Source organism: Coturnix japonica, chromosome 16 (genome assembly GCF_054131305.1).
Source record: "Coturnix japonica strain WE chromosome 16, WE-NBRP24, whole genome shotgun sequence".
In the NCBI taxonomy this organism is placed as follows: domain Eukaryota; kingdom Metazoa; phylum Chordata; class Aves; order Galliformes; family Phasianidae; genus Coturnix; species Coturnix japonica.
Window position 1 is genome coordinate 13,873,730 of NC_140678.1, and position 72,089 is coordinate 13,945,818.

Sequence of the window (72,089 nt, forward strand, 5' to 3'; positions counted from 1 at the left end):
GCAGAGATGAAATATTGTCGCCTTTAGCCAGAGATGAGATATTGTCGCCTTTAGCCAGAGATGAGACATTGTCGCCTTTATCCAGAGATGTGGTATTGTTGCCTTTAACCAGAGATGAGATATTTTCACCTTTAGCAAGCGATGAGATATTGTCGCCTTTGGCCAGATATGAGACATTGTCGCCTTTAGCCAGAGATGAGATATTTTCACCTTTAGCAAGAGATGAGATATTGTCGCCTTTGGCCAGATATGAGACATTGTCGCCTTTAGCCAGAGATGTGGTATTGTTGCCTTTAGGCAGAGATGAGATATTTTCACCTTTAGCAAGAGATGAGATATTGTCGCCTTTGGACAGATATGAGATATTGTCGCCTTTAGCCAGAGATGAGATATTGCCTCATTTCGGAAGAGATGAGATATTGTCGCCTTTAGCCAGACCTATTGTCGCCTTTAGCCAGAGATATTGTTGCCTTTAGCCAGAGATATTGTCTCCTTTAGCCGGAGATAAGATATTGTCGCCTTTAGCCAGAGATGGGATATTGCCTCATTTCGGAAGAGATGAGATATTGTTGCCTTTAGCCAGATCTATTGTCGCCTTTAGCCAGATCTATTGTCGCCTTTAGCCAGAGATATTGTTGCCTTTAGCCAAAGATATTGTCGCCTTTAGCCAGAGATATTGTCTCCTTTAGCCAGAGATGAGATATTGTCGCCTTTAACCAGAGATGAGATATTGTCGCATTTAGGCAGAGATATTGTCGCCTTTAGCCAGAGATGAGATATTGTCGCCTATAGCCAGAATGAGATATTGTCGCCTTTAGCCAGATATGAGATATTGTCGCATTTAACCTGAGATGAGATATTGTCGCCTTTAGCCAGAGATGAGGTATTGTCGCCTTTAGGCAGAGATGAGATATTGCCTCATTTCGGAAGAGATGAGATATTGTCGCCTTTAGCCAGATCTATTGTCGCCTTTAGCCAGAGATATTGTTGCCTTTAGCCAGAGATATTGTCGCCTTTAGCCAGAAATGAGATATTGTCGCCTTTAGCCAGAGATGAGATATTGCCTCATTTCGGAAGAGATGAGATATTGTTGCCTTTAGCCAGATCTATTGTCGCCTTTAGCCAGATCTATTGTCGCCTTTAGCCAGAGATATTGTTGCCTTTAGCCAGAGATATTGTCGCCTTTAGCCAGAGATATTGTCTCCTTTAGCCAGAGATGAGATATTGTCGCCTTTAACCAGAGATGAGATATTGTCGCATTTAGGCAGAGATGAGATATTGTCGCCTTTAGCCAGAGATGAGATATTGTCGCCAATAGGCAGAGATGAGATATTGTCGCCTTTAGCCAGAGATGAGATATTGTCGCATTTAACCTGAGATTAGATATTGTCGCCTTTAGCCAGAGATATTGTCGCCATTAGCCAGAGATGAGATATTGTCGCCATTAGCCAGAGATGAGATATTGTCGCCTTTAGCCAGAAATGAGATATTGTCGCCTTTAGCCAGAGATGAGATATTGTCGCCATTAGCCAGAGATGAGATATTTTCGCCTTTAGCCAGAGATATTGTCGCCTTTAGCCAGAGATTTTGCCTCATTTAGCCAGAGATGAGGTATTGTCGCCTTTAGGCAGAGATGAGGTATTGTCGCCTTTAGCCAGAGATGAGATATTGTCATCTTTAGCCAGAGATGAGACATTGTCGCCTTTAGCCAGAGATGTGGTATTGTTGCCTTTAGCCAGAGATGAGATATTTTCACCTTTGGCAAGAGATGAGATATTGTTGCCTTTGGCCAGATATGAGACATTGTCGCCTTTAGCTAGAGATGTGGTATTGTTGCCTTTAGCCAGAGATGAGATATTTTCACCTTTAGCAAGAGAAGAGATATTGTCGCCTTTGGACAGATATGAGATATTGATGCCTTTAGCCAGAGATGAGATATTGCCTCATTTCAGAAGAGATGAGATATTGTCGCATTTAGCCAGATCTATTGTCGCCTTTAGCCAGAGATATTGTTGCCTTTAGCCAGAGATATTGTTGCCTTTAGCCAGAGATATTGTCGCCTTTAGCCAGAGATGAGATATTGCCACATTTCGGAAGAGATGAGATATTATCGCCTTTAGCCAGATCTATTGTCGACTTTAGCCAGATCTATTGTCGCATTTAGCCAGAGATATTGTTGCCTTTAGCCGGAGATATTGTCGCCTTTAGCCAGAGATGAGATATTGTCGCCTTTAACCAGAGATGAGATATTGTCGCCTTTAGCCAGTATGTGGTATTGTTGCCTTTAACCAGAGATGAGATATTTTCACCTTTAGCAAGAGATGAGATATTGTCGCCTTTGGCCAGATATGAGACATTGTCGCCTTTAGCCAGAGATGAGATATTTTCACCTTTAGCAAGAGATGAGATATTGTCGCCTTTGGCCAGATATGAGACATTGTCGCCTTTAGCCAGAGATGTGGTATTGTTGCCTTTAGCCAGAGATGAGATATTTTCACCTTTAGCAAGAGATGAGATATTGTCGCCTTTGGACAGATATGAGATATTGTCGCCTTTAGCCAGAGATGAGATATTGCCTCATTTCGGAAGAGATGAGATATTGTCGCCTTTAGCCAGATCTATTGTCGCCTTTAGCCAGAGATATTGTTGCCTTTAGCCAGAGATATTGTCTCCTTTAGCCAGAGATGAGATATTGTCGCCTTTAGCAAGAGATGAGATATTGCCTCATTTCGGAAGAGATGAGATATTGTTGCCTTTAGCCAGATCTATTGTCGCCTTTAGCCAGATCTATTGTCGCCTTTAGCCAGAGATATTGTTGCCTTTAGCCAAAGATATTGTCGCCTTTAGCCAGAGATATTGTCTCCTTTAGCCAGAGATGAGATATTGTCGCCTTTAACCAGAGATGAGATATTGTCGCATTTAGGCAGAGATGAGATATTGTCGCCTTTAGCCAGAGATGAGATATTGTCGCCTATAGCCAGAGATGAGATATTGTCGCCTTTAGCCAGATATGAGATATTGTCGCATTTAACCTGAGATGAGATATTGTCGCCTTTAGCCAGAAATGAGGTATTGTCGCCTTTAGGCAGAGATGAGATATTGCCTCATTTCGGAAGAGATGAGATATTGTCGCCTTTAGCCAGATCTATTGTCGCCTTTAGCCAGAGGTATTGTTGCCTTTAGCCAGAGATATTGTCGCCTTTAGCCAGAGATATTGTCGCCTTTAGCCAGAAATGAGGTATTGTCGCCTTTAGGCAGAGATGAGATATTGCCTCATTTCGGAAGAGATGAGATATTGTCGCCTTTAGCCAGATCTATTGTCGCCTTTAGCCAGAGATATTGTTGCCTTTAGCCAGAGATATTGTCGCCTTTAGCCAGAAATGAGATATTGTCGCCTTTAGCCAGAGATGAGATATTGCCTCATTTCGGAAGAGATGAGATATTGTTGCCTTTAGCCAGATCTATTGTCGCCTTTAGCCAGATCTATTGTCGCCTTTAGCCAGAGATATTGTTGCCTTTAGCCAGAGATATTGTCGCCTTTAGCCAGAGATATTGTCTCCTTTAGCCAGAGATGAGATATTGTCGCCTTTAACCAGAGATGAGATATTGTCGCATTTAGGCAGAGATGAGATATTGTCGCCTTTAGCCAGAGATGAGATATTGTCGCCAATAGGCAGAGATGAGATATTGTCGCCTTTAGCCAGAGATGAGATATTGTCGCATTTAACCTGAGATTAGATATTGTCGCCTTTAGCCAGAGATATTGTCGCCTTTAGCCAGAGATGAGATATTGTCGCCATTAGCCAGAGATGAGATATTGTCGCCTTTAGCCAGAAATGAGATATTGTCGCCTTTAGCCAGAGATGAGATATTGTCGCCATTAGCCAGAGATGAGATATTTTCGCCTTTAGCCAGAGATATTGTCGCCTTTAGCCAGAGATTTTGCCTCATTTAGCCAGAGATGAGGTATTGTCGCCTTTAGGCAGAGATGAGGTATTGTCGCCTTTAGCCAGAGATGAGATATTGTCATCTTTAGCCAGAGATGAGACATTGTCGCCTTTAGCCAGAGATGTGGTATTGTTGCCTTTAGCCAGAGATGAGATATTTTCACCTTTGGCAAGAGATGAGATATTGTTGCCTTTGGCCAGATATGAGACATTGTCGCCTTTAGCTAGAGATGTGGTATTGTTGCCTTTAGCCAGAGATGAGATATTTTCACCTTTAGCAAGAGAAGAGATATTGTCGCCTTTGGACAGATATGAGATATTGATGCCTTTAGCCAGAGATGAGATATTGCCTCATTTCAGAAGAGATGAGATATTGTCGCATTTAGCCAGATCTATTGTCGCCTTTAGCCAGAGATATTGTTGCCTTTAGCCAGAGATATTGTTGCCTTTAGCCAGAGATATTGTCGCCTTTAGCCAGAGATGAGATATCGCCACATTTCGGAAGAGATGAGATATTGTCGCCTTTAGCCAGAGATATTGTCGCCTTTAGCCAGATCTATTGTCGCCTTTAGCCAGAGATATTGTTGCCTTTAGCCGGAGATATTGTCGCCTTTAGCCAGAGATGAGATATTGTCGCCTTTAACCAGAGATGAGATATTGTCGCCTTTAGCCAGTATGTGGTATTGTTGCCTTTAACCAGAGATGAGATATTTTCACCTTTAGCAAGAGATGAGATATTGTCGCCTTTGGCCAGATATGAGACATTGTCGCCTTTAGCCAGAGATGAGATATTTTCACCTTTAGCAAGAGATGAGATATTGTCGCCTTTGGCCAGATATGAGACATTGTCGCCTTTAGCCAGAGATGTGGTATTGTTGCCTTTAGCCAGAGATGAGATATTTTCACCTTTAGCAAGAGATGAGATATTGTCGCCTTTGGACAGATATGAGATATTGTCGCCTTTAGCCAGAGATGAGATATTGCCTCATTTCGGAAGAGATGAGATATTGTCGCCTTTAGCCAGATCTATTGTCGCCTTTAGCCAGAGATATTGTTGCCTTTAGCCAGAGATATTGTCTCCTTTAGCCAGAGATGAGATATTGTCGCCTTTAGCAAGAGATGAGATATTGCCTCATTTCGGAAGAGATGAGATATTGTTGCCTTTAGCCAGATCTATTGTCGCCTTTAGCCAGATCTATTGTCGCCTTTAGCCAGAGATATTGTTGCCTTTAGCCAAAGATATTGTCGCCTTTAGCCAGAGATATTGTCTCCTTTAGCCAGAGATGAGATATTGTCGCCTTTAACCAGAGATGAGATATTGTCGCATTTAGGCAGAGATGAGATATTGTCGCCTTTAGCCAGAGATGAGATATTGTCGCCTATAGCCAGAGATGAGATATTGTCGCCTTTAGCCAGATATGAGATATTGTCGCATTTAACCTGAGATGAGATATTGTCGCCTTTAGCCAGAAATGAGGTATTGTCGCCTTTAGGCAGAGATGAGATATTGCCTCATTTCGGAAGAGATGAGATATTGTCGCCTTTAGCCAGATCTATTGTCGCCTTTAGCCAGAGGTATTGTTGCCTTTAGCCAGAGATATTGTCGCCTTTAGCCAGAGATATTGTCGCCTTTAGCCAGAAATGAGGTATTGTCGCCTTTAGGCAGAGATGAGATATTGCCTCATTTCGGAAGAGATGAGATATTGTCGCCTTTAGCCAGATCTATTGTCGCCTTTAGCCAGAGATATTGTTGCCTTTAGCCAGAGATCTTGTCGCCTTTAGCCAGAGATATTGTCGCCTTTAGGCAGAGATGAGATATTGCCTCATTTCGGAAGAGATGAGATATTGTCGCCTTTAGCCAGATCTATTGTCGCCTTTAGCCAGATCAATTGTCGCCTTTAGCCAGAGATATTGTTGCCTTTAGCCAGAGATATTGTCGCCTTTAGCCAGAGATATTGTCGCCTTTAGCCAGAGATGAGATATTGTCGCCTTTAGCCAGAGATGAGATATTGTCGCCTTTAGCCAGAGATGAGATATTGCCTCATTTCGGAAGAGATGAGATATTGTCGCCTTTAGCCAGATCTATTGTCGCCTTTAGCCAGAGATATTGTTGCCTTTAGCCAGAGATATTGTCTCCTTTAGCCAGAGATGAGATATTGTCGCCTTTAGCCAGAGATGAGATATTGCCTCATTTCGGAAGAGATGAGATATTGTTGCCTTTAGCCAGATCTATTGTCGCCTTTAGCCAGATCTATTGTCGCCTTTAGCCAGAGATATTGTTGCCTGTAGCCAAAGATATTGTCGCCTTTAGCCAGCGATATTGTCTCCTTTAGCCAGAGATGAGATATTGTCGCCTTTAATCAGAGATGAGATATTGTCGCATTTAGGCAGAGATGAGATATTGTCGCCTTTAGCCAGAGATGAGATATTGTCACCTATAGCCAGAGATGAGATATTGTCGCTTTTAGCCTGATATGAGATATTGTCGCCTTTAACCTGAGATGAGATATTGTCGCCTTTAGCCAGAGATGAGGTTTTTTCGCCTTTAGGCAGAGATGAGATATTGCCTCATTTCGGAAGAGATGAGATATTGTCGCCTTTAGCCAGATCTATTGTCGCCTTTAGCCAGAGATATTGTTGCCTTTAGCCAGAGATATTGTCGCCTTTAGCCAGAGATATTGTCGCCTTTAGCCAGAGATGAGATATTGCCTCATTTCGGAAGAGATGAGATATTGTTGCCTTTAGCCAGATCTATTGTCGCCTTTAGCCAGATCTATTGTCGCCTTTAGCCAGAGATATTGTTGCCTTTAGCCAGAGATATTGTCGCCTTTAGCCAGAGATATTGTCTCCTTTAGCCAGAGATGAGATATTGTCTCCTTTAACCAGAGATGAGATATTGTCGCATTTAGGCAGAGATGAGATATTGTCGCCTTTAGCCAAAGATGAGATATTGTCGCCTTTAGGCAGAGATGAGATATTGTCGCCTTTAGCCAGAGATGAGATACTGTCGCATTTAACCTGAGATGAGATATTGTCGCCTTTAGCCAAAGATATTGTCGCCTTTAGCCAGAGATATTGTCGCCTTTAGCCAGAGATGAGATATTGTCGCCTTTAGCCAGAGATGAGATATTGTCGCCTTTAGCCAGAAATGAGATATTGTCGCCTTTAGCCAGAGATGAGATATTGTCGCCATTAGCCAGAGATGAGATATTTTCGCTTTTAGCCAGATATATTGTCGCATTTAGCCAGAGATTTTGCCTCATTTAGCCAGAGATGAGGTATTGTCGCCTTTAGGCAGAGATGAGATATTGTCGCCTTTAGCCAGAGATGAGATATTTTCATTTTAGCCAGAGATATTGTCGCCTTTAGCCAGAGATGAGGTATTGTCGCCTTTAGGCAGAGATGAGATATTGTCATCTTTAGCCAGAGATGAGACATTGTCGCCTTTAGCCAGAGATGTGGTATTGTTGCCTTTAGCCAGAGATGAGATATTTTCACCTTTAGCAAGAGATGAGATATTGTCGCCTTTGGACAGATATGAGATATTGTCGCCTTTAGCCAGAGATGTGGTATTGTCGCCTTTAGCCAGAGATGAGATATTGTCGCCTTTAGCCAGAGATGAGATATTGTCGCCATTAGCCAGAGATGAGATATTTTCGCCTTTAGCCAGAGATATTGTCGCCTTTAGCCAGAGATTTTGCCTCATTTAGCCAGAGATGAGGTATTGTCGCCTTTAGGCAGAGATGCGATATTGTCGCCTTTAGCCAGAAATGAGATATTGTCGCCTTTAGCCAGAGATGAGATATTGTCGCCTTTAGCCAGAGATATTGTCTCCTATAGCCAAAGATATTGTCGCCTTTAGCCAGAGATATTGTCGCCTTTAGGCAGAGATGAGATATTGTCGCCTTTAGCCAGAGATGAGATATTGTCGCCTTTAGCCAGAGATGAGACATTGTCGCCGTTAGCCAGAGATGTGGTATTGTTGCCTTTAACCAGAGATGAGATATTTTCACCTTTAGCAAGCGATGAGATATTGTCGCCTTTTGCCAGATATGAGACATTGTCGCCTTTAGCCAGAGATGAGATATTTTCACCTTTAGCAAGAGATGAGATATTGCCGCCTTTGGCCAGATATGAGACATTGTCGCCTTTAGCCAGAGATGTGGTATTGTTGCCTTTAGGCAGAGATGAGATATTGCCTCATTTCGGAAGAGATGAGATATTGTCGCCTTTAGCCAGATCTATTGTCGCCTTTAGCCAGAGATATTGTTGCCTTTAGCCAGAGATATTGTCGCCTTTAGCCTGAGATATTGTCGCCTTTAGCCAGAGATGAGATATTGCCTCATTTCGGAAGAGATGAGATATTGTTGCCTTTAGCCAGATCTATTGTCGCCTTTAGCCAGATCTATTGTCTCCTTTAGCCAGAGATATTGTTGCCTTTAGCCAGAGATATTGTCGCCTTTAGCCAGAGATATTGTCTCCTTTAGCCAGAGATGAGATATTGTCGCCTTTAGCCAGAGATTAGATACTGTCGCATTTAACCTGAGATGAGATATTGTCGCCTTTAGCCAGAGACGAGATATTGTCGCCTTTAGCCAAAGATATTGTCGCCTTTAGCCAGAGATATTGTCGCCTTTAGCCAGAGATGAGATATTGTCGCCTTTAGCCAGAGATGAGATATTGTCGCCTTTAGCCAGAGATGTGGTATTGTTGCCTTTAGGCAGAGATGAGATATTGCCTCATTTCGGAAGAGATGAGATATTGTCGCCTTTAGCCAGAGATATTGTTGCCTTTAGCCAGAGATATTGTCGCCTTTAGCCAGATCTATTGTCGCCTTTAGCCAGAGATATTGTCGCCTTTAGCCAGAGATATTGTCGCCTTTAGCCAGAGATATTGTCTCCTTTAGCCAGAGATGAGATATTGTCGCCTTTAACCAGAGATGAGATATTGTCGCATTTAGGCAGAGATGAGATATTGTCGCCTTTAGCCAGAGATGACATATTGTCGCCTTTAGGCAGAGATGAGATATTGTCGCCTTTAGCCAGAGATTAGATACTGTCGCATTTAACCTGAGATGAGATATTGTCGCCTTTAGCCAGAGACGAGATATTGTCGCCTTTAGCCAAAGATATTGTCGCCTTTAGCCAGAGATATTGTCACCTTTAGCCAGAGATGAGATATTGTCGCCTTTAGCCAGAGATGAGATATTGTCGCCTTTAGCCAGAAATGAGATATTGTCGCCTTTAGCCAGAGATGAGATATTGTCGCCATTAGCCAGAGATGAGATATTTTCGCCTTTAGCCAGATATATTGTCGCATTTAGCCAGAGATTTTGCCTCATTTAGCCAGAGATGAGGTATTGTCGACTTTAGGCAGAGATGAGATATTGTCGCCTTTAGCCAGAGATGAGATATTTTCGTTTTAGCCAGAGATATTGTCGCCTTTAGCCGGAGATGAGGTATTGTCGCCTTTAGGCAGAGATGAGATATTGTCATCTTTAGCCAGAGATGAGACATTGTCGCCTTTAGCCAGAGATGTGGTATTGTTGCCTTTAGCCAGAGATGAGATATTTTCACCTTTAGCAAGAGATGAGATATTGTCGCCTTTGGCCAGATATGAGACATTGTCGCCTTTAGCCAGAGATGTGGTATTGTCGCCTTTAGCCAGAGATGAGGTTTTTTCGCCTTTAGGCAGAGATGAGATATTGCCTCATTTCGGAAGAGATGAGATATTGTCGCCTTTAGCCAGATCTATTGTCGCCTTTAGCCAGAGATATTGTTGCCTTTAGCCAGAGATATTGTCGCCTTTAGCCAGAGATATTGTCGCCTTTAGCCAGAGATGAGATATTGCCTCATTTCGGAAGAGATGAGATATTGTTGCCTTTAGCCAGATCTATTGTCGCATTTAGCCAGATCTATTGTCGCCTTTAGCCAGAGATATTGTTGCCTTTAGCCAGAGATATTGTCGCCTTTAGCCAGAGATATTGTCTCCTTTAGCCAGAGATGAGATATTGTCGCCTTTAACCAGAGATGAGATATTGTCGCATTTAGGCAGAGATGAGATATTGTCGCCTTTAGCCAGAGATGAGATATTGTCGCCTTTAGGCAGAGATGAGATATTGTCGCCTTTAGCCAGAGATGAGATACTGTCGCATTTAACCTGAGATGAGATATTCTCGCCTTTAGCCAGAGACGAGATATTGTCGCCTTTAGCCAAAGATATTGTCGCCTTTAGCCAGAGATATTGTCGCCTTTAGCCAGAGATGAGATATTGTCGCCTTTAGCCAGAGATGAGATATTGTCGCCTTTAACCAGAGATGAGATATTGTCGCATTTAGGCAGAGATGAGATATTGTCGCCTTTAGCCAGAGATGAGATATTGTCGCCTTTAGGCAGAGATGAGATATTGTCGCCTTTAGCCAGAGATTAGATACTGTCGCATTTAACCTGAGATGAGATATTGTCGCCTTTAGCCAGAGACGAGATATTGTCGCCTTTAGCCAAAGATATTGTCGCCTTTAGCCAGAGATATTGTCGCCTTTAGCCAGAGATGAGATATTGTCGCCTTTAGCCAGAGATGAGATATTGTCGCCTTTAGCCAGAAATGAGATATTGTCGCCTTTAGCCAGAGATGAGATATTGTCGCCATTAGCCAGAGATGAGATATTTTCGCCTTTAGCCAGATATATTGTCGCATTTAGCCAGAGATTTTGCCTCATTTAGCCAGAGATGAGGTATTGTCGACTTTAGGCAGAGATGAGATATTGTCGCCTTTAGCCAGAGATGAGATATTTTCGTTTTCGCCAGAGATATTGTCGCCTTTAGCCGGAGATGAGGTATTGTCGCCTTTAGGCAGAGATGAGATATTGTCATCTTTAGCCAGAGATGAGACATTGTCGCCTTTAGCCAGAGATGTGGTATTGTTGCCTTTAGCCAGAGATGAGATATTTTCACCTTTAGCAAGAGATGAGATATTGTCGCCTTTGGCCAGATATGAGACATTGTCGCCTTTAGCCAGAGATGTGGTATTGTCGCCTTTAGCCAGAGATGAGGTTTTTTCGCCTTTAGGCAGAGATGAGATATTGCCTCATTTCGGAAGAGATGAGATATTGTCGCCTTTAGCCAGATCTATTGTCGCCTTTAGCCAGAGATATTGTTGCCTTTAGCCAGAGATATTGTCGCCTTTAGCCAGAGATATTGTCGCCTTTAGCCAGAGATGAGATATTGCCTCATTTCGGAAGAGATGAGATATTGTTGCCTTTAGCCAGATCTATTGTCGCCTTTAGCCAGATCTATTGTCGCCTTTAGCCAGAGATATTGTTGCCTTTAGCCAGAGATATTGTCGCCTTTAGCCAGAGATATTGTCTCCTTTAGCCAGAGATGAGATATTGTCGCCTTTAACCAGAGATGAGATATTGTCGCATTTAGGCAGAGATGAGATATTGTCGCCTTTAGCCAGAGATGAGATATTGTCGCCTTTAGGCAGAGATGAGATATTGTCGCCTTTAGCCAGAGATGAGATACTGTCGCATTTAACCTGAGATGAGATATTGTCGCCTTTAGCCAGAGACGAGATATTGTCGCCTTTAGCCAAAGATATTGTCGCCTTTAGCCAGAGATATTGTCGCCTTTAGCCAGAGATGAGATATTGTCGCCTTTAGCCAGAGATGAGATATTGTCGCCTTTAGCCAGAAATGAGATATTGTCGCCTTTAGCCAGAGATGAGATATTGTCGCGATTAGCCAGAGATGAGATATTTTCGCCTTTAGCCAGATATATTGTCGCATTTAGCCAGAGATTTTGCCTCATTTAGCCAGAGATGAGGTATTGTCGCCTTTAGGCAGAGATGAGATATTGTCGCCTTTAGCCAAAGATGAGATATTTTCGTTTTAGCCAGAGATATTGTCGCCTTTAGCCAGAGATGAGGTATTGTCGCCTTTAGGCAGAGATGAGATATTGTCATCTTTAGCCAGAGATGAGACATTGTCGCCTTTAGCCAGAGATGTGGTATTGTTGCCTTTAGCCAGAGATGAGATATTTTCACCTTTAGCAAGAGATGAGATATTGTCGCCTTTGGCCAGATATGAGACATTGTCGCCTTTAGCCAGAGATGTGGTATTGTTGCCTTTAGCCAGAGATGAGATATTTTCACCTTTAGCAAGAGAAGAGATATTGTCGCCTTTGGACAGATATGAGATATTGTCGCCTTTAGCCAGAGATGAGATTTTGCCTCATTTCGGAAGAGATGAGATATTGTCGCCTTTAGCCAGATCTATTGTCGCCTTTAGCCAGATCTATTGTCGCCTTTAGCCAGAGATACTGTTGCCTTTAGCCAGAGATATTGTCGCCTTTAGCCAGAGATATTGTCTCCTTTAGCCAGAGATGAGATATTGTCGCCTTTAACCAGAAATGAGATATTGTCGCATTTTGGCAGAGATGAGATATTGTCGCCTTTAGCCAGAGATGAGATATTGTCGCCTTTAGGCAGAGATGAGATATTGTCGCCTTTAGCCAGAGATGAGATATTGTCGCATTTAACCTGAGTTGAGATATTGTCGCCTTTAGCCAGAGACGAGATATTGTTGCCTTTAGCCAAAGATATTGTCGCCTTTAGCCAGAGATATTGTCGCCTTTAGCCAGAGATGAGATATTGTCGCCTTTAGCCAGAGATGAGATATTGTCGCCTTTAGCCAGAAATGAGATATTGTCGCCTTTAGCCAGAGATGAGATATTGTCGCCATTAGCCAGAGATGAGATATTTTCGCCTTTAGCCAGAGATATTGTCGCCTTTAGCCAGAGATTTTGCCTCATTGAGCCAGAGATGAGGTATTGTCGCCTTTAGGCAGAGATGAGATATTGTCGCCTTTAGCCAGAAATGAGATATTGTCGCCTTTAGCCAGAGATGAGATATTGTCGCCTTTAGCCAGAGATATTGTCTCCTATAGCCAAAGATATTGTCGCCTTTATCCAGAGATATTGTCGCCTTTAGGCAGAGATGAGATATTGTCGCCTTTAGCCAGAGATGAGATATTGTCGCCTTTAGCCAGAGATGAGACATTGTCGCCTTTAGCCAGAGATGTGGTATTGTTGCCTTTAACCAGAGATGAGATATTTTCACCTTTAGCAAGCGATGAGATATTGTCGCCTTTGGCCAGATATGAGACATTGTCGCCTTTAGCCAGAGATGAGATATTTTCACCTTTAGCAAGAGATGAGATATTGTCGCCTTTGGCCAGATATGAGACATTGTCGCCTTTAGCCAGAGATGTGGTATTGTTGCCTTTAGGCAGAGATGAGATATTTTCACCTTTAGCAAGAGATGAGATATTGTCGCCTTTGGACAGATATGAGATATTGTCGCCTTTAGCCAGAGATGAGATATTGCCTCATTTCGGAAGAGATGAGATATTGTCGCCTTTAGCCAGACCTATTGTCGCCTTTAGCCAGAGATATTGTTGCCTTTAGCCAGAGATATTGTCTCCTTTAGCCGGAGATAAGATATTGTCGCCTTTAGCCAGAGATGGGATATTGCCTCATTTCGGAAGAGATGAGATATTTTTGCCTTTAGCCAGATCTATTGTCGCCTTTAGCCAGATCTATTGTCGCCTTTAGCCAGAGATATTGTTGCCTTTAGCCAAAGATATTGTCGCCTTTAGCCAGAGATATTGTCTCCTTTAGCCAGAGATGAGATATTGTCGCCTTTAACCAGAGATGAGATATTGTCGCATTTAGGCAGAGATATTGTCGCCTTTAGCCAGAGATGAGATATTGTCGCCTATAGCCAGAATGAGATATTGTCGCCTTTAGCCAGATATGAGATATTGTCGCATTTAACCTGAGATGAGATATTGTCGCCTTTAGCCAGAGATGAGGTATTGTCGCCTTTAGGCAGAGATGAGATATTGCCTCATTTCGGAAGAGATGAGATATTGTCGCCTTTAGCCAGATCTATTGTCGCCTTTAGCCAGAGATATTGTTGCCTTTAGCCAGAGATATTGTCGCCTTTAGCCAGAAATGAGATATTGTCGCCTTTAGCCAGAGATGAGATATTGCCTCATTTCGGAAGAGATGAGATATTGTTGCCTTTAGCCAGAGATGAGATATTGTCGCCTTTAGGCAGATATATTGTCGCATTTAGCCAGAGATTTTGCCTCATTTAGCCAGAGATGAGGTATTGTCGCCTTTAGCCAGAGATGAGACATTGTCGCCTTTAGCCAGAGATGTGGTATTCTTGCCTTTAACCAGAGATGAGATATTTTCACCTTTAGCAAGCGATGAGATATTGTCGCCTTTTGCCAGATATGAGACATTGTCGCCTTTAGCCAGAGATGAGATATTTTCACCTTTAGCAAGAGATGAGATATTGCCGCCTTTGGCCATATATGAGACATTGTCGCCTTTAGCCAGAGATGTGGTATTGTTGCCTTTAGGCAGAGATGAGATATTGCCTCATTTCGGAAGAGATGAGATATTGTCGCCTTTAGCCAGATCTATTGTCGCCTTTAGCCAGAGATATTGTTGCCTTTAGCCAGAGATATTGTCGCCTTTAGCCAGAGATATTGTCGCCTTTAGCCAGAGATGAGATATTGCCTCATTTCGGAAGAGATGAGATATTGTTGCCTTTAGCCAGATCTATTGTCGCCTTTAGCCAGATCTATTGTCGCCTTTAGCCAGAGATATTGTTGCCTTTAGCCAGAGATATTGTCGCCTTTAGCCAGAGATATTGTCTCCTTTAGCCAGAGATGAGATATTGTCGCCTTTAACCAGAGATGAGATATTGTCGCATTTAGGCAGAGATGAGATATTGTCGCCTTTAGCCAGAGATGAGATATTGTCGCCTTTAGGCAGAGATGAGATATTGTCGCCTTTAGCCAGAGATGAGATACTGTCGCATTTAACCTGAGATGAGATATTGTCGCCTTTAGCCAGAGACGAGATATTGTCGCCTTTAGCCAAAGATATTGTCGCCTTTAGCCAGAGATATTGTCGCCTTTAGCCAGAGATGAGATATTGTCGCCTTTAGCCAGAGATGAGATATTGTCACCTTTAGCCAGAAATGAGATATTGTCGCCTTTAGCCAGAGATGAGATATTGTCGCCATTAGCCAGAGATGAGATATTTTCGCCTTTAGCCAGATATATTGTCGCATTTAGCCAGAGATTTTGCCTCATTTAGCCAGAGATGAGGTATTGTCGCCTTTAGGCAGAGATGAGATATTGTCGCCTTTAGCCAAAGATGAGATATTTTCGTTTTAGCCAGAGATATTGTCGCCTTTAGCCAGAGATGAGGTATTGTCGCCTTTAGGCAGAGATGAGATATTGTCATCTTTAGCCAGAGATGAGACATTGTCGCCTTTAGCCAGAGATGTGGTATTGTTGCCTTTAGCCAGAGATGAGATATTTTCACCTTTAGCAAGAGATGAGATATTGTCGCCTTTGGCCAGATATGAGACATTGTCGCCTTTAGCCAGAGATGTGGTATTGTTGCCTTTAGCCAGAGATGAGATATTTTCACCTTTAGCAAGAGAAGAGATATTGTCGCCTTTGGACAGATATGAGATATTGTCGCCTTTAGCCAGAGATGAGATTTTGCCTCATTTCGGAAGAGATGAGATATTGTCGCCTTTAGCCAGATCTATTGTCGCCTTTAGCCAGATCTATTGTCGCCTTTAGCCAGAGATACTGTTGCCTTTAGCCAGAGATATTGTCGCCTTTAGCCAGAGATATTGTCTCCTTTAGCCAGAGATGAGATATTGTCGCCTTTAACCAGAAATGAGATATTGTCGCATTTTGGCAGAGATGAGATATTGTCGCCTTTAGCCAGAGATGAGATATTGTCGCCTTTAGGCAGAGATGAGATATTGTCGCCTTTAGCCAGAGATGAGATATTGTCGCATTTAACCTGAGTTGAGATATTGTCGCCTTTAGCCAGAGACGAGATATTGTTGCCTTTAGCCAAAGATATTGTCGCCTTTAGCCAGAGATATTGTCGCCTTTAGCCAGAGATGAGATATTGTCGCCTTTAGCCAGAGATGAGATATTGTCGCCTTTAGCCAGAAATGAGATATTGTCGCCTTTAGCCAGAGATGAGATATTGTCGCCATTAGCCAGAGATGAGATATTTTCGCCTTTAGCCAGAGATATTGTCGCCTTTAGCCAGAGATTTTGCCTCATTGAGCCAGAGATGAGGTATTGTCGCCTTTAGGCAGAGATGAGATATTGTCGCCTTTAGCCAGAAATGAGATATTGTCGCCTTTAGCCAGAGATGAGATATTGTCGCCTATAGCCAGAGATATTGTCTCCTATAGCCAAAGATATTGTCGCCTTTATCCAGAGATATTGTCGCCTTTAGGCAGAGATGAGATATTGTCGCCTTTAGCCAGAGATGAGATATTGTCGCCTTTAGCCAGAGATGAGACATTGTCGCCTTTAGCCAGAGATGTGGTATTGTTGCCTTTAACCAGAGATGAGATATTTTCACCTTTAGCAAGCGATGAGATATTGTCGCCTTTGGCCAGATATGAGACATTGTCGCCTTTAGCCAGAGATGAGATATTTTCACCTTTAGCAAGAGATGAGATATTGTCGCCTTTGGCCAGATATGAGACATTGTCGCCTTTAGCCAGAGATGTGGTATTGTTGCCTTTAGGCAGAGATGAGATATTTTCACCTTTAGCAAGAGATGAGATATTGTCGCCTTTGGACAGATATGAGATATTGTCGCCTTTAGCCAGAGATGAGATATTGCCTCATTTCGGAAGAGATGAGATATTGTCGCCTTTAGCCAGACCTATTGTCGCCTTTAGCCAGAGATATTGTTGCCTTTAGCCAGAGATATTGTCTCCTTTAGCCGGAGATAAGATATTGTCGCCTTTAGCCAGAGATGGGATATTGCCTCATTTCGGAAGAGATGAGATATTGTTGCCTTTAGCCAGATCTATTGTCGCCTTTAGCCAGATCTATTGTCGCCTTTAGCCAGAGATATTGTTGCCTTTAGCCAAAGATATTGTCGCCTTTAGCCAGAGATATTGTCTCCTTTAGCCAGAGATGAGATATTGTCGCCTTTAACCAGAGATGAGATATTGTCGCATTTAGGCAGAGATATTGTCGCCTTTAGCCAGAGATGAGATATTGTCGCCTATAGCCAGAATGAGATATTGTCGCCTTTAGCCAGATATGAGATATTGTCGCATTTAACCTGAGATGAGATATTGTCGCCTTTAGCCAGAGATGAGGTATTGTCGCCTTTAGGCAGAGATGAGATATTGCCTCATTTCGGAAGAGATGAGATATTGTCGCCTTTAGCCAGATCTATTGTCGCCTTTAGCCAGAGATATTGTTGCCTTTAGCCAGAGATATTGTCGCCTTTAGCCAGAAATGAGATATTGTCGCCTTTAGCCAGAGATGAGATATTGCCTCATTTCGGAAGAGATGAGATATTGTTGCCTTTAGCCAGAGATGAGATATTGTCGCCTTTAGGCAGATATATTGTCGCATTTAGCCAGAGATTTTGCCTCATTTAGCCAGAGATGAGGTATTGTCGCCTTTAGCCAGAGATGAGACATTGTCGCCTTTAGCCAGAGATGTGGTATTCTTGCCTTTAACCAGAGATGAGATATTTTCACCTTTAGCAAGCGATGAGATATTGTCGCCTTTTGCCAGATATGAGACATTGTCGCCTTTAGCCAGAGATGAGATATTTTCACCTTTAGCAAGAGATGAGATATTGCCGCCTTTGGCCATATATGAGACATTGTCGCCTTTAGCCAGAGATGTGGTATTGTTGCCTTTAGGCAGAGATGAGATATTGCCTCATTTCGGAAGAGATGAGATATTGTCGCCTTTAGCCAGATCTATTGTCGCCTTTAGCCAGAGATATTGTTGCCTTTAGCCAGAGATATTGTCGCCTTTAGCCAGAGATATTGTCGCCTTTAGCCAGAGATGAGATATTGCCTCATTTCGGAAGAGATGAGATATTGTTGCCTTTAGCCAGATCTATTGTCGCCTTTAGCCAGATCTATTGTCGCCTTTAGCCAGAGATATTGTTGCCTTTAGCCAGAGATATTGTCGCCTTTAGCCAGAGATATTGTCTCCTTTAGCCAGAGATGAGATATTGTCGCCTTTAACCAGAGATGAGATATTGTCGCATTTAGGCAGAGATGAGATATTGTCGCCTTTAGCCAGAGATGAGATATTGTCGCCTTTAGGCAGAGATGAGATATTGTCGCCTTTAGCCAGAGATGAGATACTGTCGCATTTAACCTGAGATGAGATATTGTCGCCTTTAGCCAGAGACGAGATATTGTCGCCTTTAGCCAAAGATATTGTCGCCTTTAGCCAGAGATATTGTCGCCTTTAGCCAGAGATGAGATATTGTCGCCTTTAGCCAGAGATGAGATATTGTCACCTTTAGCCAGAAATGAGATATTGTCGCCTTTAGCCAGAGATGAGATATTGTCGCCATTAGCCAGAGATGAGATATTTTCGCCTTTAGCCAGATATATTGTCGCATTTAGCCAGAGATTTTGCCTCATTTAGCCAGAGATGAGGTATTGTCGCCTTTAGGCAGAGATGAGATATTGTCGCCTTTAGCCAAAGATGAGATATTTTCGTTTTAGCCAGAGATATTGTCGCCTTTAGCCAGAGATGAGGTATTGTCGCCTTTAGGCAGAGATGAGATATTGTCATCTTTAGCCAGAGATGAGACATTGTCGCCTTTAGCCAGAGATGTGGTATTGTTGCCTTTAGCCAGAGATGAGATATTTTCACCTTTAGCAAGAGATGAGATATTGTCGCCTTTGGCCAGATATGAGACATTGTCGCCTTTAGCCAGAGATGTGGTATTGTTGCCTTTAGCCAGAGATGAGATATTTTCACCTTTAGCAAGAGAAGAGATATTGTCGCCTTTGGACAGATATGAGATATTGTCGCCTTTAGCCAGAGATGAGATTTTGCCTCATTTCGGAAGAGATGAGATATTGTCGCCTTTAGCCAGATCTATTGTCGCCTTTAGCCAGATCTATTGTCGCCTTTAGCCAGAGATACTGTTGCCTTTAGCCAGAGATATTGTCGCCTTTAGCCAGAGATATTGTCTCCTTTAGCCAGAGATGAGATATTGTCGCCTTTAACCAGAAATGAGATATTGTCGCATTTTGGCAGAGATGAGATATTGTCGCCTTTAGCCAGAGATGAGATATTGTCGCCTTTAGGCAGAGATGAGATATTGTCGCCTTTAGCCAGAGATGAGATATTGTCGCATTTAACCTGAGTTGAGATATTGTCGCCTTTAGCCAGAGACGAGATATTGTTGCCTTTAGCCAAAGATATTGTCGCCTTTAGCCAGAGATATTGTCGCCTTTAGCCAGAGATGAGATATTGTCGCCTTTAGCCAGAGATGAGATATTGTCGCCTTTAGCCAGAAATGAGATATTGTCGCCTTTAGCCAGAGATGAGATATTGTCGCCATTAGCCAGAGATGAGATATTTTCGCCTTTAGCCAGAGATATTGTCGCCTTTAGCCAGAGATTTTGCCTCATTGAGCCAGAGATGAGGTATTGTCGCCTTTAGGCAGAGATGAGATATTGTCGCCTTTAGCCAGAAATGAGATATTGTCGCCTTTAGCCAGAGATGAGATATTGTCGCCTTTAGCCAGAGATATTGTCTCCTATAGCCAAAGATATTGTCGCCTTTATCCAGAGATATTGTCGCCTTTAGGCAGAGATGAGATATTGTCGCCTTTAGCCAGAGATGAGATATTGTCGCCTTTAGCCAGAGATGAGACATTGTCGCCTTTAGCCAGAGATGTGGTATTGTTGCCTTTAACCAGAGATGAGATATTTTCACCTTTAGCAAGCGATGAGATATTGTCGCCTTTGGCCAGATATGAGACATTGTCGCCTTCAGCCAGAGATGAGATATTTTCACCTTTAGCAAGAGATGAGATATTGTCGCCTTTGGCCAGATATGAGACATTGTCGCCTTTAGCCAGAGATGTGGTATTGTTGCCTTTAGGCAGAGATGAGATATTTTCACCTTTAGCAAGAGATGAGATATTGTCGCCTTTGGACAGATATGAGATATTGTCGCCTTTAGCCAGAGATGAGATATTGCCTCATTTCGGAAGAGATGAGATATTGTCGCCTTTAGCCAGACCTATTGTCGCCTTTAGCCAGAGATATTGTTGCCTTTAGCCAGAGATATTGTCTCCTTTAGCCGGAGATAAGATATTGTCGCCTTTAGCCAGAGATGGGATATTGCCTCATTTCGGAAGAGATGAGATATTGTTGCCTTTAGCCAGATCTATTGTCGCCTTTAGCCAGATCTATTGTCGCCTTTAGCCAGAGATATTGTTGCCTTTAGCCAAAGATATTGTCGCCTTTAGCCAGAGATATTGTCTCCTTTAGCCAGAGATGAGATATTGTCGCCTTTAACCAGAGATGAGATATTGTCGCATTTAGGCAGAGATATTGTCGCCTTTAGCCAGAGATGAGATATTGTCGCCTATAGCCAGAATGAGATATTGTCGCCTTTAGCCAGATATGAGATATTGTCGCATTTAACCTGAGATGAGATATTGTCGCCTTTAGCCAGAGATGAGGTATTGTCGCCTTTAGGCAGAGATGAGATATTGCCTCATTTCGGAAGAGATGAGATATTGTCGCCTTTAGCCAGATCTATTGTCGCCTTTAGCCAGAGATATTGTTGCCTTTAGCCAGAGATATTGTCGCCTTTAGCCAGAAATGAGATATTGTCGCCTTTAGCCAGAGATGAGATATTGCCTCATTTCGGAAGAGATGAGATATTGTTGCCTTTAGCCAGAGATGAGATATTGTCGCCTTTAGGCAGATATATTGTCGCATTTAGCCAGAGATTTTGCCTCATTTAGCCAGAGATGAGGTATTGTCGCCTTTAGCCAGAGATGAGACATTGTCGCATTTAGCCAGAGATGTGGTATTCTTGCCTTTAACCAGAGATGAGATATTTTCACCTTTAGCAAGCGATGAGATATTGTCGCCTTTTGCCAGATATGAGACATTGTCGCCTTTAGCCAGAGATGAGATATTTTCACCTTTAGCAAGAGATGAGATATTGCCGCCTTTGGCCATATATGAGACATTGTCGCCTTTAGCCAGAGATGTGGTATTGTTGCCTTTAGGCAGAGATGAGATATTGCCTCATTTCGGAAGAGATGAGATATTGTCGCCTTTAGCCAGATCTATTGTCGCCTTTAGCCAGAGATACTGTTGCCTTTAGCCAGAGATATTGTCGCCTTTAGCCAGAGATACTGTCGCCTTTAGCCAGAGATGAGATATTGCCTCATTTCGGAAGAGATGAGATATTGTTGCCTTTAGCCAGATCTATTGTCGCCTTTAGCCAGATCTATTGTCGCCTTTAGCCAGAGATATTGTTGCCTTTAGCCAGAGATATTGTCGCCTTTAGCCAGAGATATTGTCTCCTTTAGCCAGAGATGAGATATTGTCGCCTTTAACCAGAGATGAGATATTGTCGCATTTAGGCAGAGATGAGATATTGTCGCCTTTAGCCAGAGATGAGATATTGTCGCCTTTAGGCAGAGATGAGATATTGTCGCCTTTAGCCAGAGATGAGATACTGTCGCATTTAACCTGAGATGAGATATTGTCGCCTTTAGCCAGAGACGAGATATTGTCGCCTTTAGCCAAAGATATTGTCGCCTTTAGCCAGAGATATTGTCGCCTTTAGCCAGAGATGAGATATTGTCGCCTTTAGCCAGAGATGAGATATTGTCGCCTTTAGCCAGAGATGTGGTATTGTTGCCTTTAGGCAGAGATGAGATATTGCCTCATTTCGGAAGAGATGAGATATTGTCGCCTTTAGCCAGAGATATTGTTGCCTTTAGCCAGAGATATTGTTGCCTTTAGCCAGAGATATTGTCGCCTTTAGCCAGATCTATTGTCGCCTTTAGCCAGAGATATTGTCGCCTTTAGCCAGAGATATTGTCGCCTTTAGCCAGAGATATTGTCTCCTTTAGCCAGAGATGAGATATTGTCGCCTTTAACCAGAGATGAGATATTGTCGCATTTAGGCAGAGATGAGATATTGTCGCCTTTAGCCAGAGATGAGATATTGTCGCCTTTAGGCAGAGATGAGATATTGTCGCCTTTAGCCAGAGATTAGATACTGTCGCATTTAACCTGAGATGAGATATTGTCGCCTTTAGCCAGAGACGAGATATTGTCGCCTTTAGCCAAAGATATTTTCGCCTTTAGCCAGAGATATTGTCGCCTTTAGCCAGAGATGAGATATTGTCGCCTTTAGCCAGAGATGAGATATTGTCGCCTTTAGCCAGAAATGAGATATTGTCGCCTTTAGCCAGAGATGAGATATTGTCGCCATTAGCCAGAGATGAGATATTTTCGCCTTTAGCCAGATATATTGTCGCATTTAGCCAGAGATTTTGCCTCATTTAGCCAGAGATGAGGTATTGTCGCCTTTAGGCAGAGATGAGATATTGTCGCCTTTAGCCAGAGATGAGATATTTTCGTTTTAGCCAGAGATATTGTCGCCTTTAGCCGGAGATGAGGTATTGTCGCCTTTAGGCAGAGATGAGATATTGTCATCTTTAGCCAGAGATGAGACATTGTCGCCTTTAGCCAGAGATGTGGTATTGTTGCCTTTAGCCAGAGATGAGATATTTTCACCTTTAGCAAGAGATGAGATATTGTCGCCTTTGGCCAGATATGAGACATTGTCGCCTTTAGCCAGAGATGTGGTATTGTCGCCTTTAGCCAGAGATGAGGTTTTTTCGCCTTTAGGCAGAGATGAGATATTGCCTCATTTCGGAAGAGATGAGATATTGTCGCCTTTAGCCAGATCTATTGTCGCCTTTAGCCAGAGATATTGTTGCCTTTAGCCAGAGATATTGTCGCCTTTAGCCAGAGATATTGTCGCCTTTAGCCAGAGATGAGATATTGCCTCATTTCGGAAGAGATGAGATATTGTTGCCTTTAGCCAGATCTATTGTCGCCTTTAGCCAGATCTATTGTCGCCTTTAGCCAGAGATATTGTTGCCTTTAGCCAGAGATATTGTCGCCTTTAGCCAGAGATATTGTCTCCTTTAGCCAGAGATGAGATATTGTCGCCTTTAACCAGAGATGAGATATTGTCGCATTTAGGCAGAGATGAGATATTGTCGCCTTTAGCCAGAGATGAGATATTGTCGCCTTTAGGCAGAGATGAGATATTGTCGCCTTTAGCCAGAGATGAGATACTGTCGCATTTAACCTGAGATGAGATATTGTCGCCTTTAGCCAGAGACGGGATATTGTCGCCTTTAGCCAAAGATATTGTCGCCTTTAGCCAGAGATATTGTCGCCTTTATCCAGAGATGAGATATTGTCGCCTTTAGCCAGAGACGAGATATTGTCGCCTTTAGCCAGAAATGAGATATTGTCGCCTTTAGCCAGAGATGAGATATTGTCGCCATTAGCCAGAGATGAGATATTTTCGCCTTTAGCCAGATATATTGTCGCATTTAGCCAGAGATTTTGCCTCATTTAGCCAGAGATGAGGTATTGTCGCCTTTAGGCAGAGATGAGATATTGTCGCCTTTAGCCAGAGATGAGATATTTTCGTTTTAGCCAGAGATATTGTCGCCTTTAGCCAGAGATGAGGTATTGTCGCCTTTAGGCAGAGATGAGATATTGTCATCTTTAGCCAGAGATGAGACATTGTCGCCTTTAGCCAGAGATGTGGTATTGTTGCCTTTAGCCAGAGATGAGATATTTTCACCTTTAGCAAGAGATGAGATATTGTCGCCTTTGGCCAGATATGAGACATTGTCGCCTTTAGCCAGAGATGTGGTATTGTTGCCTTTAGCCAGAGATGAGATATTTTCACCTTTAGCAAGAGAAGAGATATTGTCGCCTTTGGACAGATATGAGATATTGTCGCCTTTAGCCAGAGATGAGATTTTGCCTCATTTCGGAAGAGATGAGATATTGTCGCCTTTAGCCAGATCTATTGTCGCCTTTAGCCAGATCTATTGTCGCCTTTAGCCAGAGATACTGTTGCCTTTAGCCAGAGATATTGTCGCCTTTAGCCAGAGATATTGTCTCCTTTAGCCAGAGATGAGATATTGTCGCCTTTAACCAGAAATGAGATATTGTCGCATTTTGGCAGAGATGAGATATTGTCGCCTTTAGCCAGAGATGAGATATTGTCGCCTTTAGGCAGAGATGAGATATTGTCGCCTTTAGCCAGAGATGAGATATTGTCGCATTTAACCTGAGTTGAGATATTGTCGCCTTTAGCCAGAGACGAGATATTGTTGCCTTTAGCCAAAGATATTGTCGCCTTTAGCCAGAGATATTGTCGCCTTTAGCCAGAGATGAGATATTGTCGCCTTTAGCCAGAGATGAGATATTGTCGCCTTTAGCCAGAAATGAGATATTGTCGCCTTTAGCCAGAGATGAGATATTGTCGCCATTAGCCAGAGATGAGATATTTTCGCCTTTAGCCAGAGATATTGTCGCCTTTAGCCAGAGATTTTGCCTCATTTAGCCAGAGATGAGGTATTGTCGCCTTTAGGCAGAGATGAGATATTGTCGCCTTTAGCCAGAAATGAGATATTGTCGCCTTTAGCCAGAGATGAGATATTGTCGCCTTTAGCCAGAGATATTGTCTCCTATAGCCAAAGATATTGTCGCCTTTATCCAGAGATATTGTCGCCTTTAGGCAGAGATGAGATATTGTCGCCTTTAGCCAGAGATGAGATATTGTCGCCTTTAGCCAGAGATGAGACATTGTCGCCTTTAGCCAGAGATGTGGTATTGTTGCCTTTAACCAGAGATGAGATATTTTCACCTTTAGCAAGCGATGAGATATTGTCGCCTTTGGCCAGATATGAGACATTGTCGCCTTTAGCCAGAGATGAGATATTTTCACCTTTAGCAAGAGATGAGATATTGTCGCCTTTGGCCAGATATGAGACATTGTCGCCTTTAGCCAGAGATGTGGTATTGTTGCCTTTAGGCAGAGATGAGATATTTTCACCTTTAGCAAGAGATGAGATATTGTCGCCTTTGGACAGATATGAGATATTGTCGCCTTTAACCAGAGATGAGATATTGCCTCATTTCGGAAGAGATGAGATATTGTCGCCTTTAGCCAGACCTATTGTCGCCTTTAGCCAGAGATATTGTTGCCTTTAGCCAGAGATATTGTCTCCTTTAGCCGGAGATAAGATATTGTCGCCTTTAGCCAGAGATGGGATATTGCCTCATTTGTGAAGAGATGAGATATTGTTGCCTTTAGCCAGATCTATTGTCGCCCTTAGCCAGATCTATTGTCGCCTTTAGCCAGAGATATTGTTGCCTTTAGCCAAAGATATTGTCGCCTTTAGCCAGAGATATTGTCTCCTTTAGCCAGAGATGAGATATTGTAGCCTTTAACCAGAGATGAGATATTGTCGCATTTAGGCAGAGATATTGTCGCCTTTAGCCAGAGATGAGATATTGTCGCCTATAGCCAGAATGAGATATTGTCGCCTTTAGCCAGATATGAGATATTGTCGCATTTAACCTGAGATGAGATATTGTCGCCTTTAGCCAGAGATGAGGTATTGTCGCCTTTAGGCAGAGATGAGATATTGCCTCATTTCGGAAGAGATGAGATATTGTCGCCTTTAGCCAGATCTATTGTCGCCTTTAGCCAGAGATATTGTTGCCTTTAGCCAGAGATATTGTCGCCTTTAGCCAGAAATGAGATATTGTCGCCTTTAGCCAGAGATGAGATATTGCCTCATTTCGGAAGAGATGAGATATTGTTGCCTTTAGCCAGATCTATTGTCGCCTTTAGCCAGATCTATTGTCGCCTTTAGCCAGAGATATTGTTGCCTTTAGCCAGAGATATTGTCGCCTTTAGCCAGAGATATTGTCTCCTTTAGCCAGAGATGAGATATTGTCGCCTTTAACCAGAGATGAGATATTGTCGCATTTAGGCAGAGATGAGATATTGTCGCCTTTAGCCAGAGATGAGATATTGTCGCCTATAGGCAGAGATGAGATATTGTCGCCTTTAGCCAGAGATGAGATATTGTCGCATTTAACCTGAGATGAGATATTGTCGCCTTTAGCCAGAGATATTGTCGCCTTTAGCCAGAGATGAGATATTGTCGCCATTAGCCAGAGATGAGATATTGTCGCCTTTAGCCAGAAATGAGATATTGTCGCCTTTAGCCAGAGATGAGATATTGTCGCCATTAGCCAGAGATGAGATATTTTCGCCTTTAGCCAGAGATATTGTCGCCTTTAGCCAGAGATTTTGCCTCATTTAGCCAGAGATGAGGTATTGTCGCCTTTAGGCAGAGATGAGGTATTGTCGCCTTTAGCCAGAGATGAGATATTGTCATCTTTAGCCAGAGATGAGACATTGTCGCCTTTAGCCAGAGATGTGGTATTGTTGCCTTTAGCCAGAGATGAGATATTTTCACCTTTGGCAAGAGATGAGATATTGTTGCCTTTGGCCAGATATGAGACATTGTCGCCTTTAGCTAGAGATGTGGTATTGTTGCCTTTAGCCAGAGATGAGATATTTTCACCTTTAGCAAGAGAAGAGATATTGTCGCCTTTGGACAGATATGAGATATTGATGCCTTTAGCCAGAGATGAGATATTGCCTCATTTCAGAAGAGATGAGATATTGTCGCATTTAGCCAGATCTATTGTCGCCTTTAGCCAGAGATATTGTTGCCTTTAGCCAGAGATATTGTTGCCTTTAGCCAGAGATATTGTCGCCTTTAGCCAGAGATGAGATATTGCCACATTTCGGAAGAGATGAGATATTGTCGCCTTTATCCAGATCTATTGTCGCCTTTAGCCAGATCTATTGTCGCCTTTAGCCAGAGATATTGTTGCCTTTAGCCAGAGATATTGTCTCCTATAGCCAAAGATATTGTCGCCTTTATCCAGAGATATTGTCGCCTTTAGGCAGAGATGAGATATTGTCGCCTTTAGCCAGAGATGAGATATTGTCGCCTTTAGCCAGAGATGAGACATTGTCGCCTTTAGCCAGAGATGTGGTATTGTTGCCTTTAACCAGAGATGAGATATTTTCACCTTTAGCAAGCGATGAGATATTGTCGCCTTTGGCCAGATATGAGACATTGTCGCCTTTAGCCAGAGATGAGATATTTTCACCTTTAGCAAGAGATGAGATATTGTCGCCTTTGGCCAGATATGAGACATTGTCGCCTTTAGCCAGAGATGTGGTATTGTTGCCTTTAGGCAGAGATGAGATATTTTCACCTTTAGCAAGAGATGAGATATTGTCGCCTTTGGACAGATATGAGATATTGTCGCCTTTAGCCAGAGATGAGATATTGCCTCATTTCGGAAGAGATGAGATATTGTCGCCTTTAGCCAGACCTATTGTCGCCTTTAGCCAGAGATATTGTTGCCTTTAGCCAGAGATATTGTCTCCTTTAGCCGGAGATAAGATATTGTCGCCTTTAGCCAGAGATGGGATATTGCCTCATTTCGGAAGAGATGAGATATTGTTGCCTTTAGCCAGATCTATTGTCGCCTTTAGCCAGATCTATTGTCGCCTTTAGCCAGAGATATTGTTGCCTTTAGCCAAAGATATTGTCGCCTTTAGCCAGAGATATTGTCTCCTTTAGCCAGAGATGAGATATTGTCGCCTTTAACCAGAGATGAGATATTGTCGCATTTAGGCAGAGATATTGTCGCCTTTAGCCAGAGATGAGATATTGTCGCCTATAGCCAGAATGAGATATTGTCGCCTTTAGCCAGATATGAGATATTGTCGCATTTAACCTGAGATGAGATATTGTCGCCTTTAGCCAGAGATGAGGTATTGTCGCCTTTAGGCAGAGATGAGATATTGCCTCATTTCGGAAGAGATGAGATATTGTCGCCTTTAGCCAGATCTATTGTCGCCTTTAGCCAGAGATATTGTTGCCTTTAGCCAGAGATATTGTCGCCTTTAGCCAGAAATGAGATATTGTCGCCTTTAGCCAGAGATGAGATATTGCCTCATTTCGGAAGAGATGAGATATTGTTGCCTTTAGCCAGAGATGAGATATTGTCGCCTTTAGGCAGATATATTGTCGCATTTAGCCAGAGATTTTGCCTCATTTAGCCAGAGATGAGGTATTGTCGCCTTTAGCCAGAGATGAGACATTGTCGCATTTAGCCAGAGATGTGGTATTCTTGCCTTTAACCAGAGATGAGATATTTTCACCTTTAGCAAGCGATGAGATATTGTCGCCTTTTGCCAGATATGAGACATTGTCGCCTTTAGCCAGAGATGAGATATTTTCACCTTTAGCAAGAGATGAGATATTGCCGCCTTTGGCCATATATGAGACATTGTCGCCTTTAGCCAGAGATGTGGTATTGTTGCCTTTAGGCAGAGATGAGATATTGCCTCATTTCGGAAGAGATGAGATATTGTCGCCTTTAGCCAGATCTATTGTCGCCTTTAGCCAGAGATATTGTTGCCTTTAGCCAGAGATATTGTCGCCTTTAGCCAGAGATATTGTCGCCTTTAGCCAGAGATGAGATATTGCCTCATTTCGGAAGAGATGAGATATTGTTGCCTTTAGCCAGATCTATTGTCGCCTTTAGCCAGATCTATTGTCGCCTTTAGCCAGAGATATTGTTGCCTTTAGCCAGAGATATTGTCGCCTTTAGCCAGAGATATTGTCTCCTTTAGCCAGAGATGAGATATTGTCGCCTTTAACCAGAGATGAGATATTGTCGCATTTAGGCAGAGATGAGATATTGTCGCCTTTAGCCAGAGATGAGATATTGTCGCCTTTAGGCAGAGATGAGATATTGTCGCCTTTAGCCAGAGATTAGATACTGTCGCATTTAACCTGAGATGAGATATTGTCGCCTTTAGCCAGAGACGAGATATTGTCGCCTTTAGCCAAAGATATTGTCGCCTTTAGCCAGAGATATTGGCGCCTTTAGCCAGAGATGAGATATTGTCGCCTTTAGCCAGAGATGAGATATTGTCGCCTTTAGCCAGAGATGTGGTATTGTTGCCTTTAGGCAGAGATGAGATATTGCCTCATTTCGGAAGAGATGAGATATTGTCGCCTTTAGCCAGAGATATTGTTGCCTTTAGCCAGAGATATTGTTGCCTTTAGCCAGAGATATTGTCGCCTTTAGCCAGATCTATTGTCGCCTTTAGCCAGAGATATTGTCGCCTTTAGCCAGAGATATTGTCGCCTTTAGCCAGAGATATTGTCTCCTTTAGCCAGAGATGAGATATTGTCGCCTTTAACCAGAGATGAGATATTGTCGCATTTAGGCAGAGATGAGATATTGTCGCCTTTAGCCAGAGATGAGATATTGTCGCCTTTAGGCAGAGATGAGATATTGTCGCCTTTAGCCAGAGATTAGATACTGTCGCATTTAACCTGAGATGAGATATTGTCGCCTTTAGCCAGAGACGAGATATTGTCGCCTTTAGCCAAAGATATTGTCGCCTTTAGCCAGAGATATTGTCGCCTTTAGCCAGAGATGAGATATTGTCGCCTTTAGCCAGAGATGAGATATTGTCGCCTTTAGCCAGAAATGAGATATTGTCGCCTTTAGCCAGAGATGAGATATTGTCGCCATTAGCCAGAGATGAGATATTTTCGCCTTTAGCCAGATATATTGTCGCATTTAGCCAGAGATTTTGCCTCATTTAGCCAGAGATGAGGTATTGTCGCCTTTAGGCAGAGATGAGATATTGTCGCCTTTAGCCAGAGATGAGATATTTTCGTTTTAGCCAGAGATATTGTCGCCTTTAGCCGGAGATGAGGTATTGTCGCCTTTAGGCAGAGATGAGATATTGTCATCTTTAGCCAGAGATGAGACATTGTCGCCTTTAGCCAGAGATGTGGTATTGTTGCCTTTAGCCAGAGATGAGATATTTTCACCTTTAGCAAGAGATGAGATATTGTCGCCTTTGGCCAGATATGAGACATTGTCGCCTTTAGCCAGAGATGTGGTATTGTCGCCTTTAGCCAGAGATGAGGTTTTTTCGCCTTTAGGCAGAGATGAGATATTGCCTCATTTCGGAAGAGATGAGATATTGTCGCCTTTAGCCAGATCTATTGTCGCCTTTAGCCAGAGATATTGTTGCCTTTAGCCAGAGATATTGTCGCCTTTAGCCAGAGATATTGTCGCCTTTAGCCAGAGATGAGATATTGCCTCATTTCGGAAGAGATGAGATATTGTTGCCTTTAGCCAGATCTATTGTCGCCTTTAGCCAGATCTATTGTCGCCTTTAGCCAGAGATATTGTTGCCTTTAGCCAGAGATATTGTCGCCTTTAGCCAGAGATATTGTCTCCTTTAGCCAGAGATGAGATATTGTCGCCTTTAACCAGAGATGAGATATTGTCGCATTTAGGCAGAGATGAGATATTGTCGCCTTTAGCCAGAGATGAGATATTGTCGCCTATAGGCAGAGATGAGATATTGTCGCCTTTAGCCAGAGATGAGATATTGTCGCATTTAACCTGAGATGAGATATTGTCGCCTTTAGCCAGAGATGAGGTATTGTCGCCTTTAGGCAGAGATGAGATATTGCCTCATTTCGGAAGAGATGAGATATTGTCGCCTTTAGCCAGATCTATTGTCGCCTTTAGCCAGAGATATTGTTGCCTTTAGCCAGAGATATTGTCGCCTTTAGCCAGAAATGAGATATTGTCGCCTTTAGCCAGAGATGAGATATTGCCTCATTTCGGAAGAGATGAGATATTGTTGCCTTTAGCCAGATCTATTGTCGCCTTTAGCCAGATCTATTGTCGCCTTTAGCCAGAGATATTGTTGCCATTAGCCAGAGATATTGTCGCCTTTAGCCAGAGATATTGTCTCCTTTAGCCAGAGATGAGATATTGTCGCCTTTAACCAGAGATGAGATATTGTCGCATTTAGGCAGAGATGAGATATTGTCGCCTTTAGCCAGAGATGAGATATTGTCGCCTATAGGCAGAGATGAGATATTGTCGCCTTTAGCCAGAGATGAGATATTGTCGCATTTAACCTGAGATGAGATATTGTCGCCTTTAGCCAGAGATATTGTCGCCTTTAGCCAGAGATGAGATATTGTCGCCATTAGCCAGAGATGAGATATTGTCGCCTTTAGCCAGAAATGAGATATTGTCGCCTTTAGCCAGAGATGAGATATTGTCGCCATTAGCCAGAGATGAGATATTTTCGCCTTTAGCCAGAGATATTGTCGCCTTTAGCCAGAGATTTTGCCTCATTTAGCCAGAGATGAGGTATTGTCGCCTTTAGGCAGAGATGAGGTATTGTCGCCTTTAGCCAGAGATGAGATATTGTCATCTTTAGCCAGAGATGAGACATTGTCGCCTTTAGCCAGAGATGTGGTATTGTTGCCTTTAGCCAGAGATGAGATATTTTCACCTTTGGCAAGAGATGAGATATTGTTGCCTTTGGCCAGATATGAGACATTGTCGCCTTTAGCTAGAGATGTGGTATTGTTGCCTTTAGCCAGAGATGAGATATTTTCACCTTTAGCAAGAGAAGAGATATTGTCGCCTTTGGACAGATATGAGATATTGATGCCTTTAGCCAGAGATGAGATATTGCCTCATTTCAGAAGAGATGAGATATTGTCGCATTTAGCCAGATCTATTGTCGCCTTTAGCCAGAGATATTGTTGCCTTTAGCCAGAGATATTGTTGCCTTTAGCCAGAGATATTGTCGCCTTTAGCCAGAGATGAGATATTGCCACATTTCGGAAGAGATGAGATATTGTCGCCTTTATCCAGATCTATTGTCGCCTTTAGCCAGATCTATTGTCGCCTTTAGCCAGAGATATTGTTGCCTTTAGCCAGAGATATTGTCTCCTATAGCCAAAGATATTGTCGCCTTTATCCAGAGATATTGTCGCCTTTAGGCAGAGATGAGATATTGTCGCCTTTAGCCAGAGATGAGATATTGTCGCCTTTAGCCAGAGATGAGACATTGTCGCCTTTAGCCAGAGATGTGGTATTGTTGCCTTTAACCAGAGATGAGATATTTTCACCTTTAGCAAGCGATGAGTTATTGTCGCCTTTGGACAGATATGAGACATTGTCGCCTTTAGCCAGAGATGAGATATTTTCACCTTTAGCAAGAGATGAGATATTGTCGCCTTTGGCCAGATATGAGACATTGTCGCCTTTAGCCAGAGATGTGGTATTGTTGCCTTTAGGCAGAGATGAGATATTTTCACCTTTAGCAAGAGATGAGATATTGTCGCCTTTGGACAGATATGAGATATTGTCGCCTTTAGCCAGAGATGAGATATTGCCTCATTTCGGAAGAGATGAGATATTGTCGCCTTTAGCCAGACCTATTGTCGCCTTTAGCCAGAGATATTGTTGCCTTTAGCCAGAGATATTGTCTCCTTTAGCCGGAGATAAGATATTGTCGCCTTTAGCCAGAGATGGGATATTGCCTCATTTCGGAAGAGATGAGATATTGTTGCCTTTAGCCAGATCTATTGTCGCCTTTAGCCAGATCTATTGTCGCCTTTAGCCAGAGATATTGTTGCCTTTAGCCAAAGATATTGTCGCCTTTAGCCAGAGATATTGTCTCCTTTAGCCAGAGATGAGATATTGTCGCCTTTAACCAGAGATGAGATATTGTCGCATTTAGGCAGAGATATTGTCGCCTTTAGCCAGAGATGAGATATTGTCGCCTATAGCCAGAATGAGATATTGTCGCCTTTAGCCAGATATGAGATATTGTCGCATTTAACCTGAGATGAGATATTGTCGCCTTTAGCCAGAGATGAGGTATTGTCGCCTTTAGGCAGAGATGAGATATTGCCTCATTTCGGAAGAGATGAGATATTGTCGCCTTTAGCCAGATCTATTGTCGCCTTTAGCCAGAGGTATTGTTGCCTTTAGCCAGAGATATTGTCGCCTTTAGCCAGAAATGAGATATTGTCACCTTTAGCCAGAGATGAGATATTGCCTCATTTCGGAAGAGATGAGATATTGTTGCCTTTAGCCAGAGATGAGATATTGTCGCCTTTAGGCAGATATATTGTCGCATTTAGCCAGAGATTTTGCCTCATTTAGCCAGAGATGAGGTATTGTCGCCTTTAGCCAGAGATGAGACATTGTCGCATTTAGCCAGAGATGTGGTATTCTTGCCTTTAACCAGAGATGAGATATTTTCACCTTTAGCAAGCGATGAGATATTGTCGCCTTTTGCCAGATATGAGACATTGTCGCCTTTAGCCAGAGATGAGATATTTTCACCTTTAGCAAGAGATGAGATATTGCCGCCTTTGGCCATATATGAGACATTGTCGCCTTTAGCCAGAGATGTGGTATTGTTGCCTTTAGGCAGAGATGAGATATTGCCTCATTTCGGAAGAGATGAGATATTGTCGCCTTTAGCCAGATCTATTGTCGCCTTTAGCCAGAGATATTGTTGCCTTTAGCCAGAGATATTGTCGCCTTTAGCCAGAGATATTGTCGCCTTTAGCCAGAGATGAGATATTGCCTCATTTCGGAAGAGATGAGATATTGTTGCCTTTAGCCAGATCTATTGTCGCCTTTAGCCAGATCTATTGTCGCCTTTAGCCAGAGATATTGTTGCCTTTAGCCAGAGATATTGTCGCCTTTAGCCAGAGATATTGTCTCCTTTAGCCAGAGATGAGATATTGTCGCCTTTAACCAGAGATGAGATATTGTCGCATTTAGGCAGAGATGAGATATTGTCGCCTTTAGCCAGAGATGAGATATTGTCGCCTTTAGGCAGAGATGAGATATTGTCGCCTTTAGCCAGAGATTAGATACTGTCGCATTTAACCTGAGATGAGATATTGTCGCCTTTAGCCAGAGACGAGATATTGTCGCCTTTAGCCAAAGATATTGTCGCCTTTAGCCAGAGATATTGTCGCCTTTAGCCAGAGATGAGATATTGTCGCCTTTAGCCAGAGATGAGATATTGTCGCCTTTAGCCAGAGATGTGGTATTGTTGCCTTTAGGCAGAGATGAGATATTGCCTCATTTCGGAAGAGATGAGATATTGTCGCCTTTAGCCAGAGATATTGTTGCCTTTAGCCAGAGATATTGTTGCCTTTAGCCAGAGATATTGTCGCCTTTAGCCAGATCTATTGTCGCCTTTAGCCAGAGATATTGTCGCCTTTAGCCAGAGATATTGTCGCCTTTAGCCAGAGATATTGTCTCCTTTAGCCAGAGATGAGATATTGTCGCCTTTAACCAGAGATGAGATATTGTCGCATTTAGGCAGAGATGAGATATTGTCGCCTTTAGCCAGAGATGAGATATTGTCGCCTTTAGGCAGAGATGAGATATTGTCGCCTTTAGCCAGAGATTAGATACTGTCGCATTTAACCTGAGATGAGATATTGTCGCCTTTAGCCAGAGACGAGATATTGTCGCCTTTAGCCAAAGATATTGTCGCCTTTAGCCAGAGATATTGTCGCCTTTAGCCAGAGATGAGATATTGTCGCCTTTAGCCAGAGATGAGATATTGTCGCCTTTAGCCAGAAATGAGATATTGTCGCCTTTAGCCAGAGATGAGATATTGTCGCCATTAGCCAGAGATGAGATATTTTCGCCTTTAGCCAGATATATTGTCGCATTTAGCCAGAGATTTTGCCTCATTTAGCCAGAGATGAGGTATTGTCGCCTTTAGGCAGAGATGAGATATTGTCGCCTTTAGCCAGAGATGAGATATTTTCGTTTTAGCCAGAGATATTGTCGCCTTTAGCCGGAGATGAGGTATTGTCGCCTTTAGGCAGAGATGAGATATTGTCATCTTTAGCCAGAGATGAGACATTGTCGCCTTTAGCCAGAGATGTGGTATTGTTGCCTTTAGCCAGAGATGAGATATTTTCACCTTTAGCAAGAGATGAGATATTGTCGCCTTTGGCCAGATATGAGACATTGTCGCCTTTAGCCAGAGATGTGGTATTGTCGCCTTTAGCCAGAGATGAGGTTTTTTCGCCTTTAGGCAGAGATGAGATATTGCCTCATTTCGGAAGAGATGAGATATTGTCGCCTTTAGCCAGATCTATTGTCGCCTTTAGCCAGAGATATTGTTGCCTTTAGCCAGAGATATTGTCGCCTTTAGCCAGAGATATTGTCGCCTTTAGCCAGAGATGAGATATTGCCTCATTTCGGAAGAGATGAGATATTGTTGCCTTTAGCCAGATCTATTGTCGCCTTTAGCCAGATCTATTGTCGCCTTTAGCCAGAGATATTGTTGCCTTTAGCCAGAGATATTGTCGCCTTTAGCCAGAGATATTGTCTCCTTTAGCCAGAGATGAGATATTGTCGCCTTTAACCAGAGATGAGATATTGTCGCATTTAGGCAGAGATGAGATATTGTCGCCTTTAGCCAGAGATGAGATATTGTCGCCTTTAGGCAGAGATGAGATATTGTCGCCTTTAGCCAGAGATGAGATACTGTCGCATTTAACCTGAGATGAGATATTGTCGCCTTTAGCCAGAGACGGGATATTGTCGCCTTTAGCCAAAGATATTGTCGCCTTTAGCCAGAGATATTGTCGCCTTTATCCAGAGATGAGATATTGTCGCCTTTAGCCAGAGACGAGATATTGTCGCCTTTAGCCAGAAATGAGATATTGTCGCCTTTAGCCAGAGATGAGATATTGTCGCCATTAGCCAGAGATGAGATATTTTCGCCTTTAGCCAGATATATTGTCGCATTTAGCCAGAGATTTTGCCTCATTTAGCCAGAGATGAGGTATTGTCGCCTTTAGGCAGAGATGAGATATTGTCGCCTTTAGCCAGAGATGAGATATTTTCGTTTTAGCCAGAGATATTGTCGCCTTTAGCCAGAGATGAGGTATTGTCGCCTTTAGGCAGAGATGAGATATTGTCATCTTTAGCCAGAGATGAGACATTGTCGCCTTTAGCCAGAGATGTGGTATTGTTGCCTTTAGCCAGAGATGAGATATTTTCACCTTTAGCAAGAGATGAGATATTGTCGCCTTTGGCCAGATATGAGACATTGTCGCCTTTAGCCAGAGATGTGGTATTGTTGCCTTTAGCCAGAGATGAGATATTTTCACCTTTAGCAAGAGAAGAGATATTGTCGCCTTTGGACAGATATGAGATATTGTCGCCTTTAGCCAGAGATGAGATTTTGCCTCATTTCGGAAGAGATGAGATATTGTCGCCTTTAGCCAGATCTATTGTCGCCTTTAGCCAGATCTATTGTCGCCTTTAGCCAGAGATACTGTTGCCTTTAGCCAGAGATATTGTCGCCTTTAGCCAGAGATATTGTCTCCTTTAGCCAGAGATGAGATATTGTCGCCTTTAACCAGAAATGAGATATTGTCGCATTTTGGCAGAGATGAGATATTGTCGCCTTTAGCCAGAGATGAGATATTGTCGCCTTTAGGCAGAGATGAGATATTGTCGCCTTTAGCCAGAGATGAGATATTGTCGCATTTAACCTGAGTTGAGATATTGTCGCCTTTAGCCAGAGACGAGATATTGTTGCCTTTAGCCAAAGATATTGTCGCCTTTAGCCAGAGATATTGTCGCCTTTAGCCAGAGATGAGATATTGTCGCCTTTAGCCAGAGATGAGATATTGTCGCCTTTAGCCAGAAATGAGATATTGTCGCCTTTAGCCAGAGATGAGATATTGTCGCCATTAGCCAGAGATGAGATATTTTCGCCTTTAGCCAGAGATATTGTCGCCTTTAGCCAGAGATTTTGCCTCATTTAGCCAGAGATGAGGTATTGTCGCCTTTAGGCAGAGATGAGATATTGTCGCCTTTAGCCAGAAATGAGATATTGTCGCCTTTAGCCAGAGATGAGATATTGTCGCCTTTAGCCAGAGATATTGTCTCCTATAGCCAAAGATATTGTCGCCTTTATCCAGAGATATTGTCGCCTTTAGGCAGAGATGAGATATTGTCGTGTTTAGCCAGAGATGAGATATTGTCGCCTTTAGCCAGAGATGAGACATTGTCGCCTTTAGCCAGAGATGTGGTATTGTTGCCTTTAACCAGAGATGAGATATTTTCACCTTTAGCAAGCGATGAGATATTGTCGCCTTTGGCCAGATATGAGACATTGTCGCCTTTAGCCAGAGATGAGATATTTTCACCTTTAGCAAGAGATGAGATATTGTCGCCTTTGGCCAGATATGAGACATTGTCGCCTTTAGCCAGAGATGTGGTATTGTTGCCTTTAGGCAGAGATGAGATATTTTCACCTTTAGCAAGAGATGAGATATTGTCGCCTTTGGACAGATATGAGATATTGTCGCCTTTAACCAGAGATGAGATATTGCCTCATTTCGGAAGAGATGAGATATTGTCGCCTTTATCCAGACCTATTGTCGCCTTTAGCCAGAGATATTGTTGCCTTTAGCCAGAGATATTGTCTCCTTTAGCCGGAGATAAGATCTTGTCGCCTTTAGCCAGAGATGGGATATTGCCTCATTTGTGAAGAGATGAGATATTGTTGCCTTTAGCCAGATCTATTGTCGCCCTTAGCCAGATCTATTGTCGCCTTTAGCCAGAGATATTGTTGCCTTTAGCCAAAGATATTGTCGCCTTTAGCCAGAGATATTGTCTCCTTTAGCCAGAGATGAGATATTGTAGCCTTTAACCAGAGATGAGATATTGTCGCATTTAGGCAGAGATATTGTCGCCTTTAGCCAGAGATGAGATATTGTCGCCTATAGCCAGAATGAGATATTGTCGCCTTTAGCCAGATATGAGATATTGTCGCATTTAACCTGAGATGAGATATTGTCGCCTTTAGCCAGAGATGAGGTATTGTCGCCTTTAGCCAGAGATGAGATATTGCCTCATTTCGGAAGAGATGAGATATTGTTGCCTTTAGCCAGATCTATTGTCGCCTTTAGCCAGATCTATTGTCGCCTTTAGCCAGAGATATTGTTGCCTTTAGCCAGAGATATTGTCGCCTTTAGCCAGAGATATTGTCTCCTTTAGCCAGAGATGAGATATTGTCGCCTTTAACCAGAGATGAGATATTGTCGCATTTAGGCAGAGATGAGATATTGTCGCCTTTAGCCAGAGATGAGATATTGTCGCCTATAGGCAGAGATGAGATATTGTCGCCTTTAGCCAGAGATGAGATATTGTCGCATTTAACCTGAGATGAGATATTGTCGCCTTTAGCCAGAGATATTGTCGCCTTTAGCCAGAGATGAGATATTGTCGCCATTAGCCAGAGATGAGATATTGTCGCCTTTAGCCAGAAATGAGATATTGTCGCCTTTAGCCAGAGATGAGATATTGTCGCCATTAGCCAGAGATGAGATATTTTCGCCTTTAGCCAGAGATATTGTCGCCTTTAGCCAGAGATTTTGCCTCATTTAGCCAGAGATGAGGTATTGTCGCCTTTAGGCAGAGATGAGGTATTGTCGCCTTTAGCCAGAGATGAGATATTGTCATCTTTAGCCAGAGATGAGACATTGTCGCCTTTAGCCAGAGATGTGGTATTGTTGCCTTTAGCCAGAGATGAGATATTTTCACCTTTGGCAAGAGATGAGATATTGTTGCCTTTGGCCAGATATGAGACATTGTCGCCTTTAGCTAGAGATGTGGTATTGTTGCCTTTAGCCAGAGATGAGATATTTTCACCTTTAGCAAGAGAAGAGATATTGTCGCCTTTGGACAGATATGAGATATTGATGCCTTTAGCCAGAGATGAGATATTGCCTCATTTCAGAAGAGATGAGATATTGTCGCATTTAGCCAGATCTATTGTCGCCTTTAGCCAGAGATATTGTTGCCTTTAGCCAGAGATATTGTTGCCTTTAGCCAGAGATATTGTCGCCTTTAGCCAGAGATGAGATATTGCCACATTTCGGAAGAGATGAGATATTGTCGCCTTTAGCCAGATCTATTGTCGCCTTTAGCCAGATCTATTGTCGCCTTTAGCCAGAGAAATTGTTGCCTTTAGCCGGAGATATTGTCGCCTTTAGCCAGAGATATTGTCGCCTTTAGCCAGAGATGAGATATTGTCGCCTTTAACCAGAGATGAGATATTGTCGCCTTTAGCCAGTATGTGGTATTGTTGCCTTTAACCAGAGATGAGATATTTTCACCTTTAGCAAGAGATGAGATATTGTCGCCTTTGGCCAGATATGAGACATTGTCGCCTTTAGCCAGAGATGAGATATTTTCACCTTTAGCAAGAGATGAGATATTGTCGCCTTTGGCCAGATATGAGACATTGTCGCCTTTAGCCAGAGATGTGGTATTGTTGCCTTTAGCCAGAGATGAGATATTTTCACCTTTAGCAAGAGATGAGATATTGTCGCCTTTGGACAGATATGAGATATTGTCGCCTTTAGCCAGAGATGAGATATTGCCTCATTTCGGAAGAGATGAGATATTGTCGCCTTTAGCCAGATCTATTGTCGCCTTTAGCCAGAGATATTGTTGCCTTTAGCCAGAGATATTGTCTCCTTTAGCCAGAGATGAGATATTGTCGCCTTTAGCAAGAGATGAGATATTGCCTCATTTCGGAAGAGATGAGATATTGTTGCCTTTAGCCAGATCTATTGTCGCCTTTAGCCAGATCTATTGTCGCCTTTAGCCAGAGATATTGTTGCCTTTAGCCAAAGATATTGTCGCCTTTAGCCAGAGATATTGTCTCCTTTAGCCAGAGATGAGATATTGTCGCCTTTAACCAGAGATGAGATATTGTCGCATTTAGGCAGAGATGAGATATTGTCGCCTTTAGCCAGAGATGAGATATTGTCGCCTATAGCCAGAGATGAGATATTGTCGCCTTTAGCCAGATATGAGATATTGTCGCATTTAACCTGAGATGAGATATTGTCGCCTTTAGCCAGAAATGAGGTATTGTCGCCTTTAGGCAGAGATGAGATATTGCCTCATTTCGGAAGAGATGAGATATTGTCGCCTTTAGCCAGATCTATTGTCGCCTTTAGCCAGAGGTATTGTTGCCTTTAGCCAGAGATATTGTCGCCTTTAGCCAGAGATATTGTCGCCTTTAGCCAGAAATGAGGTATTGTCGCCTTTAGGCAGAGATGAGATATTGCCTCATTTCGGAAGAGATGAGATATTGTCGCCTTTAGCCAGATCTATTGTCGCCTTTAGCCAGAGGTATTGTTGCCTTTAGCCAGAGATATTGTCGCCTTTAGCCAGAGATATTGTCGCCTTTAGGCAGAGATGAGATATTGCCTCATTTCGGAAGAGATGAGATATTGTCGCCTTTAGCCAGATCTATTGTCGCCTTTAGCCAGATCAATTGTCGCCTTTAGCCAGAGATATTGTTGCCTTTAGCCAGAGATATTGTCGCCTTTAGCCAGAGATATTGTCGCCTTTAGCCAGAGATGAGATATTGTCGCCTTTAGCCAGAGATGAGATATTGTCGCCTTTAGCCAGAGATGAGATATTGCCTCATTTCGGAAGAGATGAGATATTGTCGCCTTTAGCCAGATCTATTGTCGCCTTTAGCCAGAGATATTGTTGCCTTTAGCCAGAGATATTGTCTCCTTTAGCCAGAGATGAGATATTGTCGCCTTTAGCCAGAGATGAGATATTGCCTCATTTCGGAAGAGATGAGATATTGTTGCCTTTAGCCAGATCTATTGTCGCCTTTAGCCAGATCTATTGTCGCCTTTAGCCAGAGATATTGTTGCCTGTAGCCAAAGATATTGTCGCCTTTAGCCAGCGATATTGTCTCCTTTAGCCAGAGATGAGATATTGTCGCCTTTAATCAGAGATGAGATATTGTCGCATTTAGGCAGAGATGAGATATTGTCGCCTTTAGCCAGAGATGAGATATTGTCACCTATAGCCAGAGATGAGATATTGTCGCTTTTAGCCTGATATGAGATATTGTCGCATTTAACCTGAGATGAGATATTGTCGCCTTTAGCCAGAGATGAGGTTTTTTCGCCTTTAGGCAGAGATGAGATATTGCCTCATTTCGGAAGAGATGAGATATTGTCGCCTTTAGCCAGATCTATTGTCGCCTTTAGCCAGAGATATTGTTGCCTTTAGCCAGAGATATTGTCGCCTTTAGCCAGAGATATTGTCGCCTTTAGCCAGAGATGAGATATTGCCTCATTTCGGAAGAGATGAGATATTGTTGCCTTTAGCCAGATCTATTGTCGCCTTTAGCCAGATCTATTGTCGCCTTTAGCCAGAGATATTGTTGCCTTTAGCCAGAGATATTGTCGCCTTTAGCCAGAGATATTGTCTCCTTTAGCCAGAGATGAGATATTGTCTCCTTTAACCAGAGATGAGATATTGTCGCATTTAGGCAGAGATGAGATATTGTCGCCTTTAGCCAGAGATGAGATATTGTCGCCTTTAGGCAGAGATGAGATATTGTCGCCTTTAGCCAGAGATGAGATACTGTCGCATTTAACCTGAGATGAGATATTGTCGCCTTTAGCCAAAGATATTGTCGCCTTTAGCCAGAGATATTGTCGCCTTTAGCCAGAGATGAGATATTGTCGCCTTTAGCCAGAGATGAGATATTGTCGCCTTTAGCCAGAAATGAGATATTGTCGCCTTTAGCCAGAGATGAGATATTGTCGCCATTAGCCAGAGATGAGATATTTTCGCCTTTAGCCAGATATATTGTCGCATTTAGCCAGAGATTTTGCCTCATTTAGCCAGAGATGAGGTATTGTCGCCTTTAGGCAGAGATGAGATATTGTCGCCTTTAGCCAGAGATGAGATATTTTCGTTTTAGCCAGAGATATTGTCGACTTTAGCCAGAGATGAGGTATTGTCGCCTTTAGGCAGAGATGAGATATTGTCATCTTTAGCCAGAGATGAGACATTGTCGCCTTTAGCCAGAGATGTGGTATTGTTGCCTTTAGCCAGAGATGAGATATTTTCACCTTTAGCAAGAGATGAGATATTGTCGCCTTTGGACAGATATGAGATATTGTCGCCTTTAGCCAGAGATGTGGTATTGTTGCCTTTAGCCAGAGATGAGATATTTTCACCTTTAGCAAGAGAAGAGATATTTTCGCCTTTAGCCAGAGATATTGTCGCCTTTAGCCAGAGATTTTGCCTCATTTAGCCAGAGATGAGGTATTGTCGCCTTTAGGCAGAGATGAGATATTGTCGCCTTTAGCCAGAAATGAGATATTGTCGCCTTTAGCCAGAGATGAGATATTGTCGCCTTTAGCCAGAGATATTGTCTCCTATAGCCAAAGATATTGTCGCCTTTAGCCAGAGATATTGTCGCCTTTAGGCAGAGATGAGATATTGTCGCCTTTAGCCAGAGATGACATATTGTCGCCTTTAGCCAGAGATGAGACATTGTCGCCTTTAGCCAGAGATGTGGTATTGTTGCCTTTAACCAGAGTTGAGATATTTTCACCTTTAACAAGCGATGAGATATTGTCGCCTTTGGCCAGATATGAGACATTGTCGCCTTTAGCCAGAGATGAGATATTTTCACCTTTAGCAAGAGATGAGATATTGTCGCCTTTGGCCAGATATGAGACATTGTCGCCTTTAGCCAGAGATGTGGTATTGTTGCCTTTAGCCAGAGATGAGATATTTTCACCTTTAGCAAGAGATGAGATATTGTCGCCTTTGGACAGATATGAGATATTGTCGCCTTTAGCCAGAGATGAGATATTGCCTCATTTCGGAAGAGATGAGATATTGTCGCCTTTAGCCAGACCTATTGTCGCCTTTAGCCAGAGATATTGTTGCCTTTAGCCAGAGATATTGTCTCCTTTAGCCGGAGATAAGATATTGTCGCCTTTAGCCAGAGATGGGATATTGCCTCATTTCGGAAGAGATGAGATATTGTTGCCTTTAGCCAGATCTATTGTCGCCTTTAGCCAGATCTATTGTCGCCTTTAGCCAGAGATATTGTTGCCTTTAGCCAAAGATATTGTCGCCTTTAGCCAGAGATATTGTCTCCTTTAGCCAGGGATGAGATATTGTCGCCTTTAACCAGAGATGAGATATTGTCGCATTTAGGCAGAGATATTGTCGCCTTTAGCCAGAGATGAGATATTGTCGCCTATAGCCAGAGATGAGATATTGTCGCCTTTAGCCAGATATGAGATATTGTCGCATTTAACCTGAGATGAGATATTGTCGCCTTTAGCCAGAGATGAGGTATTGTCGCCTTTAGGCAGAGATGAGATATTGCCTCATTTCGGAAGAGATGAGATATTGTCGCCTTTAGCCAGAGATATTGTTGCCTTTAGCCAGAGATATTGTTGCCTTTAGCCAGAGATATTGTCGCCTTTAGCCAGATCTATTGTCGCCTTTAGCCAGAGATATTGTCGCCTTTAGCCAGAGATATTGTCGCCTTTAGCCAGAGATATTGTCTCCTTTAGCCAGAGATGAGATATTGTCGCCTTTAACCAGAGATGAGATATTGTCGCATTTAGGCAGAGATGAGATATTGTCGCCTTTAGCCAGAGATGAGATATTGTCGCCTTTAGGCAGAGATGAGATATTGTCGCCTTTAGCCAGAGATTAGATACTGTCGCATTTAACCTGAGATGAGATATTGTCGCCTTTAGCCAGAGACGAGATATTGTCGCCTTTAGCCAAAGATATTGTCGCCTTTAGCCAGAGATATTGTCGCCTTTAGCCAGAGATGAGATATTGTCGCCTTTAGCCAGAGATGAGATATTGTCGCCTTTAGCCAGAAATGAGATATTGTCGCCTTTAGCCAGAGATGAGATATTGTCGCCATTAGCCAGAGATGAGATATTTTCGCCTTTAGCCAGATATATTGTCGCATTTAGCCAGAGATTTTGCCTCATTTAGCCAGAGATGAGGTATTGTCGCCTTTAGGCAGAGATGAGATATTGTCGCCTTTAGCCAGAGATGAGATATTTTCGTTTTAGCCAGAGATATTGTCGCCTTTAGCCGGAGATGAGGTATTGTCGCCTTTAGGCAGAGATGAGATATTGTCATCTTTAGCCAGAGATGAGACATTGTCGCCTTTAGCCAGAGATGTGGTATTGTTGCCTTTAGCCAGAGATGAGATATTTTCACCTTTAGCAAGAGATGAGATATTGTCGCCTTTGGCCAGATATGAGACATTGTCGCCTTTAGCCAGAGATGTGGTATTGTCGCCTTTAGCCAGAGATGAGGTTTTTTCGCCTTTAGGCAGAGATGAGATATTGCCTCATTTCGGAAGAGATGAGATATTGTCGCCTTTAGCCAGATCTATTGTCGCCTTTAGCCAGAGATATTGTTGCCTTTAGCCAGAGATATTGTCGCCTTTAGCCAGAGATATTGTCGCCTTTAGCCAGAGATGAGATATTGCCTCATTTCGGAAGAGATGAGATATTGTTGCCTTTAGCCAGATCTATTGTCGCCTTTAGCCAGATCTATTGTCGCCTTTAGCCAGAGATATTGTTGCCTTTAGCCAGAGATATTGTCGCCTTTAGCCAGAGATATTGTCTCCTTTAGCCAGAGATGAGATATTGTCGCCTTTAACCAGAGATGAGATATTGTCGCATTTAGGCAGAGATGAGATATTGTCGCCTTTAGCCAGAGATGAGATATTGTCGCCTTTAGGCAGAGATGAGATATTGTCGCCTTTAGCCAGAGATGAGATACTGTCGCATTTAACCTGAGATGAGATATTGTCGCCTTTAGCCAGAGACGGGATATTGTCGCCTTTAGCCAAAGATATTGTCGCCTTTAGCCAGAGATATTGTCGCCTTTATCCAGAGATGAGATATTGTCGCCTTTAGCCAGAGACGAGATATTGTCGCCTTTAGCCAGAAATGAGATATTGTCGCCTTTAGCCAGAGATGAGATATTGTCGCCATTAGCCAGAGATGAGATATTTTCGCCTTTAGCCAGATATATTGTCGCATTTAGCCAGAGATTTTGCCTCATTTAGCCAGAGATGAGGTATTGTCGCCTTTAGGCAGAGATGAGATATTGTCGCCTTTAGCCAGAGATGAGATATTTTCGTTTTAGCCAGAGATATTGTCGCCTTTAGCCAGAGATGAGGTATTGTCGCCTTTAGGCAGAGATGAGATATTGTCATCTTTAGCCAGAGATGAGACATTGTCGCCTTTAGCCAGAGATGTGGTATTGTTGCCTTTAGCCAGAGATGAGATATTTTCACCTTTAGCAAGAGATGAGATATTGTCGCCTTTGGCCAGATATGAGACATTGTCGCCTTTAGCCAGAGATGTGGTATTGTTGCCTTTAGCCAGAGATGAGATATTTTCACCTTTAGCAAGAGAAGAGATATTGTCGCCTTTGGACAGATATGAGATATTGTCGCCTTTAGCCAGAGATGAGATTTTGCCTCATTTCGGAAGAGATGAGATATTGTCGCCTTTAGCCAGATCTATTGTCGCCTTTAGCCAGATCTATTGTCGCCTTTAGCCAGAGATACTGTTGCCTTTAGCCAGAGATATTGTCGCCTTTAGCCAGAGATATTGTCTCCTTTAGCCAGAGATGAGATATTGTCGCCTTTAACCAGAAATGAGATATTGTCGCATTTTGGCAGAGATGAGATATTGTCGCCTTTAGCCAGAGATGAGATATTGTCGCCTTTAGGCAGAGATGAGATATTGTCGCCTTTAGCCAGAGATGAGATATTGTCGCATTTAACCTGAGTTGAGATATTGTCGCCTTTAGCCAGAGACGAGATATTGTTGCCTTTAGCCAAAGATATTGTCGCCTTTAGCCAGAGATATTGTCGCCTTTAGCCAGAGATGAGATATTGTCGCCTTTAGCCAGAGATGAGATATTGTCGCCTTTAGCCAGAAATGAGATATTGTCGCCTTTAGCCAGAGATGAGATATTGTCGCCATTAGCCAGAGATGAGATATTTTCGCCTTTAGCCAGAGATATTGTCGCCTTTAGCCAGAGATTTTGCCTCATTTAGCCAGAGATGAGGTATTGTCGCCTTTAGGCAGAGATGAGATATTGTCGCCTTTAGCCAGAAATGAGATATTGTCGCCTTTAGCCAGAGATGAGATATTGTCGCCTTTAGCCAGAGATATTGTCTCCTATAGCCAAAGATATTGTCGCCTTTATCCAGAGATATTGTCGCCTTTAGGCAGAGATGAGATATTGTCGTGTTTAGCCAGAGATGAGATATTGTCGCCTTTAGCCAGAGATGAGACATTGTCGCCTTTAGCCAGAGATGTGGTATTGTTGCCTTTAACCAGAGATGAGATATTTTCACCTTTAGCAAGCGATGAGATATTGTCGCCTTTGGCCAGATATGAGACATTGTCGCCTTTAGCCAGAGATGAGATATTTTCACCTTTAGCAAGAGATGAGATATTGTCGCCTTTGGCCAGATATGAGACATTGTCGCCTTTAGCCAGAGATGTGGTATTGTTGCCTTTAGGCAGAGATGAGATATTTTCACCTTTAGCAAGAGATGAGATATTGTCGCCTTTGGACAGATATGAGATATTGTCGCCTTTAACCAGAGATGAGATATTGCCTCATTTCGGAAGAGATGAGATATTGTCGCCTTTATCCAGACCTATTGTCGCCTTTAGCCAGAGATATTGTTGCCTTTAGCCAGAGATATTGTCTCCTTTAGCCGGAGATAAGATCTTGTCGCCTTTAGCCAGAGATGGGATATTGCCTCATTTGTGAAGAGATGAGATATTGTTGCCTTTAGCCAGATCTATTGTCGCCCTTAGCCAGATCTATTGTCGCCTTTAGCCAGAGATATTGTTGCCTTTAGCCAAAGATATTGTCGCCTTTAGCCAGAGATATTGTCTCCTTTAGCCAGAGATGAGATATTGTAGCCTTTAACCAGAGATGAGATATTGTCGCATTTAGGCAGAGATATTGTCGCCTTTAGCCAGAGATGAGATATTGTCGCCTATAGCCAGAATGAGATATTGTCGCCTTTAGCCAGATATGAGATATTGTCGCATTTAACCTGAGATGAGATATTGTCGCCTTTAGCCAGAGATGAGGTATTGTCGCCTTTAGGCAGAGATGAGATATTGCCTCATTTCGGAAGAGATGAGATATTGTCGCCTTTAGCCAGATCTATTGTCGCCTTTAGCCAGAGATATTGTTGCCTTTAGCCAGAGATATTGTCGCCTTTAGCCAGAAATGAGATATTGTCGCCTTTAGCCAGAGATGAGATATTGCCTCATTTCGGAAGAGATGAGATATTGTTGCCTTTAGCCAGATCTATTGTCGCCTTTAGCCAGATCTATTGTCGCCTTTAGCCAGAGATATTGTTGCCTTTAGCCAGAGATATTGTCGCCTTTAGCCAGAGATATTGTCTCCTTTAGCCAGAGATGAGATATTGTCGCCTTTAACCAGAGATGAGATATTGTCGCATTTAGGCAGAGATGAGATATTGTCGCCTTTAGCCAGAGATGAGATATTGTCGCCTATAGGCAGAGATGAGATATTGTCGCCTTTAGCCAGAGATGAGATATTGTCGCATTTAACCTGAGATGAGATATTGTCGCCTTTAGCCAGAGATATTGTCGCCTTTAGCCAGAGATGAGATATTGTCGCCATTAGCCAGAGATGAGATATTGTCGCCTTTAGCCAGAAATGAGATATTGTCGCCTTTAGCCAGAGATGAGATATTGTCGCCATTAGCCAGAGATGAGATATTTTCGCCTTTAGCCAGAGATATTGTCGCCTTTAGCCAGAGATTTTGCCTCATTTAGCCAGAGATGAGGTATTGTCGCCTTTAGGCAGAGATGAGGTATTGTCGCCTTTAGCCAGAGATGAGATATTGTCATCTTTAGCCAGAGATGAGACATTGTCGCCTTTAGCCAGAGATGTGGTATTGTTGCCTTTAGCCAGAGATGAGATATTTTCACCTTTGGCAAGAGATGAGATATTGTTGCCTTTGGCCAGATATGAGACATTGTCGCCTTTAGCTAGAGATGTGGTATTGTTGCCTTTAGCCAGAGATGAGATATTTTCACCTTTAGCAAGAGAAGAGATATTGTCGCCTTTGGACAGATATGAGATATTGATGCCTTTAGCCAGAGATGAGATATTGCCTCATTTCAGAAGAGATGAGATATTGTCGCATTTAGCCAGATCTATTGTCGCCTTTAGCCAGAGATATTGTTGCCTTTAGCCAGAGATATTGTTGCCTTTAGCCAGAGATATTGTCGCCTTTAGCCAGAGATGAGATATTGCCACATTTCGGAAGAGATGAGATATTGTCGCCTTTAGCCAGATCTATTGTCGCCTTTAGCCAGATCTATTGTCGCCTTTAGCCAGAGAAATTGTTGCCTTTAGCCGGAGATATTGTCGCCTTTAGCCAGAGATATTGTCGCCTTTAGCCAGAGATGAGATATTGTCGCCTTTAACCAGAGATGAGATATTGTCGCCTTTAGCCAGTATGTGGTATTGTTGCCTTTAACCAGAGATGAGATATTTTCACCTTTAGCAAGAGATGAGATATTGTCGCCTTTGGCCAGATATGAGACATTGTCGCCTTTAGCCAGAGATGAGATATTTTCACCTTTAGCAAGAGATGAGATATTGTCGCCTTTGGCCAGATATGAGACATTGTCGCCTTTAGCCAGAGATGTGGTATTGTTGCCTTTAGCCAGAGATGAGATATTTTCACCTTTAGCAAGAGATGAGATATTGTCGCCTTTGGACAGATATGAGATATTGTCGCCTTTAGCCAGAGATGAGATATTGCCTCATTTCGGAAGAGATGAGATATTGTCGCCTTTAGCCAGATCTATTGTCGCCTTTAGCCAGAGATATTGTTGCCTTTAGCCAGAGATATTGTCTCCTTTAGCCAGAGATGAGATATTGTCGCCTTTAGCAAGAGATGAGATATTGCCTCATTTCGGAAGAGATGAGATATTGTTGCCTTTAGCCAGATCTATTGTCGCCTTTAGCCAGATCTATTGTCGCCTTTAGCCAGAGATATTGTTGCCTTTAGCCAAAGATATTGTCGCCTTTAGCCAGAGATATTGTCTCCTTTAGCCAGAGATGAGATATTGTCGCCTTTAACCAGAGATGAGATATTGTCGCATTTAGGCAGAGATGAGATATTGTCGCCTTTAGCCAGAGATGAGATATTGTCGCCTATAGCCAGAGATGAGATATTGTCGCCTTTAGCCAGATATGAGATATTGTCGCATTTAACCTGAGATGAGATATTGTCGCCTTTAGCCAGAAATGAGGTATTGTCGCCTTTAGGCAGAGATGAGATATTGCCTCATTTCGGAAGAGATGAGATATTGTCGCCTTTAGCCAGATCTATTGTCGCCTTTAGCCAGAGGTATTGTTGCCTTTAGCCAGAGATATTGTCGCCTTTAGCCAGAGATATTGTCGCCTTTAGCCAGAAATGAGGTATTGTCGCCTTTAGGCAGAGATGAGATATTGCCTCATTTCGGAAGAGATGAGATATTGTCGCCTTTAGCCAGATCTATTGTCGCCTTTAGCCAGAGGTATTGTTGCCTTTAGCCAGAGATATTGTCGCCTTTAGCCAGAGATATTGTCGCCTTTAGGCAGAGATGAGATATTGCCTCATTTCGGAAGAGATGAGATATTGTCGCCTTTAGCCAGATCTATTGTCGCCTTTAGCCAGATCAATTGTCGCCTTTAGCCAGAGATATTGTTGCCTTTAGCCAGAGATATTGTCGCCTTTAGCCAGAGATATTGTCGCCTTTAGCCAGAGATGAGATATTGTCGCCTTTAGCCAGAGATGAGATATTGTCGCCTTTAGCCAGAGATGAGATATTGCCTCATTTCGGAAGAGATGAGATATTGTCGCCTTTAGCCAGATCTATTGTCGCCTTTAGCCAGAGATATTGTTGCCTTTAGCCAGAGATATTGTCTCCTTTAGCCAGAGATGAGATATTGTCGCCTTTAGCCAGAGATGAGATATTGCCTCATTTCGGAAGAGATGAGATATTGTTGCCTTTAGCCAGATCTATTGTCGCCTTTAGCCAGATCTATTGTCGCCTTTAGCCAGAGATATTGTTGCCTGTAGCCAAAGATATTGTCGCCTTTAGCCAGCGATATTGTCTCCTTTAGCCAGAGATGAGATATTGTCGCCTTTAATCAGAGATGAGATATTGTCGCATTTAGGCAGAGATGAGATATTGTCGCCTTTAGCCAGAGATGAGATATTGTCACCTATAGCCAGAGATGAGATATTGTCGCTTTTAGCCTGATATGAGATATTGTCGCATTTAACCTGAGATGAGATATTGTCGCCTTTAGCCAGAGATGAGGTTTTTTCGCCTTTAGGCAGAGATGAGATATTGCCTCATTTCGGAAGAGATGAGATATTGTCGCCTTTAGCCAGATCTATTGTCGCCTTTAGCCAGAGATATTGTTGCCTTTAGCCAGAGATATTGTCGCCTTTAGCCAGAGATATTGTCGCCTTTAGCCAGAGATGAGATATTGCCTCATTTCGGAAGAGATGAGATATTGTTGCCTTTAGCCAGATCTATTGTCGCCTTTAGCCAGATCTATTGTCGCCTTTAGCCAGAGATATTGTTGCCTTTAGCCAGAGATATTGTCGCCTTTAGCCAGAGATATTGTCTCCTTTAGCCAGAGATGAGATATTGTCTCCTTTAACCAGAGATGAGATATTGTCGCATTTAGGCAGAGATGAGATATTGTCGCCTTTAGCCAGAGATGAGATATTGTCGCCTTTAGGCAGAGATGAGATATTGTCGCCTTTAGCCAGAGATGAGATACTGTCGCATTTAACCTGAGATGAGATATTGTCGCCTTTAGCCAAAGATATTGTCGCCTTTAGCCAGAGATATTGTCGCCTTTAGCCAGAGATGAGATATTGTCGCCTTTAGCCAGAGATGAGATATTGTCGCCTTTAGCCAGAAATGAGATATTGTCGCCTTTAGCCAGAGATGAGATATTGTCGCCATTAGCCAGAGATGAGATATTTTCGCCTTTAGCCAGATATATTGTCGCATTTAGCCAGAGATTTTGCCTCATTTAGCCAGAGATGAGGTATTGTCGCCTTTAGGCAGAGATGAGATATTGTCGCCTTTAGCCAGAGATGAGATATTTTCGTTTTAGCCAGAGATATTGTCGACTTTAGCCAGAGATGAGGTATTGTCGCCTTTAGGCAGAGATGAGATATTGTCATCTTTAGCCAGAGATGAGACATTGTCGCCTTTAGCCAGAGATGTGGTATTGTTGCCTTTAGCCAGAGATGAGATATTTTCACCTTTAGCAAGAGATGAGATATTGTCGCCTTTGGACAGATATGAGATATTGTCGCCTTTAGCCAGAGATGTGGTATTGTTGCCTTTAGCCAGAGATGAGATATTTTCACCTTTAGCAAGAGAAGAGATATTTTCGCCTTTAGCCAGAGATATTGTCGCCTTTAGCCAGAGATTTTGCCTCATTTAGCCAGAGATGAGGTATTGTCGCCTTTAGGCAGAGATGAGATATTGTCGCCTTTAGCCAGAAATGAGATATTGTCGCCTTTAGCCAGAGATGAGATATTGTCGCCTTTAGCCAGAGATATTGTCTCCTATAGCCAAAGATATTGTCGCCTTTAGCCAGAGATATTGTCGCCTTTAGGCAGAGATGAGATATTGTCGCCTTTAGCCAGAGATGACATATTGTCGCCTTTAGCCAGAGATGAGACATTGTCGCCTTTAGCCAGAGATGTGGTATTGTTGCCTTTAACCAGAGTTGAGATATTTTCACCTTTAACAAGCGATGAGATATTGTCGCCTTTGGCCAGATATGAGACATTGTCGCCTTTAGCCAGAGATGAGATATTTTCACCTTTAGCAAGAGATGAGATATTGTCGCCTTTGGCCAGATATGAGACATTGTCGCCTTTAGCCAGAGATGTGGTATTGTTGCCTTTAGCCAGAGATGAGATATTTTCACCTTTAGCAAGAGATGAGATATTGTCGCCTTTGGACAGATATGAGATATTGTCGCCTTTAGCCAGAGATGAGATATTGCCTCATTTCGGAAGAGATGAGATATTGTCGCCTTTAGCCAGACCTATTGTCGCCTTTAGCCAGAGATATTGTTGCCTTTAGCCAGAGATATTGTCTCCTTTAGCCGGAGATAAGATATTGTCGCCTTTAGCCAGAGATGGGATATTGCCTCATTTCGGAAGAGATGAGATATTGTTGCCTTTAGCCAGATCTATTGTCGCCTTTAGCCAGATCTATTGTCGCCTTTAGCCAGAGATATTGTTGCCTTTAGCCAAAGATATTGTCGCCTTTAGCCAGAGATATTGTCTCCTTTAGCCAGGGATGAGATATTGTCGCCTTTAACCAGAGATGAGATATTGTCGCATTTAGGCAGAGATATTGTCGCCTTTAGCCAGAGATGAGATATTGTCGCCTATAGCCAGAGATGAGATATTGTCGCCTTTAGCCAGATATGAGATATTGTCGCATTTAACCTGAGATGAGATATTGTCGCCTTTAGCCAGAGATGAGGTATTGTCGCCTTTAGGCAGAGATGAGATATTGCCTCATTTCGGAAGAGATGAGATATTGTCGCCTTTAGCCAGATCTATTGTCGCCTTTAGCCAGAGATATTGTTGCCTTTAGCCAGAGATATTGTCGCCTTTAGCCAGAAATGAGATATTGTCGCCTTTAGCCAGAGATGAGATATTGCCTCATTTCGGAAGAGATGAGATATTGTTGCCTTTAGCCAGATCTATTGTCGCCTTTAGCCAGATCTATTGTCGCCTTTAGCCAGAGATATTGTTGCCTTTAGCCAGAGATATTGTCGCCTTTAGCCAGAGATATTGTCTCCTTTAGCCAGAGATGAGATATTGTCGCCTTTAACCAGAGATGAGATATTGTCGCATTTAGGCAGAGATGAGATATTGTCGCCTTTAGCCAGAGATGAGATATTGTCGCCTATAGGCAGAGATGAGATATTGTCGCCTTTAGCCAGAGATGAGATATTGTCGCATTTAACCTGAGATTAGATATTGTCGCCTTTAGCCAGAGATATTGTCGCCTTTAGCCAGAGATGAGATATTGTCGCCATTAGCCAGAGATGAGATATTGTCGCCTTTAGCCAGAAATGAGATATTGTCGCCTTTAGCCAGAGATGAGATATTGTCGCCATTAGCCAGAGATGAGATATTTTCGCCTTTAGCCAGAGATATTGTCGCCTTTAGCCAGAGATTTTGCCTCATTTAGCCAGAGATGAGGTATTGTCGCCTTTAGGCAGAGATGAGATATTGTCGCCTTTAGCCAGAGATGAGATATTTTCGTTTTAGCCAGAGATATTGTCGCCTTTAGCCAGAGATGAGGTATTGTCGCCTTTAGCCAGAGATGAGATATTGTCATCTTTAGCCAGAGATGAGACATTGTCGCCTTTAGCCAGAGATGTGGTATTGTTGCCTTTAGCCAGAGATGAGATATTTTCACCTTTGGCAAGAGATGAGATATTGTTGCCTTTGGCCAGATATGAGACATTGTCGCCTTTAGCTAGAGATGTGGTATTGTTGCCTTTAGCCAGAGATGAGATATTTTCACCTTTAGCAAGAGATGAGATATTGTCGCCTTTGGACAGATATGAGATATTGATGCCTTTAGCCAGAGATGAGATATTGCCTCATTTCAGAAGAGATGAGATATTGTCGCATTTAGCCAGATCTATTGTCGCCTTTAGCCAGAGATATTGTTGCCTTTAGCCAGAGATATTGTTGCCATTAGCCAGAGATATTGTCGCCTTTAGCCAGAGATGAGATATTGCCACATTTCAGAAGAGATGAGATATTGTCGCCTTTAGCCAGATCTATTGTCGCCTTTAGCCAGATCTATTGTCGCCTTTAGCCAGAGATATTGTTGCCTTTAGCCGGAGATATTGTCGCCTTTAGCCAGAGATATTGTCTCCTTTAGCCAGAGATGAGATATTGTCGCCTTTAACCAGAGATGAGATATTGTCGCCTTTAGCCAGTATGTGGTATTGTTGCCTTTAACCAGAGATGAGATATTTTCACCTTTAGCAAGAGATGAGATATTGTCGCCTTTGGCCAGATATGAGACATTTTCGCCTTTAGCCAGAGATGAGATATATTCACCTTTAGCAAGAGATGAGATATTGTCGCCTTTGGCCAGATATGAGACATTGTCGCCTTTAGTCAGAGATGTGGTATTGTTGCCTTTAGCCAGAGATGAGATATTTTCACCTTTAGCAAGAGATGAGATATTGTCGCCTTTGGACAGATATGAGATATTGTCGCCTTTAGCCAGAGATGAGATATTGCCTCATTTCGGAAGAGATGAGATATTGTCGCCTTTAGCCAGATCTATTGTCGCCTTTAGCCAGAGATATTGTTGCCTTTAGCCAGAGATATTGTCTCCTTTAGCCAGAGATGAGATATTGTCGCCTTTAGCAAGAGATGAGATATTGCCTCATTTCGGAAGAGATGAGATATTGTTGCCTTTAGCCAGATCTATTGTCGCCTTTAGCCAGATCTATTGTCGCCTTTAGCCAGAGATATTGTTGCCTTTAGCCAAAGATATTGTCGCCTTTAGCCAGAGATATTGTCTCCTTTAGCCAGAGATGAGATATTGTCGCCTTTAACCAGAGATGAGATATTGTCGCATTTAGGCAGAGATGAGATATTGTCGCCTTTAGCCAGAGATGAGATATTGTCGCCTATAGCCAGAGATGAGATATTGTCGCCTTTAGCCAGATATGAGATATTGTCGCATTTAACCTGAGATGAGATATTGTCGCCTTTAGCCAGAAATGAGGTATTGTCGCCTTTAGGCAGAGATGAGATATTGCCTCATTTCGGAAGAGATGAGATATTGTCGCCTTTAGCCAGATCTATTGTCGCCTTTAGCCAGAGGTATTGTTGCCTTTAGCCAGAGATATTGTCGCCTTTAGCCAGAGATATTGTCGCCTTTAGGCAGAGATGAGATATTGCCTCATTTCGGAAGAGATGACATATTGTCGCCTTTAGCCAGATCTATTGTCGCCTTTAGCCAGAGATATTGTTGCCTTTAGCCAGAGATATTGTCGCCTTTAGCCAGAGATATTGTCGCCTTTAGCCAGAGATGAGATATTGCATCATTTCGGAAGAGATGAGATATTGTTGCCTTTAGCCAGATCTATTGTCGCCTTTAGCCAGATCAATTGTCGCCTTTAGCCAGAGATATTGTTGCCTTTAGCCAGAGATATTGTCGCCTTTAGCCAGAGATATTGTCTCCTTTAGCCAGAGATGAGATATTGTCGCCTTTAACCAGAGATGAGATATTGTCGCATTTAGGCAGAGATGAGATATTGTCGCCTTTAGCCAGAGATGAGATATTGTCGCCTATAGGCAGAGATGAGATATTGTCGCCTTTAGCCAGAGATGAGATATTGTCGCATTTAACCTGAGATGAGATATTGTCGCCTTTAGCCAGAGACGAGATATTGTCGCCTTTAGCCAAAGATATTGTCGCCTTTAGCCAGAGATATTGTCGCCTTTAGCCAGAGATGAGATATTGTCGCCTTTAGCCAGAGATGAGATATTGTCGCCTTTAGCCAGAAATGAGATATTGTCGCCTTTAGCCAGAGATGAGATATTGTCGCCATTAGCCAGAGATGAGATATTTTCGCCTTTAGCCAGAGATATTGTCGCCTTTAGCCAGAGATTTTGCCTCATTTAGCCAGAGATGATGTATTGTCGCCTTCAGGCAGAGATGAGATATTGTCGCCTTTAGCCAGAGATGAGATATTTTCGTTTTAGCCAGAGATATTGTCGCCTTTAGCCAGAGATGAGATATTGTCGCCTTTAGCCAGAGATGAGATATTGTCATCTTTAGCCAGAGATGAGACATTGTCGCCTTTAGCCAGAGATGTGGTATTTTTGCCTTTAGCCAGAGATGAGATATTTTCACCTTTGGCAAGAGATGAGATATTGTTGCCTTTGGCCAGATATGAGACATTGTCGCCTTTAGCTAGAGATGGGTATTGTTGCCTTTAGCCAGAGATGAGATATTTTCACCTTTAGCAAGAGATGAGATATTGTCGCCTTTGGACAGATATGAGATATTGACGCCTTTAGCCAGAGATAAGATATTGCCTCCTTTCGGAAGAGATGAGATATTGTCGCATTTAGCCAGATCTATTGTCGCCTTTAGCCAGAGATATTGTTGCCTTTAGCCGGAGATACTGTCGCCTTTAGCCATAGATATTGTCTCCTTTAGCCAGAGATGAGATATTGTCGCCTTTAACCAGAGATGAGATATTGTCGCCTTTAGGCAGTGATGAGATATTGTCGCCTTTAGCCAGAGATGAGATATTGTCGCCTTTAGGCAGACATGAGATATCGTCGCATTTAGCCAGAGATGAGATATTGTCGCCTTTAGCCAGAGACGAGATATTGTCGCCTTTAGCAAAAGATATTGTCGCCTTTAGCCAGAGATATTGTCGCCTTTAGCCAGAGATGAGATATTGTCGCCTTTAGCCAGAGATGAGATATTGCCTCATTTCGGAAGAGATGAGATATTGTCGCCTTTAGCCAGATCTATTGTCGCCTTTAGCCAGAGATATTGTTGCCTTTAGCCAGAGATATTGTCTCCTTTAGCCAGAGATGAGATATTGTCGCCTTTAGCAAGAGATGAGATATTGCCTCATTTCGGAAGAGATGAGATATTGTTGCATTTAGCCAGATCTATTGTCGCCTTTAGCCAGATCTATTGTCGCCTTTAGCCAGAGATATTGTTGCCTGTAGCCAAAGATATTGTCGCCTTTAGCCAGCGATATTGTCTCCTTTAGCCAGAGATGAGATATTGTCGCCTTTAATCAGAGATGAGATATTGTCGCATTTAGGCAGAGATGAGATATTGTCGCCTTTAGCCAGAGATGAGATATTGTCACCTATAGCCAGAGATGAGATATTGTCGCTTTTAGCCTGATATGAGATATTGTCGCATTTAACCTGAGATGAGATATTGTCGCCTTTAGCCAGAGATGAGGTTTTTTCGCCTTTAGGCAGAGATGAGATATTGCCTCATTTCGGAAGAGATGAGATATTGTCGCCTTTAGCCAGATCTATTGTCGCCTTTAGCCAGAGATATTGTTGCCTTTAGCCAGAGATATTGTCGCCTTTAGCCAGAGATATTGTCGCCTTTAGCCAGAGATGAGATATTGCCTCATTTCGGAAGAGATGAGATATTGTTGCCTTTAGCCAGATCTATTGTCGCCTTTAGCCAGATCTATTGTCGCCTTTAGCCAGAGATATTGTTGCCTTTAGCCAGAGATATTGTCGCCTTTAGCCAGAGATATTGTCTCCTTTAGCCAGAGATGAGATATTGTCGCCTTTAACCAGAGATGAGATATTGTCGCATTTAGGCAGAGATGAGATATTGTCGCCTTTAGCAAGAGATGAGATATTGTCGCCTTTAGGCAGAGATGAGATATTGTCGCCTTTAGCCAGAGATGAGATATTGTCGCATTTAACCTGAGATGAGATATTGTCGCCTTTAGCCAGAGATTAGATATTGTCGCCTTTTGCCAGTAATGAGGAATTGTTCCATTTAGCCAGAGATGAGATATTGTCGCCTTTAGGCAGAGATGAGATATTGTCGCCCTTAGGCAGAGATGAGATATTGTCGCCTATAGCCAGAGATGAGATATTGTCGCCTTTAGCCAGAGATGAGATATTGTCGCATTTAACCTGAGATGAGATATTGTCGCCTTTAGCCAGAGATGAGGTATTGTCGCCTTTAGGCAGACATGAGATATTGCCTCATTTCGGAAGAGATGAGATATTGTCGCTTTTAGCCAGATCTATTGTCGCCTTTAGCCAGATCTACTGTCGCCTTTTGCCAGAGATATTGTTGCCTTTAGCCAGAGATGAGATATTGTCGCCTTTAGCCAGAGATGAGATATTGTCGCCTTCAGCCAGAGATGAGATATTGCCTCATTTCGGAAGAGATGAGATATTGTCGCCTTTAGCCAGAACTATTGTCGCCTTTAGCCAGAGATATTGTTGCCTTTAGCCAGATATATTGTCTCCTTTAGCCAGAGATGAGATATTGTCGCCTTTAGCCAGAGATGAGATATTGCCTCATTTCGGAAGAGATGAGATATTGTTGCCTTTAGCCAGATCTATTGTCGCCTTTAGCCAGATCTATTGTCGCCTTTAGCCAGAGATATTGTTGCCTTTAGCCAAAGATATTGTCGCCTTTAGCCAGCGATATTGTCTCCTTTAGCCAGAGATGAGATATTGTCGCCTTTAATCAGAGATGAGATATTGTCGCATTTAGGCAGAGATGAGATATTGTCGCCTTTAGCCAGAGATGAGATATTGTCACCTATAGCCAGAGATGAGATATTGTCGCTTTTAGCCTGATATGAGATATTGTCGCATTTAACCTGAGATGAGATATTGTCGCCTTTAGCCAGAGATGAGGTTTTTTCGCCTTTAGGCAGAGATGAGATATTGCCTCATTTCGGAAGAGATGAGATATTTTCGCCTTTAGCCAGATCTATTGTCGCCTTTAGCCAGAGATATTGTTGCCTTTAGCCAGAGATATTGTCGCCTTTAGCCAGAGATATTGTCGCCTTTAGCCAGAGATGAGATATTGCCTCATTTCGGAAGAGATGAGATATTGTTGCCTTTAGCCAGATCTATTGTCGCCTTTAGCCAGATCTAATGTCGCCTTTAGCCAGAGATATTGTTGCCTTTAGCCAGAGATATTGTCGCCTTTAGCCAGAGATATTGTCTCCTTTAGCCAGAGATGAGGTATTGTCGCCTTTAGCCAGAGATGAGATATTGTCGCCTTTAGGCAGAGATGAGATATTGTCGCCTTTAGGCAGAGATGAGATATTGTCGCCTATAGCCAGAGATGAGATATTGTCGCCTTTAGCCAGAGATGAGATATTGTTGCCTTTAGCCAGAGATGAGTTATTGTCACATTTAGCCAGAGACGATATTGCCGCCTTTAGCCAGAGATGAGATATTGTCTTCTTTAGCCAGAGATATTGTTGCCTTTAGCCAGAGATATTGTCGCCTTTAGCCAGAGACGAGATATTGTCGCCTTTAGCCAGAGATGAGATATTGTCGCCTTTTGCCAGTAATGAGGAATTGTTCCATTTAGCCAGAGATGAGATATTGTCGCCTTTAGGCAGAGATGAGATATTGTCGCCCTTAGGCAGAGATGAGATATTGTCGCCTATAGCCAGAGATGAGATATTGTCGCCTTTAGCCAGAGATGAGATATTGTCGCATTTAACCTGAGATGAGATATTGTCGCCTTTAGCCAGAGATGAGTTATTGTCACCTTTAGCCAGAGACGATATTGCCGCCTTTAGCCAGAGATGAGATATTGTCGTCTTTAGCCAGAGATATTGTTGCCTTTAGCCAGAGATATTGTCGCCTTTAGCCAGAGATGAGATATTGTCGCCTTTAGCCAGAGATGAGATATTGTCGCCTTTTGCCAGTAATGAGGAATTGTTCCATTTAGCCAGAGATGAGATATTGTCGCCTTTAGGCAGAGATGAGATATTGTCGCCCTTAGGCAGAGATGAGATATTGTCGCCTATAGCCAGAGATGAGATATTGTCGCCTTTAGCCAGAGATGAGATATTGTCGCATTTAACCTGAGATGAGATATTGTCGCCGTTAGCCAGAGATGAGGTATTGTCGCCTTTAGGCAGACATGAGATATTGCCTCATTTCGGAAGAGATGAGATATTGTCGCCTTTAGCCAGATCTATTGTCGCCTTTAGCCAGATCTACTGTCGACTTTAGCCAGAGATATTGTTGCCTTTAGCCAGAGATATTGTCGCCTTTAGCCAGAGATATTGTCGCCTTCAGCCAGAGATGAGATATTGTCGCCTTTAACCAGAGATGAGATATTGTCGCCTTTAGGCAGTGATGAGATATTGTCGCCTTTAGCCAGAGATGAGATATTGTCTCATTTGGCCAGAGATGAGATATTGTCGCCTTTAGCCAGAGATGAGATATTGTCGCATTTAACCTGAGATGAGATACTGTCGCCTTTAGCCAGAGACGAGATATTGTCGCCTTTAGCCAAAGATATTGTCGCCTTTAGCCAGAGATATTGTCGCCTTTAGCCAGAGATGAGATATTGTCTCCTTTAGCCAGAGATGAGATATTGTCGCCTTTAGCCAGAAATGAGATATTGTCGCCTTTAGACAGAGATGAGATATTGTCGCCATTAGCCAGAGATGAGATATTTTCGCCTTTAGCCAGAGATATTGTAGACTTTAGACAGAGATTTTGCCTCATTTAGCCAGAGATTAGGTATTGTCGCCTTTAGGCAGAGATGAGATATTGTCGCCTTTAGCCAGAGATGAGATATTTTCGTTTTAGCCAGAGATATTATCGCCTTTAGCCAGAGATGAGGTATTGTCGCCATTAGCCAGAGATGATATATTGTCATCTTTAGCCAGAGATGAGACATTGTCGCCTTTAGCCAGAGATGAGATATTGTCGTCTTTAGCCAGAGATATTGTTGCCTTTAGCCAGAGATATTGTCGCCTTTAGCCAGAGATGAGATATTGTCGCCTTTAGCCAGAGATGAGATATTTTCGCCTTTAGCCAGAGATATTGTAGACTTTAGACAGAGATTTTGCCTCATTTAGCCAGAGATGAGGTATTGTCGCCTTTAGGCAGAGATGAGATATTGTCGCCTTTAGCCAGAGGTGAGATATTTTCGTTTTAGCCAGAGATATTGTCGCCTTTAGCCAGAGATGAGGTATTGTCGCCTTTAGCCAGAGATCAGGTATTGTCATCTTTAGCCAGAGATGAGACATTGTCGCCTTTAGCCAGAGATGAGATATTGTCGCCTTTAGCCAGAGATGAGATATTTTCGTTTTAGCCAGAGATATTGTCGCCATTAGCCAGAGATGTGATATTTTCGCCTTTAGCCAGAGATATTGTAGACTTTAGACAGACATTTTGCCTCATTTGCCAGAGATGAGGTATTGTCGCCTTTAGGCAGAGATGAGATATTGTCGCCTTTAGCCAGAGATGAGATATTTTCGTTTTAGCCAGAGATATTGTCGCCTTAAGCCAGAGATGAGGTATTGTCGCCTTTAGCCAGAGATGATATATTGTCATCTTTAGCCAGAGATGAGACATTGTCGCCTTTAGCCAGAGATGAGATATTGTCGTCTTTAGCCAGAGATATTGTTGCCTTTAGCCAGAGATATTGTCGCCTTTAGCCAGAGATGAGATATTGTCGCCTTTAGCCAGAGATGAGATATTGTCGCCTTTTGCCAGTAATGAGGAATTGTTCCATTTAGCCAGAGATGAGATATTGTCGCCTTTAGGCAGAGATGAGATATTGTCGCCCTTAGGCAGAGATGAGATATTGTCGCCTATAGCCAGAGATGAGATATTGTCGCCTTTAGCCAGAGATGAGATATTGTCGCATTTAACCTGAGATGAGATATTGTCGCCTTTAGCCAGAGATGACGTATTCTCGCCTTTAGGCAGAGATGAGATATTGCCTCATTTCGGAAGAGATGAGATATTGTCGCCTTTAGCCAGATCTATTGTCGCCTTTAGCCAGATCTACTGTCGCCTTTAGCCAGAGATATTGTTGCCTTTAGCCAGAGATATTGTCGCCTTTAGCCAGAGATATTGTCTCCTTCAGCCAGAGATGAGATATTGTCGCCTTTAACCAGAGATGAGATATTGTCGCATTTAGGCAGAGATGAGATATTGTCGCCTTTAGCCAGAGATGAGATATTGTCGCCTTTAGCCAGAGATGAGATATTGTCGCATTTAACCTGAGATGAGATACTGTCGCCTTTAGCCAGAGACGAGATACTGTCGCCTTTAGCCAAAGATATTGTCGCCTTTAGCCAGAGATGAGATATTGTCTCCTTCAGCCAGAGATGAGATATTGTCGCCTTTAGCCAGAGATGAGATATTGTCGCCTTTAGCCAGAGATGAGATATTGTCGCCTTTAGCCAGAAATGATATATTGTCATCTTTAGCCAGAGATGAGACATTGTCGCCTTTAGCCAGAGATGTGGTATTGTTGCCTTTAGCCAGAGATGAGATATTTTCACCTTTAGCAAGAGATGAGATATTGTCGACTTTGGCCAGATATGAGACATTGTCGCCTTTAGCCAGAGATGTGGTATTGTTGCCTTTAGCCAGAGATGAGATATTTTCACCTTTAGCAAGAGATGAGTTATTGTCGCCTTTGGACAGATATGAGATATTGTCGCCTTTAGCCAGAGATGAGATATTGCCTCATTTCGGAAGAGATGAGATATTGTCGCCTTTAGCCAGATCTATTGTCGCCTTTAGCCAGATCTATTGTTGCCTTTAGCCAGAGATATTGTTGCCTTTAGCCAGAGATATTGTCGCCTTTAGCCAGAGATATTGTCTCCTTTAGCCAGAGATGAGATATTGTCGCCTTTAACCAGAGATGAGATATTGTCGCATTTAGGCAGAGATGAGATATTGTCGCCTTTAGCCAGAGATGAGATATTGTCGCCTTTAGGCAGAGATGAGATATTGTCGCCTTTAGCCAGAGATGAGATATTGTCTCATTTAACCTGAGATGAGATATTGTCGCCTTTAGCCAGAGACGAGATATTGTCGCCTTTAGCCAAAGATATTGTCGCCTTTAGCCAGAGATATTGTCGCCTTTAGCCAGAGATGAGATATTGTCGCCTTTAGCCAGAGATATTGTCGCCTTTAGCCAGAGATGACATATTGTCGCTTTTAGCCAGAGATGAGATATTGTCGCCTTTAGCCAGAAATGAGATATTGTCGCCTTTAGCCAGAAATGAGATATTGTCGCCATTAGCCAGAGATGAGTTATTTTCGCCTTTAGCCAGAGATATTTTCGCCTTTAGGCAGAGATTTTGCCTCATTTAGCCAGAGATGAGGTATTGTCGCCTTTAGGCAGAGATGAGATATTGTCGCCTTTAGCCAGAGATGAGATATTGTCGCCTTTAGCCAGAGATATTTTCTCCTATAGCCAAAGATATTGTCGCCTTTAGCCAGAGATATTGTCGCCTTTAGGCAGAGATGAGATATTGTCGCCTTTAGCCAGAGATGAGATATTGTCGTCTTTAGCCAGAGATGAGACATTGTCGCCTTTAGCCAGAGATGTGGTATTGTTGCCTTTAACCAGAGATGAGATATTTTCACCTTTAGCAAGAGATGAGATATTGTCGCCTTTGGACAGATATGAGATATTGTCGCCTTTAGCCAGAGATGAGATATTTTCACCTTTAGCAAGAGATGAGATATTGTCGCCATTGGCCAGATATGAGACATTGTCGCCTTTAGCCAGAGATGAGATATTTTCACCTTTAGCAAGAGATGAGATATTGTCGCCTTTGGCCAGATATGAGACATTGTCGCCTTTAGCCAGTGATGTGGTATTGTTGCCTTTAGCCAGAGATGAGATATTTTCACCTTTAGCAATAGATGAGATATTGTCGCCTTTGGACAGATATGAGATATTGTCGCATTTAGCCAGAGATGAGATATTGTCGCCTTTAGGCAGAGATGAGATATTGTCGCCTTTAGCCAGAGATGAGATATTGTCGCCTTTAGCCAGAGACGAGATATTGTCGCCTTTAGCCAAAGATATTGTCGCCTTTAGCCAGAGATATTGCCGCCTTTAGCCAGAGATGAGATATTGTCGCCTTTAACCAGAGATGAGATATTGTCGCCTTTAGCCAGAAATGAGATATTGTCGCCTTTAGCCAGAGATGAGATATTGTCGCCATTAGCCAGAGATGAGATATTGTCGCCTTTAGCCAGAGATATTGTCGCCTTTAGCCAGAGATGAGATATTGTCGCCTTTAGCCAGAGATGAGATATTGTCGCCTTTAGCCAGAAATGAGATATTGTCGCCATTAGCCAGAGATGAGATATTGTCGCCTTTAGCCTGAGATATTGTCGCCTTAAGCCAGAGATTTTGCCTCCTTTAGCCAGAGATGAGATATTGTTGCCTTTAGGCAGAGATGAGATATTGTCGCCTTTAGCCAGAGATGAGATACTGTCGCCTTTAGCCAGAGATATTGTCTCCTATAGCCAAAGATATTGTCGCCTTTAGCCAGAGATATTGTCGCCTTTAGGCAGAGATGAGATATTGTCGCCTTTAGCCAGAGATGAGATATTGTCGTCTTTAGCCAGAGATGAGACATTGTCGCCTTTAGCCAGAGATGTGGTATTGTTGCCTTTAACCAGAGATGAGATATTTTCACCTTTAGCAAGAGATGAGATATTGTCGCCATTGGCCAGTTATGAGACATTGTCGCCTTTAGCCAGAGATGAGATATTTTCACCTTTAGCAAGAGATGAGATATTGTCGCCTTTGGCCAGATATGAGACATTGTCGCCTTTAGCCAGCGATGTGGTATTGTTGCCTTTAGCCAGAGATGAGATATTTTCACCTTTAGCAATAGATGAGATATTGTCGCCTTTGGACAGATATGAGATATTGTCGCATTTAGCCAGAGATGAGATATTGTCGCCTTTAGGCAGAGATGAGATATTGTCGCCTTTAGCCAGAGATGAGATATTGTCGCCTTTAGCCAGAGACGAGATATTGTCGCCTTTAGCCAAAGATATTGTCGCCTTTAGCCAGAGATATTGTCGCCTTTAGCCAGAGATGAGATATTGTCGCCTTTAACCAGAGATGAGATATTGTCGCCTTTAGCCAGAAATGAGATATTGTCGCCTTTAGCCAGAGATGAGATATTGTCGCCATTAGCCAGAGATGAGATATTGTCGCCTTTAGCCAGAGATATTGTCACCTTTAGCCAGAGATGAGATATTGTCGCCTTTAGCCAGAGATGAGATATTGTCGCCTTTAGCCAGAAATGAGATATTGTCGCCATTAGCCAGAGATGAGATATTGTCGCCTTTAGCCAGAGATATTGTCGCCTTAAGCCAGAGATTTTGCCTCCTTTAGCCAGAGATGAGATATTGTTGCCTTTAGGCAGAGATGAGATATTGTTGCCTTTAGCCAGAGATGAGATATTGTCGCCTTTAGCCAGAGACGAGATATTGTCGCCTTTAGCCAAAGATATTGTCGCCTTTAGCCAGAGATATTGTCGCCTTTAGCCAGAGATGAGATATTGTCGCCTTTAACCAGAGATGAGATATTGTCGCCTTTAGCCAGAAATGAGATATTGTCGCCTTTAGCCAGAGATGAGATATTGTCGCCATTAGCCAGAGATGAGATATTGTCGCCTTTAGCCAGAGATATTGTCGCCTTTAGCCAGAGATGAGATATTGTCGCCTTTAGCCAGAGATGAGATATTGTCGCCTTTAGCCAGAAATGAGATATTGTCGCCATTAGCCAGAGATGAGATATTGTCGCCTTTAGCCAGAGATATTGTCGCCTTAAGCCAGAGATTTTGCCTCCTTTAGCCAGAGATGAGATATTGTTGCCTTTAGGCAGAGATGAGATATTGTTGCCTTTAGCCAGAGATGAGATATTTTCGTCTTTAGCCTGAGATATTGTCGCCTTTAGCCAGAGATATTGTCTCCTATAGCCAAATATATTGTCGCCTTTAGCCAGAGATATTGTCGCCTTTAGGCAGAGATGAGATATTGTCGCCTTTAGCCAGAGATGAGATATTGTCGTCTTTAGCCAGAGATGAGACATTGTCGCCATTAGCCAGAGATGTGGTATTGTTGCCTTTAACCAGAGATGAGATATTTTCACCTTTAGCAAGAGATGAGATATTGTCGCCATTGGCCAGATATGAGACATTGTCGCCTTTAGCCAGAGATGAGATATTTTCACCTTTAGCAAGAGATGAGATATTGTCGCCTTTGGCCAAATATGAGACATTGTCGCCTTTAGCCAGTGATGTGGTATTGTTGCCTTTAGCCAGAGATGAGATATTTTCACCTTTAGCAATAGATGAGATATTGTCGCCTTTGGACAGATATGAGATATTGTCGCATTTAGCAAGAGATGAGATATTGTCGCCTTTAGCCAGAGACGAGATATTGTCGCCTTTAGCCAAAGATATTGTCGCCTTTAGCCAGAGATATTGTCGCCTTTAGCCAGAGATGAGATATTGTCGCCTTTAACCAGAGATGAGATATTGTCGCCTTTAGCCAGAAATGAGATATTGTCGCCTTTAGCCAGAGATGAGATATTGTCGCCATTAGCCAGAGATGAGATATTGTCGCCTTTAGCCAGAGATATTGTCGCCTTTAGCCAGAGATGAGATATTGTCGCCTTTAGCCAGAGATGAGATATTGTCGCCTTTAGCCAGAAATGAGATATTGTCGCCATTAGCCAGAGATGAGATATTGTCGCCTTTAGCCAGAGATATTGTCGCCTTAAGCCAGAGATTTTGCCTCCTTTAGCCAGAGATGAGATATTGTTGCCTTTAGGCAGAGATGAGATATTGTTGCCTTTAGCCAGAGATGAGATATTGTCGCCTTTAGCCTGAGATATTGTCGCCTTAAGCCAGAGATTTTGCCTCCTTTAGCCAGAGATGAGATATTGTTGCCTTTAGGCAGAGATGAGGTATTGTCGCCTTTAGCCAGAGATGATATATTGTCGCATTTAGGCAGAGATGAGATATTGTCGCATTTAGGCAGAGATGAGATATTGTCGCCTATAGCCAGAGATTAGATATTGTCGCTTTTAGCCAGAGATGAGATATTGTTGCCTTTAGCCAGAGATGAGTTATTGTCACCTTTTGCCAGAGACGATATTGCCGCCTTTAGCCAGAGATGAGATATTGTCGTCTTTAGCCAGAGATATTGTTGCCTTTAGCCAGAGATATTGTCGCCTTTAGCCAGAGATGAGATATTGTCGCATTTAGCCAGAGATGAGATATTGTCGCCTTTTGCCAGTAATGAGGAATTGTTGCATTTAGCCAGAGATGAGATATTGTCGCCTTTAGGCAGAGATGAGATATTGTCGCCCTTAGGCAGAGTTGAGATATTGTCGCCTATAGCCAGAGATGAGATATTGTCGCCTTTAGCCAGAGATGAGATATTGTCGCATTGAACCTGAGATGAGATATTGTCGCCTATAGCCAGAGATGAGGTATTGTCGCCTTTAGGCAGATATGAGATATTGCCTCATTTCGGAAGAGATGAGATATTGTCGCCTTTAGCCAGATCTATTGTCGCCTTTAGCCAGAGATATTGTTGCCTTTAGCCAGAGATATTGTCGCCTTTAGCCAGAGATATTGTCTCCTTTAGCCAGAGATGAGATAATGTCGCCTTTAACCAGAGATGAGATATTGTCGCATTTAGGCAGAGATGAGATATTGTCGCCTTTAGGCAGAGATGAGATATTGTCGCCTTTAGCCAGAGATGAGATATTTTCACCTTTAACAAGAGATGAGATATTGTCGCCTTTGGACAGATATGAGATATTGTCGCCTTTAGCCAGAGATGAGATATTGCCTCATTTCGGAAGAGATGAGATATTTTCGCCTTTAGCCAGATATATTGTCGCCTTTAGCCAGAGATTTTACCTCATTTAGCCAGAGATGAGGTATTGTCGCCTTTAGGCAGAGATGAGATATTGTCGCATTTAGCCAGAAATGAGATACTGTCGCCTTTAGCCAGAGATGAGATATTGTCGCCTTTAGCCAGAGATATTGTCTCCTATAGACAAAGATATTGTCGCCTTTAGCCAGAGATATTGTCGCCTTTAGGCAGAGATGATATATTGTCGCCTTTAGCCAGAGATGAGATATTGTCGCCTTTAGCCAGAGATGAGACATTGTCGCCTTTAGCCAGAGATGTGGTATTGTTGACTTTAACCAGAGATGAGATATTTTCACCTTTAGCAAGAGATGAGATATTGTCGCCTTTGGCCAGATATGAGACATTGTCGCCTTTAGCCAGAGATGAGATATTTTCACCTTTAGCAAGAGATGAGATATTGTCGCCTTTGGCCAGATATGAGACATTGTCGCCTTTAGCCAGAGATGAGATATTTTCACCTTTAGCAAGAGATGAGATATTGTCGCCTTTGGCCAGATATGAGACATTGTCGCCTTTAGCCAGAGATGTGGTATTGTTGCCTTTAGCCAGAGATGAGATATTTTCACCTTTAGCAAGAGATGAGATATTGTCGCCTTTGGACAGATATGAGATATTGTTGCCTTTAGCCAGAGATGAGATATTGCCTCATTTCGGAAGAGATGAGATATTGTCGCCTTTCGCCAGATCTATTGTCGCCTTTAGCCAGAGATATTGTTGCCTTTAGCCAGAGATATTGTCGCCTTTAGCCAGAGATGAGATATTGCCTCATTTCGGAAGAGATGAGATATTGTTGCCTTTAGCCAGATCTATTGTCGCCTTTAGCCAGATCTATTGTCGCCTTTAGCCAGAGATATTGTTGCCTTTAGCCAGAGATATTGTCGCCTTTAGCCAGAGATATTGTCTCCTTTAGCCAGAGATGAGATATTGTCGCCTTTAACCAGAGATGAGATATTGTCGCATTTAGGCAGAGATGACATATTGTCGCCTTTAGCAAGAGATGAGATATTGTCGCCTTTAGGCAGAGATGAAATATTGTCGCATTTAGCCAGAGATGAGATATTGTCGCCTTTAGCCAGAGATGAGATATTGTCGCATTTAACCTGAGATGAGATATTGTCGCCTTTAGCCAGAGATGAGGTATTGTCGCCTTTAGGCAGAGATGAGATATTGTCGCCATTAGCCAGAGATGAGATATTGTCGCCTTTAGGCAGAGATGAGATATTGTCGCCTTTAGGCAGAGATGAGATATTGTAGCCTTTAGCCAGAGATGAGATATTGTCGCATTTAACCTGAGATGAGATATTGTCGCCTTTAGCCAAAGATATTGTCGCCTTAAGCCAGAGATGAGATATTGTCGCCTTTAGCCAGAGATGAGATATTGTCGCCTTTAGCCAAAGATATTGTCGCCTTTAGCCAGAGATGAGATATTGTCGCCTTTAGCCAGAGACGAGATATTGTCGCCTTTAGCCAAAGATATTGTCGCCTTTAGCCAGAGATATTGTCGCCTTAAGCCAGAGATGAGATATTGTCGCCTTTAGCCAGAGATGAGATATTGTCGCCTTTAGCCAGAAATGAGATATTGTCGCCTTTAGCCAGAGATGAGGTATTGTCGCCTTTAGGCAGAGATGAGATATTTTCGCCTTTAGCCAGAGATATTGTCGCCTTTAGCCAGAGATTTTGCCTCATTTAGCCAGAGATGAGGTATTGTCGCCTTTAGGCAGAGATGAGATATTGTCGCCTTTAGCCAGAGATGAGATATTTTCGTTTTAGCCAGAGATATTGTCGCCTTTAGGCAGAGATGAGGTATTGTCGCCTTTAGCCAGAGATGAGATATTGTCGCCTTTAGCCAGAAATGATACATTGTCGCATTTAGCCAGAGATGTGGTATTGTTGCCTTTAGCCAGAGATGAGATATTTTCACCTTTAGCAGGAGATGAGATATTGTCGCCTTTGGCCAGATATGAGACATTGTCGCCTTTAGCTAGAGATGTGGTATTGTTGCCTTTAGCCAGAGATGAGATATTGTCATCTTTAGCCAGAGATGAGACATTGTCGCCTTTGGCCAGATATGAGACATTGTCGCCTTTAGCCAGAGATGTGGTATTGTTGCCTTTAGCCAGAGATGAGATATTTTCACCTTTAACAAGAGATGAGATATTGTCGCCTTTGGACAGATATGAGATATTGTCGCCTTTAGCCAGAGATGAGATATTGCCTCATTTCGGAAGAGATGAGATATTTTCGCCTTTAGCCAGAGATTTTGCCTCATTTAGCCAGAGATGAGGTATTGTTGCCTTTAGGCAGAGATGAGATATTGTCGCCTTTAGCCAGAGATGAGATATTGTCGCCATTAGCCAGAGATGAGATATTTTCGCCTTTAGCCAGAGATATTGTCGCCTTTAGCCAGAGATTTTGCCTCATTTAGCCAGAGATGAGGTATTGTCGCCTTTAGGCAGAGATGATATATTGTCGCCTTTAGCCAAAGATGAGATATTTTCGTTTTAGCCAGAGATATTGTCGCCTTTAGCCAGAGATGAGGTATTGTCGCCTTTAGCCAGAGATGAGATATTGTCATCTTTAGCCAGAGATGAGACATTGTCGCCTTTAGCCAGAGATGTGGTATTGTTGCCTTTAGCCAGAGATGAGATATTTTCAACTTTAGCAAGAGATGAGATATTGTCGCCTTTGGCCAGATATGAGACATTGTCGCCTTTAGCCAGAGATGTGGTATTGTTGCCTTTAGCCAGAGATGAGATATTTTCACCTTTAACAAGAGATGAGATATTGTCGCCTTTGGACAGATATGAGACATTGTCGCCTTTAGCCAGAGATGTGGTATTGTTGCCTTTAGGCAGAGATGAGATATTGTCGCCTTTAGCCAGAGATGAGATATTGTCGCCATTAGCCAGAGATGAGATATTTTCGCCTTTAGCCAGAGATATTGTCGCCTTTAGCCAGAGATTTTGCCTCATTTAGCCAGAGATGAGGTATTGTCGCCTTTAGGCAGAGATGATATATTGTCGCCTTTAGCCAAAGATGAGATATTTTCGTTTTAGCCAGAGATATTGTCGCCTTTAGCCAGAGATGAGGTATTGTCGCCTTTAGCCAGAGATGAGATATTGTCATCTTTAGCCAGAGATGAGACATTGTCGCCTTTAGCCAGAGATGTGGTATTGTTGCCTTTAGCCAGAGATGAGATATTTTCAACTTTAGCAAGAGATGAGATATTGTCGCCTTTGGCCAGATATGAGACATTGTCGCCTTTAGCCAGAGATGTGGTATTGTTGCCTTTAGCCAGAGATGAGATATTTTCACCTTTAACAAGAGATGAGATATTGTCGCCTTTGGACAGATATGAGATATTGTCGCCTTGAGCCAGAGATGAGATATTGCCTCATTTCGGAAGAGATGAGATATTTTCGCCTTTAGCCAGATATATTGTCGCCTTTAGCCAGAGATTTTTCCTCATTTAGCCAGAGATGAGGTATTGTTGCCTTTAGGCAGAGATGAGATATTGTCGCCTTTAGCCAGAAATGAGATATTGTCGCCTTTAGCCAGAGATGAGATATTGTCGCCTTTAGCCAGAGATATTGTCTCCTATAGCCAAAGACATTGTCACCTTTAGCCAGAGATATTGTCGCCTTTAGGCAGAGATGAGATATTATCGCCTTTAGCCAGAGATGAGATATTGTCGCCTTTAGCCAGAGATGAGACATTGTCGCCTTTAGCCAGAGATGTGGTATTGTTGCCTTTAACCAGAGATGAGATATTGTCGCATTTAGGCAGAGATGAGATATTGTCGCCTTTAGCAAGAGATGAGATATTGTCGCCTTTAGGCAGAGATGAGATATTGTCGCCTTTAGCCAGAGATGAGATATTGTCGCCTTTAGGCAGAGATGAGATATTGTCGCCTTTAGCCAGAGATGAGATATTGTCGCATTTAACCTGAGAAGAGATATTGTCGCCTTTAGCCAGAGATGAGGTATTGTCGCCTTTAGCCAGAGATGAGATATTGTCGCATTTAACCTGAGATGAGATATTGTCGCCTTTAGCCAGAGACGAGATATTGTCGCCTTTAGCCAAAGATATTATCGCCTTTAGCCAGAGATATTGTCGCCTTTAGCCAGAGATGAGATATTGTCGCCTTTAGCCAGAGATGAGATATTGTCGCCTTTAGCCAGAAATGAGATATTGTCGCATTTAGCCATAGATGAGATATTGTCGCCATTAGCCAGAGACGAGATATTTTCGCCTTTAGCCAGAGATATTGTCGCCTTTAGCCAGAGATTTTGCCTCATTTAGCCAGAGATGAGGTATTGTCGCCTTTAGGCAGATATGATATATTGTCGCCTTTAGCCAAAGATGAGATATTTTCGTTTTAGCCAGAGATATTGTCGCCTTTAGCCAGAGATGAGGTATTGTCGCCTTTAGCCAGAGATGAGATATTGTCATCTTTAGCCAGAGATGAGACATTGTCGCCTTTAGCCAGAGATGTGGTATTGTTGCCTTTAGCCAGAGATGAGATATTTTCAACTTTAGCAAGAGATGAGATATTGTCGCCTTTGGCCAGATATGAGACATTGTCGCCTTTAGCCAGAGATGTGGTATTGTTGCCTTTAGCCAGAGATGAGATATTTTCACCTTTAACAAGAGATGAGATATTGTCGCTTTTGGACAGATATGAGATATTGTCGCCTTTAGCCAAAGATGAGATATTTTCGTTTTAG